The sequence below is a fragment of the Neofelis nebulosa genome, chromosome 2 (genome assembly GCF_028018385.1).
Source record: "Neofelis nebulosa isolate mNeoNeb1 chromosome 2, mNeoNeb1.pri, whole genome shotgun sequence".
In the NCBI taxonomy this organism is placed as follows: Eukaryota; Metazoa; Chordata; class Mammalia; order Carnivora; family Felidae; genus Neofelis; species Neofelis nebulosa.
Window position 1 is genome coordinate 109921495 of NC_080783.1, and position 72089 is coordinate 109993583.

General features: G+C 47.7%; 1 protein-coding gene across 1 annotated transcript; it reads left to right on the plus strand.

The window, feature by feature from the left end:
• Positions 1–6713: 6713 nt before the first annotated feature.
• On the plus strand, positions 6714–49253 carry GYPC (glycophorin C (Gerbich blood group)). The gene is made up of 3 exons (XM_058715582.1): positions 6714–7123; positions 47532–47591; positions 48550–49253. The coding sequence occupies exons 1-3, from the start codon at positions 7087–7089 to the stop codon at positions 48747–48749; spliced, it is 297 nt and encodes a 98-aa protein (XP_058571565.1). The 5' UTR covers positions 6714–7086; the 3' UTR covers positions 48750–49253.
• Positions 49254–72089: the final 22836 nt, after the last annotated feature.

The following is a 72089-nucleotide window of genomic DNA, read 5'->3' on the forward strand; positions in this document are numbered from 1 at the left end:
TCGATCATTCTAAAGCGTTGTTAAGGATTCTCTCTTCCATTGTCTGAGTATGTTTCCTGATTAGTCTTCCTTCTGGGAGGGAGAAATCTGGCTGGGAGATCTGTGTTTCTGGACTAAATGGTCTCTGCTTTAGGGTGTGTGGAAAAGACCTTCTTGACAAATCCCAGAAAGAGGAGGGTTTCACCAAAAGAGGCTCCTTCCCACACTAGTAGCCTTGACTCACTTACACAGTTTCTTAATTTTCTTAGGGACATTCACACGCTTTTGTCCCCAGGGGCAAACCTTTGTGGTTGGCCTGACATTTTGTACCCAAAGGTAGGGAAGCAGGGAGGAGTTGCTTCCACAAGGAATAAACCTTTAACCAATGTCCTTGTCTGTATTCTCACTTCCAAACCCCATGCTCCAAGCTGCCACTCTGAGCCCCGGCCCCTGCGGCTCTGACAGGCTGAGCCCAACCCCCCTGCCCGCACGCACCATTGCGCATGCACACACACACACACGCACACACACACACACACACATACACACACACACACACTGGCCACCCTGCAGCCTCCCCTGGGCTTCCCCTGTGCTGGAACCTCTATCTCTTTATTTCCTCCCTTGACATACTCCATACCCCATCTTCCTGGAATTCTGGAAATCTCATACACTCTGAAGGATCCCCTTAGAGCCCCTTCACTTTATGAGCTTATTTCTTTACTATACCTATAATGTAATTGTCATGTGCTATAAAAAGAGTACAAAATACACTAATTCTGTTGTCTCGAGCCTTACACTTGAAGGGACTTAAGATGAGAGAAATAGGTATACAGTCACCTGTGTCCCTGTGGCCTGGACAGAAGACATGGTTATGTCTAGTTGTGTTCATGGCGTACTATGTCTCTCTGTGTGTTACACATGATTTATTTTAATTTTTTTTTCTACAGTGCTACAACACTGTACATACATTTACATCTTGGTAAATGTGTGAGCTTCTGGGGGGAATCTGCACCAACCCCTTCAGAGCACATCGGATGTAGGGGTCATTAACCCCCTTTTGCACGTGAGAAATTTTGGAGGCAAAGTCACTGAGCAAAGTCGCACATGGTGAGCCAAGAATGAGAAGCCATCTCTGCCACATTCCAAACCCTGTTCTTTCTTTGCTCATGAGATTGTTTGGGGTATTACAAGAGATAAAATATGCAGAGCTCGTAACAAAAGTTTGGCAAATGTAATTACCATTCTGGTTCCCTCTTCTTAGTCACAGCTACATACCCCAAATCCCTCTGTCTTCTTGGCCAAAGGGAATAAAAGCCACAGCAAAGACTCTAAGGAGGAAACTGCCTCCTCTCTTAGTGGGCCCCAGACCTCAGCTGGAAGCAGCTAGAGTACAATTTTTTAGTTCAGGTTCATACCAACAACTTACTCACAAAGGGAAAGGGCTGTGACCCAAACAGGACTCTCTGAAAGTTAGTAATTCATTCTCTACCTCCTGGGAGATAATAATTTCCTTATGTGCTGGTGGGAACCGTTGGAGACTCATTTAGCAACTCCTTGCCTCCTTCCCTTGTGTCTCAGGGTTGCCAGCATGAAGAGTGCCATCAAGCTGGGCAGTAACACCAGGGAGTCTGAGATCCTCTAGGGACACTGGGATCCACCAGAGACACTTGGATCCTCCAGGGACACTTGGATTCTCCAGGGACATTGGGATCCACCAGGGACACTTGGATCCTCCAGGGACAGTGGGGTCCTCCAGGGGCACTGGGGTCCACCAGGGACACTGGATACAGGGATACAGGAGGGGTGCCAAGGAGACTGAACTGGTAGAATTTCCCCCACAGCAGAGCTTTAGGGTTGGATAGTCCTTGTTCCAATTCTAGCTGTCACTGAGTAGCTGTGTGAGCATGAGTAGTTACCTCTCCTCTCTGGTCCTCAGTTTCCTTTTCTGTAAAAGGAAGAAAAGGGAAAAGGAAGAAAAAAAAGTCAGAAACAAAATGCCACCTACCCTGTAAGGATACTGTGACATATCAGTAACTTCACATGGGAGGGCCCAACACAGCACCAGGCCTGGCACATTCTAGGTCCTCAGGAAATTGTTACTATCTGTATATTCCTATGTCTGCTGGGATGTGTTTTTCTGGAAAAATCACACTTGCTTAAGTGTTAGAACCACCCAGACTGACTTATGTGCTGGCTGTGTCCTTTTCACTGATTCTTCCCTGCCTGAGATTCAAACCAACCCCATCCTGACATTTCTCTATGTGTTCTTTCTTTTTCTTTCTTTCTTTCTTTCTTTCTTTCTTTCTTTCTTTCTTTCTTTCTTTCTTTCTTTCTTTCTTTCTTCTTTCCTTCTTTCTTCCCTCCCTCCTTCCTTCCCTCCCTCCTTCCTTCACTGACTCCTTTCTTCCTTTCTTTCTTCCTTTTTTTTCTTCCTTTCTTCCTTTCTTTCTTCCTCTTCTTTTCTTCCCCCACTACCAGTCTGAAGCCTCTTCATGTGTCTCAATCCTAGTCTGTACTAGGTGGACTCTCAGAGCTGTCACCAATGCATAAGATTTTGCTTATGGTCACTTCCAACTACCCCAGCCCACCCAGTGTTCCTGCCGGGTTTCTGTGCTACTCTTCCGCTCTTAAAGATACTGTTAGAAAGTTACCAGAGTCAGACCATTCTGGATGCTTACGACCTATCTACTCCTGGATGAGGTGCTGCTATAAGCTAGGGGTCTAGGCTGCAGCTCTGGGTCTAGCATGAGTCCCACAGCCTCACTGACCTTGGGCACCCTCTGCTCTGCCTGGCATGGCCAGAGCCAGCCTTTAGTAAAGTCTAGACAGAAGAGAGCCTAGCAGCTCAATCGTAGCAGACAGCCTTAGACCTTCTTTCTCTCAGCTTCAAACATCCTCACTCATGGATTCTTCTCAGAAAGATGTGTGTCCTGAGGGGAAAAGGGAGAGGCTCTTGGCCAAGGCTGCAGCCATTGATGTCTCTGTGTTCCTCTAGACCCCACCCTCCCAACTCCCAGCCCATGTTCCTCATTACTCACAGCTCCCCCTGCTTCTTCTCTCCACGCCTCTTAAAATATGCAGAGCCACAGTGTGGTTTTCTTAAAAGCTGCCAACTTGCCAATCAGATAAGTCAAGCTATGTTTCTGTGCTAATGAGAAAGAACAAGAAAAGGGCCTAAGGAGAAAATGTTCGCAATACACATGAAAAGACATTGTTGTCTTTTGTGTATAAAGAGTTCAAGGAAATCAATAAAAAAAAAAAACATAAAACACCTTTCTGAATGAGAAACAGCATGAACAAAACATTCAGCCAAAAGAACATGCACTTTGTAAATAAGCATGACAGTATATTCAGCCTCACTAGTAATCAAGAAAATGCAAAGTCGAATAATTACATATTTCCTGTCCACAGAATTATCAATGATTTAAAATCGAATGCTTGATTCTGTCAAGAGGCTCTGAGAGGAACGCTTGACTGGGGAGAAGGTAAATTGTCACAGCCACAACTCATGAATGTATCAAAACCCTAAAACATAGTCCTAGCCTTTGATCCAGCCATTCCACTTGCTGGAATACAAGCTAAGGAGAAATATATGAAAAGTAGATATTTATGTTCATATGGTTTATCCCAGCAAAGAAAAGGAAACAACTTAGTAATTAAATCAAAGAGCTTTTATACTTGTATATGGGAAAATGGTCATGGCATAATGTTTGGTAGTGAAAACACAGCACTTAAAATCACACATTCAGTAAAATCTCAGTAATATAAAGCAAATGCCCACAAATGTGTAAAAGAGATTAGCACTTAATGTGCTAGACATTATGAGCAATTGTTAGAGTTTTTTTTTTTTAACCTCTCCATTACATTTTTTTTTAAACAAAGAACATCTTTTAGTTTGATACAGGGCAAAAATTTTAATTAGAAATTTTAAAGGACCCAAGTAAAATCTGCCTGCCTCTACCTGTAAGAGCTCACAGACAAGGACTGCAGTAGGTCCCCTCCAAGAGGAAACCAGCACTATGCGTGTGTGTGCATGTGTGTGTGTGCATTTGGGTGTACGTGTGTGTGCATGTATGTGTGTGTGTGTGCATGTGTGTATGTGTGTGTGCGTGTGTGTATGCGTGTGTGTGTGTGTGCGTGTGTATGCGTGTATTTGGGTGTGTTTGGGTGGGGATAAGTCAGGCAGGAATCCCCCTCACATGCACAACTCCCACCCTATGTAGTTCTGGGAAGGAAGTGAAAGTTCCCCTCTGGGGCCCCATCACACCCTCTCTGTCTGTGGTGAGCTCAGCAGGGTATCCCAACCACGTCCTGCACACATTACAGAGGCTGCCAGAGCTGAGTCCCAATCCTGGCTGTACTCTGTCAAACAAGTTCTTGTCACTGCTGCCAACCTCAATTTTCTCACTTTCAAATGGGCCGTTGGCAATATTCTCTTCGATGGTGCTTATGTGAATTAGATAACTGTTTTATTGTTATAAGATATAGCTGAGTTCTTGCTACTCCATTAAGCACCCAACACATCAAGATACACAGCATTTCTGTGACTTAGTATCAGACTCTTACCATAGAATCTAATTTTTCATGTTATGATTTTACCTTCTCAAAATACTCCTCGTTTCTTTAAAATTAGACACTTTTAGGATTAAACCTTCTAAACTATATCAAATGTTTCTCTGCTAGCTAAATGACTACTCACTATTAAACACTATTTATCTTCTTTTCAGAATGGCCTGAAGTCCTTACTATAAAGTGTGTCCATCAGGGGACAGGACCAATGTCTTCGATAACTTACACTTAATGTCTTTAACTTATTTGTTGAGTAAGATATTGTATTATTACATTATTATCTAATGCATCAGTCACAGCGACCTCACTTTGCAGATTGTTCCAGTTTCACAGATGAGAAAACTGAGGCTCAGAGGATTTGAGTAAAATGTTGAAGGTCAGCCACATAGAAGGCAATGAGGACTCAAACCCAGATGGAGTCCCAAAGCCTCGGTTCCTTGACGGTCCATGGTGCAGTCACATCTTCCACTTATGGCTGGATCCAAGAAGCTTTCGTTGTATAATAAATGCTACTCTGTTTTTGTATCCGACCTTAGAGTTTGTGGAGCTACCTTTCTTTAGTTTTTTGGCTTCCTCTCTGTAAAGGATTCTTGTTACATTTTTGTGCTTTAAATTTTTTTTTAACATTTATTCGCTTTTGAGAGTGAGAGAGACAGAGCATGAGTGGGGGAGGGGAAGAGAGAGTGGGAGACACAGAATCCGAAGCAGGCTCCAGGCTCTGAGCAATCAGCACAGAGCCTGATGTGGGGCTCGCACTCACAGAAGGGGAGATCATGACCTGAGCCAAAGTCAGACGCATAACCAACTGAGCCCCCCAGGTGCCCCATTTTGGTGCTTCTAACCTGTCCTACTTTGGGAAATGACATAAGCAAATGTCTTATGATTATATCTAAAGGCCAGTTGGCTGTCAGTGAGGATCTAAAAGTCTCCCCACAGGTGTTCTCACAAGTGAGATGCAATGACCTGGGGACTTGTTCTTTGGTTACCTAGTGGCTCTTTTGGCCTCCTTTGGGCTCCCCAGCTGCATTTCAGATCATTGAAGTTCTTTAAATTATGAATTCTGAATACAGGGGATTCTATCATCTAACAAGGACTTATATGCTAAATTGTTGCTAGTTTCTAGTAAATGCCTTTTCTGTCCCACTGTTATTTATAGACATTGCTTCTGCAACTTTGAAATGCAAGTGCTCCTGTCTGCATTTTCTAGGCGAAGAAATGGAGACTCCAAAGTTTCCACACCTGGCCCAAAGCATTCCGTTGAATAGTTCCCTTCACATCAACATGTATATGTAGCATGGGAGTCTCACTAAGGATCTACAAGCAGTGTGAGTTTCTTCATCATCTAACTAATGAGAATTATGAACATTTGCCCACTGTGTCAAACAGGCCGTCCTCATCTTAATGCCTGGAGTTGGTCTAGCCCACATAGAGCTGGGCAAGGAGTCTGCTCTGCACACCTCCAGGGGGCAGCCTTACATTGTGTTCAACCTGGTTGGTACTCCCAAGGGCATATACATCGTGCAGACATCTGAAATGGTGCCCCGGGACTGCAGCAGAGCATCCTTACCTGGGAGAAGGGGAGAAGGTGTCACAGCTGGTGCATTGGAGGACCATCAAGTAAACAACATGAAAAGCCCCACAAGAAGGACCATCACACATGAGGACAGGATGTGTCTTGGATCTGAGATTTAAAACCAGGCTGACATGGTCTCAAACTCCCTTGCCCTTCTCCCTGGTGGGGAGAGGGGAGAGATCAACTTTTGCATATAACATAGCATTCCTTCTCCGTGAGGTAGGCAGACTCCATTTAACTAACCAGAGTGTCAAAATCCATCTCAAAGTTTTTAACTGTCCAAGTAAAGTGAATTCTTTACAAACTCAACTATGTCTGGAAGCCTCAGACAAAAGTGATCCAAATAAATCATACGACCTTTGTCCAAGCAATCCCTTTTTCTAAGAATCTTTTCCAAACATCAGCCCACGGATGGGGACAGCGCCCTTGAGGAGGGCCAGCCAGGCAGGGACTTCCCAGGCCAACGGTGCCCCTCAGCCCTGAGTGGCCACACAGCCATCGAGTGGCCAAGCAGCCTGCCAAGATTCAAACACTGGTCACTGGCCCTAACAGTGCCCTGCAGGCCATCCTGTCACATCTTGGAGTTTTTCAGTCCTCACCCAGGGGAATTCTCCACCACAACCTCTGAGTCTGATAGCTGCAGATGGAAACAGAAACACAGAAAATGTGATTCTTGCGCAGGAAAGTTGGAACAGAGAAGAGTTCAGACGTGGGCGGGTGTGTGTGTGTTTAAAAAAAAAAAAAAAAAAAGGGTGGAAACCCCACCAGCCAAGTCTGCAGAAAAAAAATAAATGCAGTCTGCCTATCTGGGGCCGGAGCCCCTCCCCTCGGGCCGCCGGAGACCGTGACACAGGTGCCGCTTCCTCCCGGCTGCTGAGGGTCAGAAGCAGGCCCGCGCGCCCCTCGCCACCGCTCGGCTTCTCCGTGCCCCTGGCCCGACCGGCGCCCCGCACCCGCTGGCGATGAGCAGTCTCAACAGCACGTCGCCGCCCGACCAAGGTGAGTGCCCGCCGACGCCCCGCGGGGTTGCGCCCCAAGCCCCCGGGTCCTGCCGCTCCGTTCGTGCCTCTGTGCGGTGGCCGCGCGTATCCGCCGCGGGAACTTGCCCCAGGCCGGGAAGTAAGGAACCCCTGCGCGGAGGGAGGGGACAACGCCCGCCCTGTGGCTCGGCCGCCCCGGGACGTGGGGGCAGATTCCGAGTAAACTTCAGGAAACTCAGCCGGTGCCCTGACTCCTCTCTGGGGCGGCGGGAGGGACGTGCACGCGGCGGGGGCATCTCTGGCCTTGACCCCCAGGGCGTTGTAATTCCTCTTTCTTGTTAAGAAGGCACATGCTTTCCTGCTGACGGGAAAGAGAAATCGGATACCCCGAGCTTCTCTGTAAAGGGTGTTGGGGGACCTGGCCTGGCCTCCCCCACCCCTCCTCTGCCAATGGGCTTTTGCAGTAACAATATCAACAACAACAAAAACTTAAAATTTTCTTCTTAAAAAAGTGAATGTTTATCCCTCTTATCCCCAACTCTGCCCAGGTCTGCTCATTAGAAACTGTCAGAGGAGAGACATTCTGAGTCAGTGGTGTCATCCTGTTAAATAATTAATGTGATAATAGGGGTACTGGGGACACCCGCTCCTTTACAAGTCTTTAACATCCAGGTGGTTCTGTGGCCTCACCAGCAGAACTGGAGCATAGTCTACTGTGGCTAGGTCTGTGGTTGTGCACTATGTGCCTGTGTGTGTGTGGCCACTGGCATGCTTGTTTGGGGGTGAGTGGGGACAGGAGTCCTGGGGGGAGGGCCCCTCCGCCTACATTGGCATCAGGCGTGCCACTGATTAGCCAGGGGCCTGAGGCAAGCCAGCCTCTGTCTTAGCTCCAGCACTGTCCTCATCATCCGTGAAATGGGAACATAGGATATTCTTCTTTGGGTCCTGGGAAGGAAGCTCTGTGTAAAGGTCCCAGCATGGAGATGGACCGCTAAGGGCCCCATAAATGTCAGTCATCTTCATTTTTCATTTTACAGGAGACTGGATCTGGGAGCTCATATTGGCTCCTGTTTACGTGTGTCCGTGAGTGTGAGAGTCAGACACTAGTGTGTGTGTGTGTGTGTGTGTGTGTGTGTGTGTGTGTGTGTTGGGGCCAGGGGTGAAGGGCAAAGCCACTGAGGAAGTGCAGGCAGGCTGCCACTCCCCCTTCTGGAGAGGCTGGCTTCCTCCCCAGGAGCCCTGCCCCGCCCCCTCCCTTAAGCAGTTCTCTAGGCTTCAAGTTTCAGACCATGACCAATGGCTGCAAACACTTCCCTTCTGGAGCTCAGAAGGATGCAGCCATCACTTGCATGCCATTCTAGATTACCCTTAGGACTCCATTTATGGCAGGCTCTTTGCCGTGAGAGAACTGTGGGGCCCTCTCTCTTGCTGCTAACTCAGGCAGGATGTGTCTATATCCTGTGTCAGTTTATATCACTACTTCTCAGAACCAGAGGTTAGGAGAGGACCGCTTGGGCTCCGCCAGGCCTGTCCCCTACCCTCTGGCCTCAGCCAACTCCCGTAAGCCAGAGTGCCACAGTTACTGCGTAGGAGTCATGTGCAGAAATCCATTGCCTTGCCCTTGGATGGAAGGGGTGATTGCTCAGTGAGGAGATGGTCAGGTTTGTCGACTTTATTCAGAATTCACTGCCTCCGGCAGAAGCGGAAAGGGTTGCATTAAGTGCCAAGTGAAATTCCATCTCAGACGTTGCCCAACAGCTCCAGATATATCCATGGCAGGAGGAGTCACAAGGCATTGGCACAATCAGCAGCTGGACCTTTCCAAGGGTGTCTGGGGTTGGGCAATTATTCCTGGGTGTTTGGGCAACAGAGGGGTATGGGGTAAGAGGCATTCTGTGTTTGCAATGGAAACACGTGAGCCCATCGATAACCAGGAGGAAGAGGCAGTGCAGGGAGGTTGGCACCCCAGATCAGTTTCCCTCTTTGCATGGCAGATATTCATATATCAAATGGCCTTCTGCAGCCCCAACCAAAACACCTTCCAGAGACTGTGTGGCCACAGTGAGCCCAGCAAGCTCAAACTAAGAACAAATTTGAACAATAAATCAAGAGTAAATAATAGGAAAGAGAAAGATACCATCCCACCTCCAGAGCAATTTATCAATTTGTGAGAATCCTTCTAAAGTGTTATGTGTATACACAGCTACTTTCTGTTTTACAAAATAAAACTCACTTTATATATTCTCCTTCATCTTGCTTTTTTCTCATAAGAATATATGTTGAAGATTATACTTCATCGTCAAATATAGACTAACTCATTCTTCTCAGGGCATTGTATGAATATATAAATAAATTGGTTATTTTATTTAACCAGTTCCTACACCAATGGGCATTTAGGTTATGGACAATCTTTATTTGATTAAAAAAAAAAAACAGACACAGTGCAGCCATGACAACCCTTGTAAGCAGGCTTTATGTATTTACACCAATAGGTATAAATACATGTGTTTGTATAAATTTCGGGCAAATGCCCTCACACAAAAATTTGATTTGGGACAAAGAGTGTGAACATTCAAAATGTTGTAGATACTAAAAAAAAAATGCCCTCTAAAAAGTCACATGAATTTCTAATACCCACCAGTAGCCCATGAAAGTCATTATTCCCCGCCCCCCATTCACCCTGTGTGGTTTACCTCTTAGCCAATCTAGTAAGTGAAACAGGTTGCCATTTTTGAACGTGCCTCTGTAATTCTAAGTGAGGTTCTGCATGTTTTCATATCTCCATACTGGATTTGATCCCACCTCCAATACCTGTGGGCTTTGAGGAGGTACACACTATAGCAGAGCCTCAGTTTTCTCATCTGTGAGTGGGAATAATAACAGTGGCTTCGCAGGGGTCACGTGATGAATGAAAGAATAAGGGTTTGGCATCATGCCCAAGAATGGTGGTGACTGTGGCTGCTGTTGTGAACAGAATTTATCACAGTAGACCTGACCTGCGAGTGCTGGTAATCTCCAAAGTCTCCTTTACAGACAGTTGCTGTTTTGGCTTCTGATAACATAACAAGGATATCAGTACCCACGTGCTGAGCCTTGTGGTAGGGCCTTGCATGGGTCACCTTTCCATAGCCTGGTCTCATGGGCATTTTCTTACCTGTTTTGCAGATGAAACACTGCAGGCTTGGGGGACGATGTACCCCAGGCCCCCCAGGCACTGAGGAGGGCACAGCCAGGCTATGGACACAGGCTTTCAGACCCGAGAGCCAGCAGGGTCCAGCCTGAGGGGTGTGTGCAGGCAGGGCACTGTGGGGGCTGTGCCTGGGAAATCACCACTGTAGCTTTGCACACAGAGGAACTGTGTGTGGCACGGGCGCTGAGAACCTGCCAACCAGGCACAGTTCCTCGGCCGAGCCTGTGTTCTAACCACAGTCTATGACCTCAGTCTACCACTGCCTACTGTAGTTCCCTGTTCTGTGGTTGGGCCCAACCCACACCAGGCCAGCTGCTGCCCTTCACCCTGCCTTCCACAGCCTGCTGAGGCTGTCCCCTGGAGCCTTTTCCTGTGGACTCTCCTGATGCCCAGACTGCCCTGCCTCTCTAGCTTCATTTCCAGGGCTCTCTGGGTATCCCCACCACACATGTACCCATGCCCATTCACACGCACATTCACACCCACATACACACACACAGCCTGCCTGCCTGCCTCACTCCTGTTCATCCAATAAAGCCAAGTTTATGACCCCCAACCTCCCTGGGCCTTCCCTGAACACTAGAAGACCACCCACCGTGGCCCTGGGGACACTGTAGCCACCCCCCAAATTCCTGGATCTGTCTGTTTCCTGGAAATTCTGACCTCCTAAGGGGCTCCATGACCTTACCCACTCCCTCCTTGAGGCCTGGTCCAGAGAGGTGAATGCTCCCAGGTCTGCATCCATTCCACACGCTGAAATTGCCTTTTAAAAATCATAGGGGCTCCTGGGTGGCTCAATCAGTTATGTGACAGACTTTGGCTCAGGTCATGATCTCACCTTCTGTGAGTTCAAGCCCCGCGTCGGGCTCTGTGCTGACGGCTCTGAGCCTGGAGCCTGCTTCTGATTCTCTGTCTCCCTCTCTCTCTGCTCCTCCCCCACTCATGTTCTGTCTCTCTCAAAAATGAATAAACATTAAAAAAAAAAAATCATTCACTCAATAGCTCCTAGTCCAGCACTTGGCATATACATGGAGGTCAGTGACTAATAAGTTAAAATGGACAGAAAGTCAAAACGAAACAAACTCTAAGAACAGGACTGCTGGGCCCTGGCACTCACCGCCTGGCTCTTTCGCACTCCTGCACTGATTCTCACCTCCTGTTCTCCCCCGACACCCCAACACCTTGCCTAGGGTTTTCTCCACATCTCTCTGTCATCTGAACTTCCGAGGCAGTGCTGGCTCCTGCCTTTAGTTAGTACGCATTTTCACTCTTGCACATTCTTCCAGAACAAATAGCGTGCAAAAGTGTAGCCAATGGCAGATGCTGACAAGAGCGGTTTTCCTCTCGTGCCAGCAGGCGCTGAGCCCAGGACACTGGATTCCATCACAGGTCAGGCGGGCGTGGCAGGCTCTTTGCATGACTCCCTCAGAGAGCCTGCAAGGTTGTCACCACTGCGCACACAGCCCCTGTGGCTCCAGCCACAGTGGCCCAGCGGCCCGGCACAGCGGTCTGAGCCCTTCCTCCCCGCCAGGCATCTTTACCCCTCTTGTTGGTAACTCTGACACTGACCGGTTGCTGGAGGCTCAGTGTGGACCACTCTGAGAAGTAGAAACTCCAGGGGGACCCGGTCAGAGGGAGCCCCCACAATTACCTCCAAGAGCGCGACCTGGTTCCCACAGGAAAGAGAGGAAACTTCCCTCAAGCTTCTAGCCGGGGAAGGGAAAGGTTCACATTTTGATATCGACCAGAGCACCTGTTGTTAACAAGGCCTCCCTCAGCAGAAGCTACGGCTAACTCTTGAACACCAGGGCTTTGAACTGCGTGGGGCCACTGTTACATGGATTTTTTTTCAATAAATACAGTACACGCTGTAAATGCGTTTTCTCCTACTTATGATTCTCTTAATAACCTTTTCCTTCCTCTAACTTTCTTTGTTGTGAGGAAACACTACATAAGCCATATAACATAACAAAATCTGTGTCAATGGACTGTTGAGGTTATTGGTAAGGCCTCTGGTGAACAGTTAAGTTTTGGGGGGAGTCCAAAGTTACATATGGATTTTCACCTGTGTGCGGGGTCAGCACCTCTCACCCCCTACGTTGTTCAAAGGTCAGCTAACCCCCCAGAGGTATCATTAGAACCTATCTGACCTGGAGGAAGGGACATAACCAACACCAGCCCACCCCACCCATCCTGTCCCACCTGAAGGGTGAAAAAAGAATGAGAAACACTTGTGAAGTTCACGGTCCAGAGGCACAGGCTCCTACTCACAGAACCGTGGGCCACTTCCTCTGCCCCACCCCACCACGCTGTCACTGCGGTTCCTTCTACCCAATAGGTCATGCCCGACTGTCAACAAAATTACAAGACCCACTAAAAGGCAAATAATACAAATTGAAGAGACAGAGCAAGCCTCAGAACCAGACGTGGCAGGGATGTTGGAAGCTGACCCGCACGTCACTTGCAGAGCCCGTGTCCCCTTCACCTGCACACAAGGCATGTTTTTAAGAGGGGTACAAGCATACAGCCGCCCAGCTGACCCCAGGCCGAGCCCTGCCATTTCTCCCCCTTGGAAAAATTTTCTCCTGGAGTGGAGAAGCTTTGCGTTTTAGCCGTGGGCACATATATTCTCACCAGAGTCTTAGAGTGAAGGACATTACCGTTTGCTAAATCAAACCCAGGTAATGCAGTCATGCCTGCCTGCCTTTTGTGTTGGGCCCCTGTCTGTGATTTCTGCATTCACCAGGCAGCATGGCCCACTGGCTATGACATGGTACTTGCTCCTGAGAGGCTCACCAGACTCCAGGACCTTGCACGCCACCTTCAGCCAGTGGAGGCTTCGCGTTCAGGTCCCCCTTCTGCACTTTTGAAAACCGTTTGACTAAATTCACTTTGTACCAATTTGCTGGTGATGAAGAGGTCAGACTGAAGAGGTCAGAGGTTTGAATCTGAACCCATTCTGACCTGCCTGTGGCTTTGAACGTGTCGCTGGGCTCCCTGCGTCCAAGTTCTTCCTCCAGGACAGTGCTGGCTTTGTCCTATACAGTCGCACAGGACCCCCACCCTCAGAGGGCCCCACACTCTCAATGCTCTGCAGTCACTCCCTTGAAATTCTTCGCTTTTGTAAAGGGGCCCCTGTTTTCAATTCGCACTGGGCCCCACAAATTCTATAGCCAGTCTTGAGCCACTAAATGGGGATAATAATAATTTCTACCTCAGGCGTTTGTTCTGAGGATTAAATGTATTAGCCTAGATAAAATTCCTCCCGTAGCACCTGGTGCATGTTAATCACTGCCACTTACTGAGTGCTTGAGTGTGTTGTAAATGAATGCTGGCTCACTCCCCCTGCCCAGCTCCCTCCACGCTCCTCAGTCTCTGTCCAGGTTTGCCCATTTGCTGTTCAAAATAGTACCTGAGGCCAAGATAGCAGAGTCTGCCCAGGTCTGTAGGGCCTGGTTGAGGACCTCTCCAACAGCTCTGGCAAGCTGCTCCCTCCCGAGCTGTGAGTGAATCAGAGGGGGTGCAGTAGGGGGAAGGTAGCCCAGAGAGGGTGTGCAGACCACTGTGACCTCAACACCAGCTGTGGCCTCAGCAATGGGTTTCCTTACATGGTGCCTGGTGGACCCTCCTTGTTCCATTAGCCTCATCTGAACACCAGCCCCTGAACAGTAGGGGCTCAGCTGTCCTGTTCTCCATGGGGAAGAGTAGACTCCTAAAAACACTGAATGAATGAATGAAAAGGTCTAGCCCATGCAGGCCAAGCCTGATGTACACAAAGTGCAGTGGGTCCCAGTACTCACCTCCCCACCCCCACCCCCTAAAGTGGCCTCCGAGCTCCTCTTGGTTGAGCCCACTGGCTTGTCCCAGCCCTGCACTCCTTACGCACCCTAACCTGTGTTACCCCCCTACCCATCTCACCCACCACCTCTCAGTGCCTTCTCTCCTGGCTCCCTTCTCTTTTTCTTCAGTGCTGCCATTTGTGTGGGTTCACAGCCAGGACTCTGCCAGGTGCTCCTTAATGCCCGGGCTCCCCTCTCTCCTGGGAGGGCTCCCCTTGTCCAGCCTACAGCCCACCCCTGAACTCCTGCAGGGGACCTGAGCCTTGTTTCCTCTGAGACGGGCTTGTCATTTGAATTGCCATCCTTCCACTTCTACCAAAATTCTCGTTTTAGTGAATTAATTTCAGCTATGGCTGACAATCCTGAGTGATCTTTTTTTTTTTTTTTATTTCACAATCTCTTTTTTTTTCCCTCTTGTTACAAACTCTAAATTATCCTTACTCACTGTCCTCTTATGGTGATGGTCTCCCTGACTCAAAGGACAGAAAGTAGACTTCACTTCCCATATGCTATCTCATTTTGCCTTGTAGCCACCCTAACTAAGGGAGGTATTTTTATCTCCATCTTGCATATGATGGCACTGAAACCTAAGAGGCAACCAACGTGGCTTGCGGAGAGAGCCACAGCCAACCCCTCACACTCAGGCTCACATACGGTGGATTCAGGCTCACGTTCAGCGAGTTTTTCTAGGAAGGCTCAGCCAGGACCAACCCACACAGCAGGCAAGTGCTTAGAACCCAGGGTGCTTTTAGATATCCACAAAAATTTACATTTCTTTTACAATGAAAAGGAAGAAAGGGGTGCCTGGGTGGTTCAGTCAGTTAAGCATCTGACTCTTGATTTTGGCTCTGATCGTGCATGATCTCCCAGTTCATGAGTTTGAATCCTGCATCAGGCTCTGGGCTGACAGTGCTGAGCCTGCTTGGGATTCTGTCTCCCTTTCTCTCTTCCCCTCCCCTACTTGCTCTCTCTCTCTCTGTCTCTCTCAAAATAAATAAGTAAACATTTAAGAAATTTTAAAAAGAAAAGGAAAAAATGAACTTTTGAGACTAAACATTACATTTGTCTTTATACCTATGCCACTGTAAAATACAGCTTTTGGTATTTTGGGGGAGAAGGGACCCATAAACATAAAGCACCGAGGTCCAAAACGGTCACCCTGCAGCCCTGCCTGGCTCAGCACAGCTGAGGCCAAGGGACCGGGTGCCTGCCTGCTGCTCCCTGCACTGCCGTTCTCCCCGCTGGACGCTGCCCTGCTCCCAGCACTGTGACCCCTGCTCCCAGCACTGTGACCCCTCTGCGCACCTGTCCTGCCTCAAATCCTCACACTTTTTTCCCCTGGCGGTCCTGCCTAACCCAGCAGAGCCCTGGGGGCTGCGCAGCGGTAGTGGCTGCTTCTGGGCCTGCCCTGTACCCCAGCCTTCAGGAGATTTAGAGTCAAAAGTAAATGCTTGAGGGAACCTAGGTCTCTCTCTCTCTGTCTCTCTTTCCCACCCCAACCCCCATCTCTCTATCTTTCTCTTACTCTCTTGGCTATTTAAGCCATGAAATTAGGTTGTTCTCCACTTTAAAAAGTTTTGAAAAGAATAAGTTTTCTTTGCCCTGTTTCACTATAACAGAAACAATCACGTTCGCTGGAGAACTATGTGTATGACCAAGAGGAAAGGTATAGGACGACTGTCTCTAGAGCGGAGGTGACTTGGAGATGCCTGTGTGGCAGGCAGGTGACAGCTGGAAGGCAGTTTCAGAGAGAGATCTGGGCAAAGATAAAGACGGCCTGGGGGCCCTAGTGAGGAGCTGGGGGCTGTGAAGAGCCTGCTGGGGCTGCACGGACCACCCCAGACAACGTGGGTCTTCACACAGGCACAAAGGGGCCGGGGGCGGGGGGGGGGGGCGGCGGGGGGAGGGGGGGGAGAGCATTTTGCTCCATGCTGTCTCTGTTCCCCTCCAGACCCAGCGATGATATACGGGGTACCTTGTTTCATCCTGAAGGCGTTGCACACACGTAGATGTTGTTTGTTCCAGTTTAGGAATACGGAAACTGAGTTTTAAAAAGTCGTGTCCCCAGGCCCTCGCCATGCACCACAGGCACTGTCCAGCCTTGAGCTCCGTGTGTCTCCCTCTGCCTCTTGGATGTGGCTCCCCGCCAGGGCAGAAGGGGGGCTGCCCGTGACCCTGTGCCCTTCTGCTCAGCTCTATGCAGCTCCGAGGTCACTATCAGAAAAAAAAGGCCTTTTTTTTTTATCCACCCACCCCAGGCCACTTGTGCTCAGCTCTAACCTCCTCTGACGGCCCACACCTGCCAGCCCAGCAGCTGCTAATGAAATGCCCGCAGTGGCACACAAGGGCCGGGCTGTGGCTGTGAGTGCCTTGCCAGCCAAGGCCAGCCCACACACAGGTCTCGCTTTCCCCCAGGGAAGCAGTGGGCAGCTGCCTCTCAGGTTCACTGCAAGGACACTGGGAGAGAATGAAGCCCCCACCAATTCTTCACCAATTCCTGGGATGCCTCCACCACAGAACCACCCCTGGGCTGGCAGCTTTGTCTTCTGTTAAGATACTAGCAGCCACAGGACCTTTCCTGCATTGTGTGGTACTTTGCCAGGCACTTTCAAATCTGTTCCCCTTCTTCATTCAAGAGAGACTGTTCTCCCTCTCTGTGAGGAAACAAAGTAAACCTCGGAGAAGTCAAGTGACTTTTAAGAGTTCCCACAGCCAAGGGTAGTAGATGGAACAAGGCTGTGACGCAGGCTGAATCTTCTGGGGGTGTGTTGTTTGTGCCACAGAAACTCATTCATCAGGTTCTGAAGGGGGTGATAGGATGCAAGGACTGCAGGGTCACCGAAAGGGAGACACTTTGACACTGACCCTACATTCTCCTGTATATCCACATGTACACACATGCACAAGCACACACACACACACACACACACACGCACACTCACGTACACATGTGCATGAACAGGTGCACACACATACACACACACACACACACAGTCCTTACCACTTCCTTGTAGTCATCAGCAACAGACTGGTGTCACCCCCAGGTTCAAGGTGGGGCGGAGCTCTTTTGGGTTCTAGTTTGGCCTGGGGCAGCGTGGACAGGCGTTTAGTCTATGGGTCCTATGACCTCACAGAGACAGCTGGAGACAAATGTGAGAAGTGCTGTCTACAAGCATCTTTGGCCTTGGGCATGCTTTTGAAACTATTTCCTCTTCCACTAGTTTTCAGACAGCGTCCCATTTCTCTGCCTTGGTCTGGTATCCCTGCAGTACATCTGAATATCAGCGGTCTGTTCTGTCTGTGATCTCTTTTGAGGTCAGTGTGATGTCCAGGCCAGATCCCCTTTACCACCACCCACCCCCCATTGTGGCAGACAGGGACACACAGGTCTGAAGAAGGCAGCAAGGTTGTTTTGGTTATTTGGGATTTGGACTCAGCATTGCCTCTCCCCATTGAACCCATCCCAAGTCTATTAACAAAGGCAACAGTCTATTAGTAAGTCCATTAATAAAGACAGCCTTCTCTCTGGTGGGTTATCTATGCAGCCCATACATGTACCAGTAGTTAAATTTAGGGCTGGTTTCCAGATTTGATCCTTACACACACCCTCTTCACCCCCAGTCTATCACATGATCTGGATCATGTCTTCAGGGATCCCTTGGGTAGCCGGTGACACAAGCCATGAGCCTTCTGGTGAATCCAGTCCAGAGCACAATCTTCAGATCACCATAATCAAATCTGATGCACTTTGATTCTGATCCAATGAGCACCACCGTGCAAGGGGCCACACAGGAGACACAGGGGACCCTGTCTTCAAACGGTCTTCAGCCTCACTGGGGAAGCAAGACCCAGGAACATCAGAGGGCAAAGGAATTCAGAACACCCTTCAGGTTCATGCAACTGTGCAAGTCCCCTCTGGAATAAAGGCCATGTATCCCTGAAATTCCAAAAGAAGTAGCTTCTCACCTCGGGTCTCCACTCCAAACACACACACACACACACACACACACACACACACACACACACAGAGACACACACAAAATGGTGTCACAACTATAAATCTTCATTGCAGTTATTTTCAGCAGAAAGGACATTCCCCCAAAATAAATTATCAGATAAAGTCTAGAAATACAAAAGAGATAAAAGTTTATTTGATGTCTGTTGACTTGAGGAGAAGAAGTGAGTGACCACACTCCAGGGGCCCCTTGTAATGGTTCACTCTCAAGTTATCACTGGACACCGAGGGCTTTGTGAAACCCAGTCTGCAAATTCCTCCTGCCTGGTGCCAAAGCCATAATGGTTCACTGATGTCCAGTCACTGTTGGTTGTCAGTGATGATACCTGGGAGCTTGGATCTCAGAGGATCTTTCCATCGTGGATGTTTCCATCACATAAAGCCAGAAAATGCTCTCACTGTGGTTAAATGTTTGCCTATGGCCAGATTGTAATGGATGCCTAGCTGTCAATCACTTTACCAATGAATTCCATGGGGACAGTTCTTACCAACTTCAGGACCACTATGCTCAGACTCCATGAAGAAAACCTGGAAAGTGGGAAGGGAAATTGGATGGAAGAGTCCATTATGAAAGCGATTTATGCACAAATTTTTACCAACCACCATATACATTCCTGGTTCTTCAATAGAAACACACATCTTGTCACCTGTCCTAGGGATTAAGGAGGAAACAGATAAAGTATAAGACAATATCCCTGCCCTCAAAGTATTTTTGGGTTTGTTGGAGCAAACAGACACACATCATAATAGGAATAAAAAGCGACCCATCCTCCAGGGGGAAATTTCTTATCACATAAATTCAGGTTGCAAACCAAATTGCCTATATCTTGTGATTATTCACTGAAATAGCTAAATATATATCAAGATATTTAAAGAGTAACTTAAAGTAATATAGCCCTCAGATGTAAATTATGACCTAATATTAGCTAATATTGGTAGGTAATATTAAATTATGATGAATTTCTACTTAACCAGATAGAGTTTTATCTCGGGTTAAGATTTTGTGCTTGAAAAAACAAGTTGTCAATGATCAACATTGATTCTTGAGAATGTTCTAACTTCGGGGAATGACTTTGGGAAAGATACATTGCAAGGATGTAAAAAGGAAAACTGGTGCAAATGTATGCGGTCCCCACGATGTGCAGGGATGATCTGACCTGTCAGAAGAGCTGAGAAAATGTTCACTGGTCATACTCACCAGTAGCCATCATCCTCACCATCACTGTGAGGTTAGTGCTGTGGGTGACACCCCCATCTTCAGGATGCAAGACATTGACGTGAGTGGTAGGGCTGTGATTTGAACGCGAGGGGTGGACCCCTGGGCTGTCTTTTAACCCATGTGCACTGCCACCATCGGTGGGTGCAGAAAATGGGGAGTTTGCAAGGAGAACAAAGTTTTCTTTCATAGGAGGAGGGAAAGAAAGTTGGTTCCAAAGGATTTTTTAATTACATTTCTGGATGTGGGTCTCTGGTAATTACCCCAGGTCATCTCCTATTTAAGAATCATGGAGCTTCCGAAAAGACCTTTCAGAATGTGCTATTTTTAAACAACTCATTTGAGTGAAGTGACGTTTGTCACTCACTGAAAAAGCAAACAACTCTGGGAAAAGTCAAAATATGTCTTGGAGGACAGGGCAGTCAAAGGGGGAGGAATCCACAGTTTTCCTTCAAATTTCAGAGCTCTGAGGCTGTGTTTCCCATTCTTGAGCCCTTCTGGGCCATTTGTTTCCTGAGGCTTTGGTCTCGCCTATTTTCCCTGTTCTTCCTTTTGTTTCCAGGGTGGTGCTTCTGGGGCAAGCCAACTCTGAGATTCCACTGCCTTGGAGGCACAATTATCTGAGTTCCTGGCTTTATCTTGCCCTCCTTGTCCAGGGGCTGTGGAAACAGAAGGCTGACTGTCTAGGCAGATAAAAGGCTGACCTCCCACTGCCCTGCCTCCTGCCCACCCCCACCCCCACCGGGGTCCCTCATGGTTTTCCTTTGAGCTCCTATGAGAGGGCCCTCCCCAAGGGGGAATGAGTGCTTGGCAGCATTCTCCTCTGCTCAGTTCATGATGTCTCTCTCTGAGCCGACAACCCCCTACTCAGGGATGTTCGGACTGCAGCAGGCCACTGCCTGGGCCTCCTCTGGCCTCCCTCGACCCAGCCCTTAGAATGTAGCCAGGCTGTGGCCATTTCTCTTCTTCTGGGACCCAACACCCTGGGAGCTCAGGACTCCCTGGAGAGTCCCTATGTGACAGGGCTGGGACAATCAGTGCAGTTGACCAGAGAAGGTACACAGGGCCAAATCAGAGAGGCCCAGGCCACTGCCCTCACCAGCAATGATGGCTTCAACCCCATGCAAGGTTTAACTCAGAGGCAGGACCCCACCCCACCCATGCCACCTTGTCAGCTACTGTCGGCTCCACCACTAAGCAGTGAGGATGACTTTGGGATAGTCACCTCGCCCCCTTTGGCTTCCGTGTCCCTGATGCTTATGTCCTCACAACTTCATGGGATGTCCAGGATGCAATGAGCCCCAGGTGCCACCAAACTCTGCAATCTGTGGAAGCAGCCATGGCAGTGAACAGAGGGCCTGCATTCGAACAGCTGAGCATTGCACAGGTTAAAGTTCACGCCTCAGGTGTGACAGACCTGGGTTCAAGGTGCAACTGGGTCACTCGATAGCTTCCTCCCTGTGGGCACCTTAAATGAGAAGATGTGGGTAAAGGCCCAGGCCAAGGGTGGGACAAATTCTTGATAAATATTAGCCTGAGTGGAAAGAGAGAGACTTAGTGACACAGACTTTAAACCAAGGGTCTGCAAATTAAGGCCCATGGCACAAATCCAGCCTGCCACCTGCTTTTATAATTAAAGTTTTATTGGAACACAGCTGCACCCATTCATTGATATAGTGTCCATAGCTGCTTTGTTGTAACAGAGACCATATGGCCCTCAAAGCCTGAACTGTTTACTACCTGGCCCTTTATCAAAAAAAAAGTTTGCTGACTCCTGACTTAAACCAACAGAAAAATCTCTAATGGCTCAACTTCCAGGCCTAGAGCCCACCTGGGTCCCATTGCCCCTCTTTCTGACAAGAACCCATGGAAGAAAGACCAGTGCTGAAGGTCAAGGACCAGACATCAGCCAGGAAGGCTCAAATGGGCCAGGCTGGGGACACACAAAGTGCCTTGGTTCCCATCACTTGATCTACCAATGCCCAGGCCACCAAGGAGAGGGCCTTTGTTATAGTCTTTACTTTCTCTTGTCCTCCAATCATCTACCTGTCAGTACAGGCACTCAGAGCTCTGCTGCTGCCCTGCAGAAAATCCTCACCTTACCTTGACAGGGGTGGGAGGAAAGGCAAAATATCAGACAGGGCCCCCTGGACCTACAGCGAAGGAGGGCCAGCCAGCTCACCTCCTAAGTTCAGAAAACAGTGCTTCTCACCCAGGGCCCAGGCAAGGGAGAGGGACACCTCTCAATTTGGGCAGGAGTTGGGCCAAGTAGATTGCCTTCTGACCTTACTGAAACCTCCTACCCCTTTGGGGGGTTATCCTGTCACCCCTCTTTTCAGATTTGGAGCTGGATGCTCAGAAGCGTGTCCACATTTGACCAGTTATAAAATGGTGGATCCCTGAGTCTTCACCCATCTTCTCCTGTGCCACCTACACTAGTTAGCTAGTAGGCCAGGAGTCACATTCCATGACCATGTAGTGAGGACCAACTGTGTGCCAGGCCCTACTTGAGGTTCTGGGGAAATGACAGTGAACAAACCAGCAGTAATCCCAAAAGGGAGTTCATATTCTATTGGTGTTGGACAGGTAGACACCAGACACATGGGGATAATGCCCAGTACATCAGATAGTGCTGAGTGCTAGAGAGGACAACCAAGCCAAGAAGGGATATAAGGAAGACCAAGGGATGAGGGAGGTACCATTTTAAAGACCATGGCCAGAGAAGTCTTCACTGGGAAAGATGATGTTTGAGAAAGACCTAAAGGAAAGCCAGTGAGTCAAACGGGAATATCTGAGAGAGGACATAATAGGCAGAGAGCACAGCAAGTGCAAAGGCCCTGAGGTAGGAGGAGGGCTGGTCTGATCAAGGAATAGCCAGGAGACAGTGTGACTGGGTAGGGGGAGGGGAGGGCAGGAAGTGGTCAGAAGGAGATGAAGTCAGACAGGTGAGGTGGCAGAGAGACAGTGGGACCATCTGTCAGCACCTGTTGTAGCAGCTGGAAGCCCACCATCCTCCTTAGTCTTGGGGCCTGAAAACCTCCTGATAGAATGCTCCAGACCCTAGGAAAGGAGCCATTGAGCACCTCAGCTAATGCTCCAGCAAAAGACTAAGGAGCAAGGCCCTGGGCGAGCCCTGGCAAGTGGTGAGAGTGAGCAGGAGGGAAGAAGGAGGTAAGGAACTTCTAAGGGGTGCCTGAAATACAAGAAAGTGGGAGACAGGAGGGACTGTACCAAGAGCTGCATTTGTCCTCAGCCGTCCTGAGAGGTGCCTTAGTGGAGTGCACAGGCACACGCACACCCTGAGAGGTGCCTTAGTGGAGTGCACAGGCACACGCACACCCAGGCCAGCTTCCAGAAGCCTCTCTGAAATTGCTAGTTGTGTCTGCTGGGTCTGAAGGTTTTTCTGCTGGATTGTGCTGGGCCCTACAGGGACTGAGTGTGAGTGCGGGGTGGCAGCGGGGGGCAGGCCCCATGCACCTGCAGTTCCCAGGGCACTAGGACCCCGGAGGAGCAGCTCAGAGCAGAAGGATGTGGATCAGCCCCACACCTGCAGCTCTGGGTCCACAGAAGCCCTGGGGGCAGCCACCCAGCAGAGAGCACAGAGCAGCAACCTTCTCCCCTGGGGTGGAGGGTCTGGCCTGGAAGGGGGTAGAGAAGACTACCCTGAAGGGGTGTGGACAAGGGTGGTCTGCCCTGCTGCTCCTGGGGTCCAGGCTGCCACCTTGCTGGGGAAGGACGTCGCTGCACCCTGTTCAGCCTCATCCAGTCTTTCCTGGCAGAATGAGAGCACAGCCCAGAATACAGGCTCCTTCTCCCTGAAATCAGAGAACTGAAGAGACAGCTCAGGCTCAGACAGCTCAGGTTAGAGCCCAGGATTCCACCACCTCAGGTTCTCCCAAGCACACCCCCACCACCCATGTGCAAGGTGCAAATTCATACAACTCCCTGCACCCCCGGAGGTCCGGTTCATAAGACCAGGAAAGATGTTGAGAGGCTATTTACACCTGCTTTATATTTGCATGCTTTTCTGTTGCGTCTGATGAGCAGTCCAGACAGCAGTTCAGTTAAGTGACCAAAGCCACTTGAACACGGACACAGGAGCTCATCCTGTGTGCCTCTTCTCCTCAGATAATATGATCCCAGTGCGAGAATCCAGTTTCTTTCTTTTTTTCTTTTTTTTAAGTTTATTTCTGAGACAGAGAGAGACAGAGCATGAGTTGAGGGAGGGGGATAAGAGAGGGAGACACAGAATCCAAATCAGGCTCCAGGCTCTGAGCTGTCAGCACAGAGCCCCAGGCAGGGCTCAAACTCATAGACCGCGAGATCATGACCTGAGCCGAAGCCAGATGCTCAACTGACTGAGCCACCCAGGCGCCCCTGAGAATCCAGTTTCTACTGGAGTGACTGACTTCTCACTTGCTCCACCCGAGGGCCTGTTGGAAGTCAGGCCACCTGGGCTGTACCTGGGCTGTACTCGGGATGGCTGGCACACACCAAAGCCATTCACATTTCCTACCTCACTCTGTCCTCACCCAACCTGGAACAGCGGAACGGGGAGGGCCAGAGAGGCTGTTGGCATTTACCGAGCTCTCTGTATGCCAGGGTGCCAGGGCGGACCATCCACGTGCCCACTGGAAAGGACAGTGCTGTTACACACTGCTCAGAAGAGAAGCCCGGGGTCCCCATACAAGTTGGTATCCTGAGTGTTCCTGGAAAAGATATAAAGTCTGTCCCAAGGGCGCACGGATAGCACAGGGCACAGCCAGCACTGTGATTCAGGTGTTACCTGATCCGCTAACCTCCTCCCTGGCCAGGCTCATGGGCGGGCAGGCAGTGTGCCGTCCTTATGACACCATGCACTTTATGTGCTACAGTTTCAAAGGGATAAATGCTTCATGCTTAAGCACTGTCTGCTCCCCCCAACACATACACACACACACACACACACACACACACACACACACAAGTCCAGGAGATCTGAAAGGCAGCACACACACCAGCACTGAGCTCAGGTCTCTGTGAGCTTGAGACCCGGTGTGCAGGAGGGTCCCCACTCACTCCAGCATGGGGAAGCCTGTGGTGCCTTGTCCTGAGTCCCCCTCCACCTGCATTTGACTGCATCTGAGTGCGAGCACATTATATTTCTTCCAGGGGCCTTTTTCTCTCCCCTTCACTTGCACAGAAGAGAATGGGGCCTCCACCCAGGCCTGCCTCAGATAGGACTCTGGGCGGGAAGAAAGCAGAGTTGAGCCTCTTATCAGGCAGCTGCAGTGAGACGAGATCCGGTGCCCCACCTGGCAGGCCTGGGGCTGATAAAGTGCATCTGGGCCCAGGCACTCACCAGCTGCTCTCTCAGACCTGTCCTCAGGGCCTAACTGCTCAGAAACAGGGCCAGTGAGACCCAGGAAGCTTCTTTCCGTTCTTCCCCAAAGCAGACTTCTGGTGGCCACAGGCAACAGGACCCGATAGGAAGCAATTGGGGGCAAAGGTTTGGCAAGGAGGGTCTATGGAGAAGGGGATGCTGGAGAGTTCTTGGGGACTTGGACATGGCAGCGGGAGTGGACACCTCTCCTGGACATACTCAGAGGACTTCTGTGGTTTGAGCCCCCTCAGGACCCCCTGGGAGGCACACAAGGGTTCCCATTTCTTTAATGTTTTGTTTATTTTTGAGAGAGAGAGAGAATGCGCAGGGGAGGGACAGAGAGGAGGACACAGGATCTGAAGCAGGCTCCATGCTGACAGCAGAGAGCCTGAGACGGGGCTCAAACTCACAAACCATGAGTTCATGACCTGAGCCAAAGTCGGACACTCAACCAACTGAGCCACCCAGGCGCTCTCTGTTCCCATTTTTTGGATCACTGAACCTAGGAGAGGGAAGGTGTTCAGGTACTTCGTTGACTGTGGTGTGGTCAGGTTGAAAGCCGGTTGGCTGACCCCAAAACCTCAGGTAGCCTCCCTCTTTCCTGGGAGCTCTGGTTTGAAGATCAAAGACTCATCCCACCACCCCTCACACACACACACACACGCACACACACACACACACACACACACGTGCGCACGCACACACATACACACACCTTCTGGATGACAGCCAATTTTACCTTCAAAAGTTAACTACTTTTCCTTTAGGCTGTTAAACTTCTCATCGTTGGGATAGGGCAGACTGGGTTAGCAGACTGTGATGTTCACCAAATTGTCTCTCTGGCCTTAGTTGTCCTGTCTGTAAAATGGGCTGGTCACCCCTGCCTCACAGAGCCGCTGTGTCCAGTGCCCTGCCAGGAGCACACAGGCTCCAGAGATGAAGGGCATATTGTGTCACTGGCTGCCAGGGTCCCATCCCCAGACTTAACACTACACTGGGAGACAGGGCCAGGGGCTTTCAGGGGTGGACAGCAGTAGACCTTTGGGCTTTGAATCCTGGTTCTGACTTCGGCAACTGAAAATGTCTCTGAGCCTCAGTCTTTTCATATATAAAGCAGGGATGGAATATAAAAATATATATTTTGGGGGCACCTGGGTGGTTCAGCCGGTTAAGAGTCCAACTTTGGCTCATGGTTTTCATGGTTTCGTGATTTCATGGTTCAAGAGTTCGAGCCCCACATCAGGCTCTGTGCTGACAGCTCAGAGCCTGGAGCCTGCTTCGCATTCTGTGTCTCCCTCTCTCTGCCCCTCCCCCTCCTCCCTCTCTCAAAACTAAACATTAAAAAATGCTTTAATAATAAAAAAATTAAAAATTAAAAAATATATTTCATATGTAAAGCAGGTTGTTTGGGGGAGTTCAGCTAATGAGAGATGCTCATGATTTATGTCTGTCCCATGACACGGTATTTTGAATGAGAGAAGCATCATGAGTGGCTGGAGGTACAGTTGAATTCCCAGCATGGAACAGACCATACAAAGCAGTGGCATGGGCCCAGCTGACTTCTAGCTGCCCTTTGCCCCAGGCTCTGATGCACACGGATACAAACAGAGTCTGAAGGACCCTCCAAGACAAGGCAGACACAGCGGCCTCTGTGTAGGTGGGTCAGGCAGGGCCTCCTGGCACCCTGGCCCAGTGACTAGAGGCTTCCCTGGAGGGGGCGGCCACCCAGAGGGGGCGGGCGGAATGAGAGCCTTCAGACCACCTGCCAGGACGGTTCATCACAGCAGACCTGATAGGAAAAGTGCGTCTCCTGACTCAAATCCCCAAATTGGGACCATACAGGTGGTATGCCCTGACATGGAGACTGAGCTCAAGGCCTGGGATTATAGCTGGACTGTGGAGAAATGAGCAAGTTTCGGACCCCAAGGCTGACAAAGCCTGACAAGCTAGAGAAAGGGCAGATCAAGGGCAAGGGCAGAAGGACTGACAGCATAAGGGAGGAACAAGGCAGGGACTCCTCTGATCTCTACCCTGGAACGAGCCAAACCATCACCAGACATCACTAGTGCTGAAGGATTAGTGTATGTAAAAAGTTCCCTGCACTGTGGGGCGCCTGGGTAGTTAAGCGTCCCACTCTTGATTTCAGCTCAGGTCATGATCCGAGGGTGGTGGGATTGAGCTCACGGGATCTTGGTTGGGATTCTGTCTCTCCATCTCTCTCTGCCCCTCCCATGCTTGTTCTCTCCCTCTCTTTCTCTCTCTCTCTCTCAAAATAAATTAAAAAAAACATTTTAAGAAAGTTCTCTACAGTGTGGAAAGATAGATGCAAGAGATGGTTTTACCACCTGGTACCTAGTAGGTGCTCAGTTAAGTTGGTTTAGCACACTCCTGCTTCCATTGCCTGCTGCATTTCGATGTGGTCTGCTGAGAGGAGCTTGCTCTCAGTAAGCTTTTGATGACCACCTACTTACGATGTGCAAGCCACCTTGCAAAATGCCAGGATACCGAGATGAAGTGGCATGGCCCTTCCTGCACCCCCAGAGTTATTTTGACATGCTTTGCGAGTCTGTCTGTAGTAACAGGAGGTCACTTCCACTGGGAGGTCAGGACAGACATCCTCCTTGATGGGTAGACATCCATTCACCAGGTAAGCTGGGTGGAGTGGACATTTCAGGCAGAGGGAACAGCATGAGCCAAAGTCTGGAGGTGTGGAATAGAATTAGAATCCGTGTTATGTACAGTAGGCTCACCTGGGACAAGTAGGAGGGATGTGAGCATGTGAGATAATAATGTAGGAATTCAGACTGGCTTGTGCCTGTTGTTTTGGGCTCAGGCCCAGGAGATCCCAGGGCTCTCCTCTGGGTGTATCCACCGTAGGAGACCCCCAGTCTACCTGGTAAGCTGACAAAGAACTAAACAGTCTGTGGAGCTGGCGTGCAATATTTGGGCCATACTTATTATACTAAAAAAATTGTTGCTTATCTAAAATTCAAATTTAACTGGTGCCCTGTATTTTGTCTGGCAACCCTAAGAGGGTGGGACCTGGACAAGAGAGTTTTTTAAATGGTGTTGTGTGGTTCTAATGTGCAGCCAGAGTTTAGAACCACCAACACACACTCAGTGCCCCAACTCCCAGGCCAGGTTGCCTGGGTGCAAAACCTTCTATGTGGATGGAGCCATCGTAATCTTCAAAAGCATCCTCATTTCAAGCAGTGTCGAGATCCCCTTGTCATTCATTCTTCCCATCCATACATGGATGCTTCGCGCAATAGTCAAAAACGTACTTTTTATGTAAATTTGAAAATCCGAAACACAGCCTAATATTTAATACTTTAAATGGTATATTTATTTGATAATAAGTTATGTTATGTAACTACAATATAATTATTGTGTGATTATGGAAGTTAGTCATTAAATGGATATATTTTAATACAAAATAATAAATCATTGTTCATAACCCTCCAACCTCTTCAATTACACTGTCTCCTTCATTTAACTTCTAATCATACTCCTGTCAGAATCTCAAACTCTCCAACCCTCAAGACTCCTAGCCTTGTCGACTGGGCCTTGCTAGCCCCTCATTTCACCTCCGTACCTCTCCGCTCATGTCCACTTCTCTCAGCCTTGTTGATCTCTCATTGTGTCATGCTGATTCTTTCTTTTCTTCCAACTGCTCTTCTAAACTTGGAAGAGAGAATGCTCTCCCTCTCTCCATCCCTGTACTGCTTCAGGATTTCTAGAGAATCCCTTTTTCTCATAATCTCTCATTTGCTCATGGCCTACAGTAGTAGACACAGCTTCTTTATCCTGATATTTAGGACTCTCTACTTCCCATAGTGAGTTGAATAATGAATAATGAAGTTTATTAACAATACTAAATGTGGTAGTGATGGTGGAAGAAGTAATAAGACACGGAAAAGGAAGAGAGGAAAATAAACCCAAGATATATACTGGATTTAGCCATTCATCTCTCTCCTTCCTTCCTAAACCATAGCTTTTATATTTCCCCCTCAAAAGTTAAAAATAGATATTTGGAAGGCACAGAATTACAATTTGACAATTTGCATTGGTTTACATATGAAACCATCCCTGCTAAAAAAAAGGGATAAAATTATTTGAAATCTGCGCTTGGACCATCTGGCATATCTGGGAGCCCTAATCCTAACCACTCAAACAGATCCAAGTCTATAAGTGGCTGATGTCTCTTTTGGTAACTCCATTTTCACTCTGTTACTTGGTTTGCTTAAGAAAGTAGTACATCAGTTTGACGGAATAGTAAATTGTGTCTATACCTACCCTTTTCCCCTAAGGTTACATGTTAGATTTCAACCCCACATTTTGAAATGCTAAAAACCTTGATAAGGAAGGATGCACAAAGTCTGCTTTCCATCTCAGCTGTATTAAAACATCCAATTCACCAGTCCTGTTGGTCATGCGATGTAACCAGTTGTTGGACTTTAACCACACCACCTGCAAAATTCCGAAGTGAAACAAAGTCTAACTTTGTTGGCTTTCTTGATTGGTCTCCAGGGCATTTATCACTTTCTGTGAAAGAAACATTTAATTTAGATGGCAGTTGATTTGTGTCATGGGATTTCAACTGACGGGAGGAAGAATTATGTATGTGTTTATAGCTTCTTTGCTTTTAAAAGATTAATGTTGGAGAAATATAAATCACAAGACCTTAACGGGGGGCTGGGAAGATAGAACAGGAGTGTGCCCGCGTGATGGATTGAGACATATTATAAAGTGTCTCCATCAGTCAGAAACACAGTGGGAGGATGGGGTGGTGGGGTGGTGGGGAGTGTGCAGTGAAGAGAAATGTTTTTTCCTCCCCAAGCACAAAAACAGTGCAGTGGCCTGACTGGGGGCAGTCAGCCTCCTGGCTCTGGTGCTGGATACAAAATGAGGTGAATTGGTGCCTTCCTAAAGTTCCTTTCCTGCCCTGATACCCAGAGGACAAAGGAGGAGTAAAAGCAAAGTGGGAAGCATTGGGAAGCCCAATTATCCCAGGAGATAAGCAAGCACTCCCTGCCCCCCAAGTCACAGGAACTGGGCCCCTCTGCTTCCCCACAGGGGCCCTGCATCCAGGGGCCATGTGGGCCTGTACACACATGCAGGAACCATGCTCAAATAAATGGGAATTATGAGAAGAGCTTGCATGTGTTGGAGACCGCCTCTCTTGGAGCCATGCAGGTGCATCGTTCTGTTCTGGCAAGTGACCTGAGGGTTAGAGAGGGTCACATGCCAGTGGGACTCAGAAGCCAGGACCCACAGCTCTGGCATCACTACCCACATGACAGTGCCCCCGTCAAGGGCTGTAAGATGGTTTCTATAGATGGCGTATTGATATGCATTTGCCCTTTTCTTCATTACCACCCCAGGATCACGCTTCCTATATATATATGTCAAAATGCACCTTCCCTTTCAAACACTGGTCCAGCCTAAAAAACAAACCACAGAAGTATCACTCACAATACTAGCTAACAGGTATCGTGTGGCAAATCATACCTCGCCATCGACATGCATCATCTCATGCCATCCTCACAGCTGCCCTCCGAGGCAGGTTCTCTTATGGTCCCACTGCACATGGAAGAACAGTGAGTATCAGCACACCTCCATCCAGTGTGGAAAGAAAGCAGCATCCCTCAGTGTGGGTGCCCTCACTGGCTTAGGAGGAGGAGAAATATTCCAGGGAATGGGGGAGGAACTACTCATGCCTCCTACTCCTGTGGCTTGCCTTCTTTCCAAAATCCTTACCACATCTCTACCCTTCTGGTCCATAACCTGGAGGTCCAGCTGTCTCTGGATCACTTTGACTTCCCTTAGCACGTCCTGGGGGGAAGTGACCTTGTCTGGCTTTAAAATGTGGATACTTTGACAGGCTCTACCTGAGGCTTTGAACCAAGATCCCCAGGCAACAGGAATCCCCCCAGCTCCCATTCCCCTCTCCACCCTGCTCCCCTCCTGCCACTCCTGCCTGTCAAACCTGGGGAGGGAAGGAGAAAAACATTCTCCACATCCTGTTCACCAACTGATGAGCCTTCTGGAAAGCCAATAACAAAGCACGGCTAACTAAATCATCATTATTTACACATGCAGCCTGATCGAGGACATTTAGTCATGTAATTAGGTACCTAATTATGCTGAAAATGCAATTATATGATTTTTTAAGTGAATTAAGTCCTCCAGAGAAGTGGGAAGGATTAGCACACGTGATCCAGCTGGAGTGCAGGGAGCATGGAGGGCATGTCAGCGCGACCCTGAGCTGCACAGCGACCCAGTGATCTGTACCTAAGTCACATGCATGAGCACATGCACGTACATGCACACACACACACGCATGCACACACACACATGCACACGCACAGTATGGTGGCTTCACTTTTGTGTCCATAGGACTCTACATTGGCCTGCTGCATACCGGGGACTTAATAAATGACATCCATTAATATCACTGAAAGCTTGGTATGCATCTGTGGAGGGACTGTTTAATGGCTGACTTGGAGACTCTTAGGGAGGTTGTTTATTTAACATGTGAGAGGCAGGTGTGCAGAAAAATGATAAAAGAGTCAGCTGGGACACGTCAGAGGATATTTTATGCAACATCAGTTATTCATTCACGTAGCATTGTGTCAGATGTGGAGGTATATAAAATACAGTCCTTACCCTCTAGTAGTTAAAAGTCAGTGCAGAGACAGACAACTGCAAAGCATTTTAATGGCGATTTGAACGAGTTGTTCAGCAAACTGCAGCCTTCAGGCTAAACCCAGCCTGTGGCCTGCTTTGGTAGAGTCAACCAGCTAAGGATGTTTTTTACATTTTTAAAGTATTAAAAAAAAGCATACAAACCAACCAACCAATAAAATAAAGAAGAATATGTAATAGAGACCATATGTGGTCTGTAAAGCCTAAAATATTTATGAGGAAGTTTGCAGCCTTCTGCAGGGGTAGAGGAAAGGAGCGCACAAGCCATTTGCAGAAGTCAGGGAAGGCTTCCCGGAGGTGACGTGGTCTAAACTTGATGGCAGAGAGGAGTCTGCAAAGGCCCGCAATCACTGTGGCATAGTGCAGCACCTTGGCCTCCCAGAGCCTCCTGCCAGCTAGGCGGCCAGCAGCACGTGAGAAAAAAGAAGAGGCAAATTTAGAAGACTTGCCCCTGAAATAAGAGCTGTAGGCACCCAGAGGTTCTGAAATGTCAGACAGTGGAACTTGGACTGGATCTTCAGCAGAAGGAGCACGAGGCATCCGGCCAGACACAGCTGGCCTGCCCCCAATGCCAGTCAGAGGGGAGGGACAGACGACTCAGCTTCTTAGGCCCCTTGTGGCCCAGATGCCACTGATTTAGCCCTTGAATCATCCGAGGGTCCCTTCTGGGGATGGAATGACAGGGAAGAGAAGAGCGGCTGAGTGGAAGAGACAGGCACACACAGATAACTCTGTGTGAGGGTCCCCGGCCCTCTCCCTGTGGCTCAGTGCTCCCCCCACAGGGCCCCGGACTGCATCACCAAGCTCCACCTTTCAACCTCTTTGAGCACAGCCTCACCTCCTCCCCCAGGGGAGGAAGCCTGGCTCCCCGAGGACACTGCGTTTCTGTCCCACACTCTTGTGCGCTGGGTGCAGGATAGAGACAGAGGCCTTTCCCAGGCACTGTTACCCTTCCTTCCCAAGTGCTCCTTCCTTCCACGAAGCACACCTCCTGTCCTCCTGGGTGAGACGGGCACCTCTGCCGTCCCTTGCACACATCGCCACCGCCATCCTTAGAGCCGTGTGCACACACAGGTGACTTACTTCAACTCCTGCCTCTGGCACCCTGCTCCTGCACTCCCTTGTTGCCATGGGGGCAGTGCCAGGGACCCCAGTCTCCATTTTGGCCACCCCGCCCCCCGACAGCCCACAGCACTGCTAGCTCGTGCTGCTGTCCGTTCCACGTCTCCCCGCCCTCAGTTCCTCAGCCCAGGAACACCTCCCCTCCGCGGCCTGGCTGCCTCCTTTCCTTCCTCACCTCCTCCCTCTCACAGCTCAGATTCCATAGCCCACCATTGTGGTCCCTTGTTGTATGTCCTCAACTCCTGCCAGCACCACCTAGAAGGTATATTCAAGCCCACCACCTCTCACCTTTTCTGCTGGAGTCCAAGCCACCATCTTCTCTACCCTGGGTTTTACCACAGCCAGCCCCCCCCCCCCCCGCCCCATGTGGGTCCCTTCCCCTGCATAGTATAATCCTACCAACATGTCGGTCAGTTTGTGTCCCTCTTCTGCTCAGAATCCTCCCATGGCTCCCGTCTACCTCAGGGTGAGAGCTGACGCCCACACAGTGCTCTAAAGGCCCTATGTGGTCTGGCCTCCATTCATGCTCTGACTGTCTTCTACAACTCACTTCACTACGGCCACCCTTCTGGCTGTTCCTGAAATATGCAGAGCTGTTCCACCTCAGTGCCTTTGCACTTGCTGCACCTCTGTGTGCAACACTGTTCCCCAGATACCCACATCTTCCCGCCATCACCTGGCTCAGGCCTTAGCCATATGCCGCCTTCTTCCTGACGCCTTCCCGGCCACATTTTTAAAATTGCAGCTCCCACCCAGAGCCCCATCCTTTTCTCTAGTTCATTTTTCCTCTTAGCACCATCTAGCACACTGCACACCTCATTATTTCTCCTTTGCATCATCTGTATCCCTTCCCTAGAATGTGCACTCCAGGAGGACAAGACCTCTGAGTTGGTTTTTCACTGCTGTAACCCAGCTGGATTTGGTTGAATACACTCTTAGCCTTTTTTATTCTTTCTGTCTTGGCTCAGTCTAGATTCATCCAGCTCCTGCCTCCTGCATGCCTGCACCCAAACATGGCCATGGCTGGAAACTCACACACACACTTGCACACTCACACACATTCACACTGACCGGCCTCACCTCAGCGCCACAACCACAGCCCAAGTGTGCTGTCCAGCAAACCACCACCTTTCTTTGGCCAAGGCCTCCCCCTGCCTCCACTCTCTCCAAGCCTCCCACATTCTGTAGAAGGCTCTGTTTCAGTTTATGTCACCAGAAGACAAAGAAAAAGAAGCACTTGAAACAACAAAAGTATGTAGAGAAGGCCTTTTGCAGAGCTTTGCTGTGAAGGGAACAGGAAAGAGGCCAGGAGCAGGAGGGAGACAGGCCATGGTGGGGGGCAGGGCGGTCCCTTTCCTAAGTTCGGGAACAGACATGCTGCCAGAGGTGATCTGGTGGAGGGGGAAGATTCCGTGATACATGGGAGAGGGCAGGATCTTAGCAGAGTTTGGGCAAAGTGAGAGGAAATGGGGCTAGTATAGACATGGAGGCCTGGAGCACAGGAAGCTCTGGGCAGCAGCAGAGGGAAGGCTGGGATCTTCCTGACATGGTGCTCCCTGCTTTCCTCCTGGCCCTCTGCCTGCTTCCCCCCGGGATGCCCTATGCAAGACCCCCGGCTCCTTTTCTTGTCCCTTCCCATGGCTGTCTGTGCCTTTGAGATGCTGGAGGTGCCAGCTGGGGCTCCAGCCCTCACCTGTCCCCTGAGCCCTAGACTCTGTGCCAGTGGCCTACCCTGCACCTGTGCTGCACATCTGACGGGATTCCTGGGCATAGTAGAGGTCACCCTACATCTTTGCTTGCCCTACAGCTAATTCAATAGCAACTCCTGTCAGCCTCAATTCCAGACATGTCCAAAATACCTCTGTTCCTCGTCACCAGTGCCACCACTGTGCAGGCCTAAGCACTTGCCTGGACCGTGGCCAGAGTGGCTCCCAGCACGACAGCCATGGAGATGCTTCTCAAATACACACAACCCAAAAGGCTCCTATGACGGACCCTCCCTGGCCTCTCAGATGGAGGCCACACTTCTTTCTATGGTTGAATGCTGCACCTTCTAGCCCCACGGTCTCTGGCTCACCATGGAGCTCACCCAGCCTGCCTGCCCCAGCCTTCACACTGGCCCATGTCTTCCTGGAACATTCCTCTTTCAGACTCAGAATGAGCAGGCCTCTTTCTGTCCCTGCTTCACCCTGTATGAGTCAGGCTGCTTCCACAGAGTACTGGTAGACTTCAATGACAAACATTTACCCAAGAGCAAGGCACTGACAGCACCTGCATCTGATGAGAGTCTGCTTCCTGGTTCATAGACGATTGTCTTCTCTGTGGGCCCTCACAGGGCAGAAGGGGTGAGGGAGCTCTTGGAGTCTTTCTCTAAAGGCACTAATCCGAGGGCTCCACCGCCCAAAGGCCCCATATCCTAATACCATCCAGTGAGGGCTTTCAACCTAGGAGTTTTGGGAGGACACAAACATTCAGTCTCTACCACAGCCCAAAAACACCTCTTCTGAGAGGCCTCCCTGATCACTCCTTCTCTTCTCCTTTCTTTATGTCTTATAGCATCTATCACCACCTGGCCTAACAACATGGGTCCACATTTTTTATGAGCTGTTGACTGTTCCCTCCCCTAGAATAGAAGGCTCTGTACTGTGCACTGTTGGATCCTTGGGCTCCAAAACAGGAACACAGTAGCTTCTCAGAGACTTTTGTTAGACAGATGATTCTGGAAGGAGTTTTGGAATCAACAGACCTGGGTTTCAGTCCCACTCTTACCCATTATGTAACCTCGGGCAAGTGACCCAACCTCTCTGAGCCTCAGTTTCCTCAACTCTAAAGTGATAGGCATTATAACACCCTCCTCAATGACTTTGGTGAGAAATTGGAACAATACAGGCAATTATAAAGTGAGCCCACAAAATGATGGCAATGGCATCATTATCCATATCAGGAGAGGAGGGTTTCAAGTAGAAAAAGAGAGACTCCAGCAATCTGGATCAGTAGGCAATCGGGATCCCAGGGGAAGTAGAGGGTGTGGAGGCCAGAGGGGTGGTCCAGGCTTCAGGGCATGAAGGGGAGAGCAAACAGAGGCCAAATAGACCTCTGGAGGTCTGGGCAAGCCTGGAGAAGGTGACATCTTCTTCAGAAAAGTTTCAGATGTAGCCAGATGCCCTGGGTTGCTGTAGAGAGAAGCTTTATAACACCGACCTCTGTTGTGTCCTAAGCTGGAGACGTCAGGCGCTCCCTAGGTCCCCTTGCCTGAAATCAGGATTGGGGAGAGTCTCACTGGCCCACTTCCTTGGTGAGCACTGTCATTCTGAGCCTCACACCTCACTGAGAGGCACAACTGCTCCTTACAGAATTATCTTCCCCATACATGGCTCTCGCTCATCGTCCATGCACTTGACCTTGGGCTGGGACAGTCACATAGCTGGGAAGCTGACAATCTGCCAACCAGTGCCAGAGCCTGTGCCTCAGAGAAGCAGCTGCATCAGCCAAAGGAGGGGCCAAACAAGGCTGCAGGTCCCGGAAGGCTGTGTGGGTGTGGGTGTGTGTGTGTGTGTGCGCGTGTGTGTACGTGTGTGTCTGTGCCTGTGCACCTGCGTGTGTGATGTAATGCAGGAATTTCCATGAAGACTCAAAACTGAGGATGGGGAGCAGTAAGCACACTCACATGCCAAATGCGCACTAGGCATAGCCTGAGTGGAGTTCACACTGGTGCAAGCACGATTACCCACAAGCCATGCTCGCAGAGTGGATAGATAGCCACCCGGAGCATCCCTGAGGGCTGTTGCGGGAGAATCCCACATCATCCTCATCTGTCTGCATGGTGCTCAGCTTCTCTCTGCCTCGAGCCAAGTGAGGAGGGCCCAAGAGAGCCCCAGAGCAAGCAGGGCTGGCGCCACAGGGGAGCCAGCTCCCCGTCCGTCTGTCCATGCAGCATTGGAAGCAGCAGCACATCCTCGACACCCCCGCCTGTGCAGGACTAGGCCCAGAGGGGCTGGGTGTGAACCGTCTTCAAAGCAGCCCACTCCCAAGAGCCCTGTCCAGGCCGCACAGGGGGTTGCTGAAGGGTCAGTCAGCTTGAGGCCCCCCAGGGTCAGGGGCAGTGCAGTGTGGACACACCTGCCTCAGTTCTCCCCAGAGGCTATCACTCTGTCCTCAGAAAGAGCCTGCCCAGCGTAGGGCTCCCCCCACCAAGACCAAGTAACCAGTGTCACCCATGAGGGTGAAAAATGGTTTCCCTTAGCCTCACATCCCTTTCCCACTGCAGCTCTGAGGGGCTGAGCTCAGAACTGGTGGGGAGAGAGGAATTAAGGAGAGCAGGCCAGGCCCCCTATCTCACTGTGGCATGAACACTTACCACGAGATCTACTCCCTTAACAAATGGTCCAGTGTACCATGCATTATAACTGACCATGGGCACAATGTCCGAGGACACATCTCTAGAGCATCCTGCCTTCCTGTTCCGAAACTGTGCTCACTGATCCGCAAGCCCCCATTTCCCCCCAGGCCCTGGCACCCGCCATTCCCTGCTTGGATTCTATGAATTGGACTCTTTCAGATTCCTCACATAAGTGGAATCATGTAGCATCTGTGTTTCTATGACTTGCTTATTTCACTTAGGAGCTTTAAAATAGATGTGAGACCCTAACTTTTGTTTCCGACTGGTTTTTTTTCCAGAAGGGACTGGAAAGTTATAGAATCTGCCCACAATGCAGTCCCAGGTTAAGAGCAGCCACATAGAGCCTGTTCTGACAACTCACAGGAAGGACATAAGCTGCGTCCCCATTGTAGGGCCCCATTCCTTTTCCTGCCTGCCTCTCCTGCACCACAGAACCCTCCTTCTCCCGAGGTCCCTGCTCAACTCAGGGCCTCCCTGCTGCAGCCATGACCTAGAGACCAGAATAAAAATTACATTGTGAATGAGTGGTTGCTTTGAATACCCATGTGCTTAACAGGGCGAGAGAATGTGTAAACTTGCTAACAAAGCATTGCTGTAGCCCATATGTATCTCATTTTCTACCCAAAACAATGGGAAGTGGTGGCGACAGCCCCATGCCAGCTCATGAAACTCTCCCGGACACATCAGGCCACAAGACAAACGCCAGATGGAGGGTTGTGTCCTGAGGCCAAGGAGCCACCCAGCTCAGGTGGAAAGAGGAGGAATCCAGGACTGAGTTGATAACCCCAAGAAGTTGTGGACACAGTGTAAGCGTTGTGGTCAAGGAGGCTGTAGAGTGATGGAAGAACAAGACAGTCATAGCAGGAATGAGCATTCAAGGTCATTTCCAACCCATAGCTACTGTGATCCCAGCAACTGATGAGTACATGCTCACTGCATGCCCACAATAGATGATTTTAACTCCTCCAACACCCTCCCTGCAGGCACTTTGAAAGACAAGACATTCTGTGACCTTGAGGCCCAGTCCTAACAATCCTGAGGTTCTAATGTTTGGCTTTCAGGGACTACAAAGATCTTTCCAGATTGAGCTCTCTAAAACCCACACAGCTAAGTGCACCTCTCTGCAAGGCAAGCTAGAAGTCATTATTCCAGATGCTAAACTCTACTACTTCTTTATAAGTAAGAGAATAGACACAGCCTGCAAAAGTATAGGGGCAAAATCATTGATGGAAGATTCATTGTGCTTGAGAAAAAGAAGCAAGAGATATGGATGAGTGTGAAGTGACTGACAATGGCCACAAGGATAAGAAAAAAGGAAGAGATGCAGGAAAGAGGAGGCCAAGAGGGGAAACTGAGTCTGTGCATTTCCATTATAAGGTCCCTTCCCCTGAGACTGAAATTAAAGGGACAACTGAGGCCTCCCTTCAGAGAATCCTGTCCAGAGGGCTCTAACCAGTCCAGGAGGTGAGAGGGACCCTTCCAGGGTCTTTAAGAAGATACTCAAATCTGAGGATCCTTGGGAGCCCAGCTGAGTAGGACACCCACAATGACTCAAGGAGCTCCAGAAAAGCAAAACCTGGGCTCGAGCAGCCACAGGTTGCTAAAATCCAGGCTCTGACCCATTTCCTGAGAGGGCCAGAGCTTGCTCCATTTCCATCTGCAGAAACAAGGGTGTCTGTGAGCACTTTGGGACTCAAGCCACATCTGGAACTCCCCCATCCACAACTGCAGCCCAGGGAAAAGGCAGGGTGAGCTATGGGTGTCGAATGCACTTGCACTTGTCCCCGGCATGCACTTCTTTATTGGAAGGGAAAGTGTCTACACGGAGCTGTCCCTGACCAGGTCAGGCAAAAGTTATGTGAGAACAAGACTCAGATATTCGGGAAAGTGCAACCATAGTTGCACTGGGGTGGGGCGGGGGAGACCATAGCAGGAGATTCAGGGGGAACTTCATGGACTTTCCAGTCTGAGGCTTTGAAGACTCTGTGACGAGAGCCAGTTCTGAAGATCCACTCCCATTTCTTGACCTGAAAAGTAACATGTTTGTTGGAGATGATTTGGAAAGTACAGAAACTACATGTTAGAAGAAAGCAACACCACCCCAACCCCCACCCACCACCCAAAAGCCACCACCTCAACATGCTATTTCCTTTTATTCTTTTATCCAAGAATTTTTTTTTAATATTTAACAAAATTTATATTTACAGGGTCCTGGGTTTTTTTTTCCTTTAAATCACACTGTAAGCATTTCCTCCTGTCACTGAGAATTTCCACACATCACTTCAATAACTGCATACTATTCTATCACATAAGTGTATTGGAATTTACATAACCAATTCCCTAATGTGGAACATTTAGATGGTTCTCTCTCTTTTATTTTCCATTTTACACCAAGTTGCAGTATACATTTCTGAGAATGAATTTTTGTTTCCTTTTCAGGTTATGTCTCTAGGGCCCATTGCTAGAAATGAGGTTTTTGATGCTCAGGGTGACACATTTGCCAAATAGCATATGAGAGAATTAAAGGTGCCGTTTTTGGAAATCACACTTGGAGGCCATTTTGGCATTGCTGACAACAGTCAGAATGGTGACAATGGTGTTAACAACAGTGAGAATCACACTGCTGCCCTGTGCTGGCCACTGCACTCTCCAGGATGGTCCCGTGTGGTCTAAGTGGGAGTTCAGTCATGCTGCGGGATGGCCCATTGCTCTGGACCTCACTCCCTCACCTGTTTACTCTCGCACCTGGCCGACTCAGCCAGTGTAGGCAGGCGGGCAGGCCCCCACCCCGAGCCCAGCAGGTGGAGGCTTCCTGCACCCTTACTCTCCCCCAGTCTGGACAGAGCTGGGGCTGGAAATAGGTGGATCTAGGGCCTTCTGTGCTCCAGTCACTTCTGCTGACTGGAGCTGGAAAGCCAAGCGAATGCTGATTGGGATACACTGTCCCCTCTTGACTCCCCAAAATGTCCCCAAGCACCCATTTCCTTTGCCAGTCTGGTGCCCCAGACACCTTTCTTTGGAGAAGCGCTTCCCTGGTGTGTCATCAGAGCCCAGGGATACTGAAAGAAATCAGCAGAGGTTACTTTTCCTTTCAGGGGATAGCTGAGACTTTTGGAGTTTCCAAAGAACGAGGCAAAAGAGACTACAGTCTCCTGATCAGGCATTCATCGGAGGCCAGTGCACTTACCAGACGCTGGCACAGGGCCTTCTATCCTGTCTCCCAGCTCCAGTCGCTGGGGGCAGGCAAAGGAGCCAGCGCAGGGGACAAGTCCGCAGAGTAACCACTGTACCAGGTCTCAAACTACATCCACTGGTCCTCAAAGAAAGCACACAAAGCTCAGAGTTGTGGCCTGGGCAGCTGTGACTGTGTCTTCTTGTCTTCATCACTAAGAAAGTACGACCCACCCCCCGTACTTTCATTTACTGGAGCCTGCTATCACCTCCTTGCAAACAAGAGCTGTGTGATAGCACTGGAACTGGGCACGTGACCTATAAGCCAGTCTCACCGTCATGAGCTCAGGGGTCCTTACAGGGCCAGCGGCATCAACAGCACATGGGAACATGTTGAGAAATGCAGATTCTGGGGCCCACACTAGGTGTCAAAATCTGGGGTGAGTGCAGGGATCTGTGGTGTCACAAAGCCCCCAGGAAATCGCGAGGCACACTCAGATTGAGACCCCACACCTTGCCGGCAACCCCCACTAACCCTATCAGGAGCAGGTTTCACTCCCTACTTTACAGAAATGGTAAGGAGGCTCCAAGAGGTGAGCTAACTTGCCTGAGAAGTTCTGCCTCCCGCAAAAGCACAGGAAGAGGGCCCTGCATCTCACATACGATGACCAGGTACCACAGCAGTTATGCCCACACAGAAGTCCTGGCCACTCCACCGCGAAGTTCCCTTCCGTGCTCTTCTCTCACCACTGCACGCAGGTCCCCCTGCTGGCCTGTCCATCCCACCATCTGAGCAGGCCAGTCTTGGGGGGGGTCTCCTCCTCCAGGAAGCCCTTCCTTAAACTACCCTTTCTGAACTTACCCACAGATGCATTTCTCTCAGTCTGTCACACAGCAAGCTCCCTAAAGGCAAGGGCCTGGACTCAAGTAGAGAGCTTGCTGCTGTAAAAGTAGGTGCTAGAGACATTTTGCTGAGGAAAGAAAGAACAAATAAAAGCATGAGCAAAATCAAAACCACTGTCACAGAATCTGGGAGTCCTGCAGCCCAGGGTCTGATGGGTGAGTGCCCTCTGTGATACCCCCAGGCATATCTTTATTGCTTGTTTTGACACCTTACGACAAAGACAGTGTCAGCAGTCCCTTTTCACATAAATATGTCATGTGTCCTCAACCAAGTCCTGAGCTCCCTGTGGGCACGTGCCATTGGGGCTGGGTGAATGCCACCTACACAGCCAACATGGCTGCCGTGCAAGAGACATGGACAGACAATGTGTAATTGTTGCTTTGTCACACTTCCATCCTGAGACCAACTCTTCCCCAGTTGTAGCTTCAGTGTTACAGCCTTTCAGGCTGTGATAACAACAAACCATCCAAGAAAAGGAAATATGATTGACCTGTTTCTCACCAAAAAAAAAAGGCAGTTCATAAACTTCAGCCGTCAACTGCTTTCTGCTTGACTGGCATGAGGACTTGGAGGCATGAATCTAGTGCAGGAAGAAGAAACCCCAGTGGGAGCCAAGGAGAACTTTCTGCAGCCACAAAGTTTTCTGTCCCTCCCCCAGTCGCTGGCCTCATCCTGAACCCAAATCAGACTCACACAAAGTCACGGCCAGGGGAGAGCAGCTCTTCTAAACAGATCCATAGTTTCCCTGAAATAGAAGTCTGGGTGAGTGGCACGGAACTTGGCAAACCGTAGGCAGTGGTGTGGCAGCCTCTGCACTGCTGTCCTTGACACGGTTGTCATGGGAGGAACTCTCCAAGGACTCTATGACTTCCCCTTCATGGTTTTAAAGCTGAAACAATCTCCTCTTCCTGGAACATGTAGGCCACTTAGTCTGAAGGCATTCTCCCCCTTGACTCGAAGGAACTCACTCTCCCAGAGTCCTCTGCCCCAGTTGGGCAAGAGAAGCAGGGAGCAGGCATTTCCTCCATAACCTTGAGGCGCCAGGAAAACCATCCGAGGTGGGCGGGAGGTGGGAAGATAACACCTCTAGGGGAAGAAGAGTGCCCTTGGCACAGCTTCATCAGAAAACACCAAAGAAGGGAGATTCTGGACCTGTGTCCCTGGGGCTGGCACCTGACCTCTGCTTTCTGTCAACATCTGGGAAGTACCCCCAGCCCCCAGCCCCCAGGGTCCAGCTGCGGCTAAAGTCCTGTGTCCTGTTGGCCGTGCCCAAGCTGCCAGCCAGAACCGGGAACATCACCTTCAGTGAGGGGCAGCACCTGTGTGCCCTGCTGCCTTTGACCAGAAGACAGGTAGCCGGCCACCCTGTGAACCGTATGGAGGGTCGACAGCCTTTGGCTGCAGCCAGATTGCAGACTGCACAGGAGAAAGCCATTCCCAGCACTTCAGAGGGTGCACACTCTGGTTCTGGAGAATCCTCTGATTGAACACAGGCTCTGCCCTTGGTTGGCTGTGAGTTTCGCCCCATTATTTGACCTCTTTGGCACGCATGTCATTTTCTGTAACTTAGAGAAAGGGAAGGAAGTTCCCTTTTGCAGGCTTGCTGCAGGATGAAATGCAGGGACTTCCGTGGAGACCGTGCCCAGTGCCCAGTGCCTATGCCGGCCGAGTGGCCTTCCTCCTCCACACCCTCTCGAGGCTAAACCCCCAGGACACGTGGCCTCATCCCCTTCATGAGGGAATGTTCCTCCCACTCACCACCCCACCCCTGCCCCCACAGGAGGGCAACTTCCCTGAACAGTTTAGGGCAGTAACAGCTCTTCCCTTTCCTCTCTCCACAGAGACCCACCAGTTCAGCTCACAGGAAGCATCTGTTATCCCTGCACTTGGCTCATGGCCCAGGCCCTGGCCTTGTGGCGAGGACTCTGGTTGGCCACACTGGGGTTCAGAAGCCCGGAGCTGTCACACCCGTGGCCACCTTCCCACCTTGGCCCACGTCAGCTTTTGTCAGAGTGAAGCTGTGTTTTCTTCACCATCTGCCTGCTCAGAGTTGGGCTCCCTTGAGCCCAATGCTGCAGGACTAGGGATTTGTTTTTTTCCCTTTTATGGTGCTGTGGTCTAAGTCATGGCCTCCAAACAGTATGGTGAATGCATTTGGTGTGTGTGCCCAAATGAAACCAAAGCCCCACCAAACAGTATTTACCCTGCCTGAATGATAGAGCCTAATGCTTTCTGAGCTCTCCTCTCTCTCTCCCTCTCTCTCTCTTCCTCTCTCTCTCTCTCTCTCTCCCTCTCCCCTCTCTATTTCTCTCTCTCTAGTTAGGACCCACCAGTGGGTTGGGATTTACTGTTTGACAAACCCTGCCTTAAATAAGTTCTATGTCACAGTCGTATCTCCCAGAGAGAGACTCATTCTCTGTTTCCTGGAACTTCCTCTGTGCCGACGGGATCCCAGGAACACAGAGATACTCAGCACCTAGATGTTGATTTACTGTCCACCAGGCCCGTCCTAGGAATCCATGACCAGTGCCCATCCTCTGCATGGACTCCAAACATTTGCGAGTGGGTCACTTAGGTGATTGGCACTGAATTATGTGCAAACCAGAGTAGTAATGAGGATGAGATCAAAAGAGTGGAGACAAGATATGAGTACCATCTGGCTGCCACCTCTGTGACAGCAACCCATTGATGGCCCGGGTTGATTCAGCAAAACTGCCTGGCTAGGCGGGCATCCCCTTCCTCCCTCACTGCTCCCTGTGCGTCCCTCCGAAAGCTGCACACTCTGTTGAAGACGATGACCTTCCCCGATAGAGGAGGACTGCTCTTCAGTCAAGGGCATATGAGTGGCTGCACTGTCTTGCTAGAATCTCCAAACAAGGTCTCAAGGTCCATTTGTAGGAGAACATAGGCTCATCAAGCTTCCAAGAGCAGATACACCCAAATGAGGTGCTGCACATGGCAGTCTGCTTTTCTTTAAAAAAATAATGATGACAACTTAGTAAATACCTATTCTGAGCTATGTGCCACGTAGGTCTTGTCTACACAACATACATAAAGTATCATTATCATGCATATCTTTTCTAATCCCAACCACAGGGTGGGTATGGTTAATCTTGTTTTACATACACAGAAACTAAAGCCAGTCAATGTTAAGTATTTTGCTGGATGCACTACTGTGAAACTGGTCGAGCCAAGACTTGAACCCAAAGCTTGTCTTCACAATGATGTGGACAGCTCAAAGGGCAGTTTGATTCTCAGTTCCTCCAAAGGGGCCAGGTTTCAAATAATATTCAACAACCGTTCTTGGGTGCCAGGTACACAGCCCGATGCTGGGCATAGAACTGTGAGCAGGGCTAATGTGGTTCTGGGGTTTGTAGAGCTTTCTCTCTGGCGAGGGCATTGCAGTCTTAAAGGGAGCCAAGAAAGAAAACCACAGGGTACCTGGGATCTCTGTGAAAAGGTTGAGGTCTCCAGTGCCTGTCCAATCTGAGGGCTACACAGTTACTTTTTTTCTGATCTCGGACCCCCACCTAGCCATAAATAACACCTACCTCTGCCATAAATGCACTCCCTAAGGCTTCCCATAAATCCCTCTGCCCCAAGTCCTGAACTCAGAATGATGCCATCTCCAATCACATACTCACCCTTCAACCCCAGCTGGGAGGGGGGGGCGGCTTTTATTCCAGGGTCCTTATCTGCTTGCACACTAGCCCATCAACTTCCTTGGGCAGGATGGAGCTGGTTCCAGCTACTCTTCCAAATATCCATTATCATCACCACCGGCTACAGGGACCCAGGACAAGAGAGCATAGCCGATAAGCATTCTAACTCCATCTCCAGAGGCAAGAGATGAAAACGTAGGCTTCACAAGCCTCAGTGTCATGGATGGCGAACAGACATTTAGAGGGAAAGTGAGAGCTACAGAGAGGTGAGCATTGTTGTGGGTGCTGAGCTCTCTGCCTACAACACTTATGCTCCTGTCTGTGCAGCAAACTCCTATTCATCCTTCAAAGGCCAATCCTAACGACTTCCCTCGGGGAAGCCTTCTCATACACCAACAGTTCTCAGCACAGAGCATGCATCAGAACCACCTAGAGGCCTATCACCACAGATTGTGAGATCCGGGTCCTTGTTTCTGATACAGCAGGTCTGAGATGGGGCCCAACAATTTGCATTTCTAGCAGGCTCGTAGGAAATGCTGTTGGTCCCAGGACCACGCTTTGAGGACCACTTCTCACACCATCTCCATCCTCCCAGACAGGCCTGAGCTTCCTCTGCTGTGCCAGTTCTGAGTTCTATAGCAGTTCTGGTCATGCTGAAGTGTCACCTCCCTGGGATCAATCACATTGTGCAAATTCAGTTCCACACACCCGGAGGGGTAGGGCATGGAGATGAGGCATGCCTGCCCACCTTGCTCCCGGGCACACATGAGCTCAGAGGGAGCCCTGTTGACCCCTCAGAGACCTTAGATCCCTCCTGTCCCCACCCCACTGGCCTGCAGGGAGAGCTTCCAGTGTTCCAGTATATAGGTTTGGGTGCAAGGTCCCTAAACAAGCTAAGAAATTCACCCCAAGTGGTTCAAGCCAAATACCTCATCTAGCACTTAAGCAGTACTGGGCCATGCCAGGCGGGGTTCAGCACACTGACCCAGAGCAGCCTGGGCTTGACTTGGTTGACCTCTGACTCTCTTTCAGCTATAAGATCCAGGGAATACAGTAACACTTTTCTGGCACTCAGATTCCAAATCTGTAAGATGGGAATAATAGTAACTTCTACCAAATGGGACGGCCATGGGGGCCAAGCCCGGTAAATGCTGAGGATGGCACCTGTCACAGGCTAAGCTGTTGCTAGGTGTTTTTCAAAGAGGAAGAACCAGCAATCCCTTCTAACCCTGACTGGGTTGGACACACTGGCCTAAGAAATGCTGGTCTTCAACCTGGAAAATCCCAAGTGGCAATTCTAGGTATTTGAACTTCTATGGCCATCCGTGCCAACTTCAGGAGGGGGCCATTCTTTATTCTTCCTGAACTCTGAAGTTCTTGGTGATTGAATAAGGTCCACAGTGCCAGCATCTGAATCCATTCACTCATATATGCCTGCATTTATGGATGCAGTCATGCATTCAGCAGATGGTTATTGAGGACCTACTATGTGCTGCATGCTGAAATCCAGGCTGTTGTTGTCCACCCTGAATCTCAGAGTCAGATGCCACTTGCACTTCCTGCCCTCCTTCCTGCCTCAGTTCTCAGTACTATGAAGCACTTAGAAGGCTGAACTGAGCTCTCCTCCTGCCTCCCCCTCCCTCCCCTGCCCTGACTCCTGCTGTGTGCTTGCTCTGTCTCTTTGCTGACTTGAGGGACCACTTTTACCCTCTTCACCACCTCCAAACTCTAGGCGGGCTCTCCTCCTCCTCTGCCTCCAGCCTGGAGCCTTCCCTTTACTCACCACACTCTCCTTCCTCGCACCACGGCCAGTCCCTTCTCAGAAAGAGGCGTCTGGAAGCTGGGGAGAATGACCTCATCCTACTATAATTAAAGTGATTATCTGAGCGGAAAGGACTATTACGAAGTAGCCTTCTCTGCTTTAATATGTGTAGTCATTATAATGGGAACATGAGATTTCCATGTTAACACTGAGATTTCTGTGGTCTAATAAATCCTTCTCCTCACTCATCTCCCAGAGGAGAGAGGAGACACTCTGTGAAGCAGCTGGAGGTGATGTACAGCTTCCTATTCCAATTGAGATGCTAGCCCTGTGGCCAGACCAACCGGTCAGTAACTCTGAGAGTGCCCCAGTGCGGCCCTTCCCACAAGAGAGCCAATCGGAGACCACAGAGGGGACTCGGGGAGGAGCCACCAGACAGGAGCCCTCCTGGGAGGGCGGCTTCAACAGAGAAAGGAGAAAGTTGCCCCCCAGATGCAAGAGTGTGGGCTGACTGTCCTGCCAGTGTGACCTGGGCACGTTACTCCCTCACTCTCAGGGTCCCACCTGTGAAATAGGCTAGTAATACCATCCACCTCATGGGACTGCTGGGAAGACCACATGATATGATGGGTGAGAGGCAACTGAACCAACACCTGGCATGTTTGGACCCTCCACGTGTGGGGACACTTCACAAATGGTCTGTTTTTACCATTATTGTGAGAAAGCTGAGGCCCAAAGGCAGATGCTGCTGGTACCGGGCACATGACTGCCTACCTTCATGCGCACTACTGAGCTAGCCTACCTAACGTGTCTACCGAGCACCTGCTCGATGCAAGGAGTCCGCCCCTCACCCCACTCAGAGACACGGGAACCAGGTCAGCCTCCACTGTGGTTCCCACGTCCTCTCCAGGCTGGTCAGTGGCCAGGCAGAGCCAGAAGCCTGTCCACACACACACTGCCCTCTGTCCACTCGGCCCATTCACAGTGCTGTGCACCTGTGAGCGGGGGGGTGCAGATGCGCTGCTGAGCATGGGAAGATTTCCTCTCCCCACTTAGGCTCTTCTCTTCTGTTCACAGAAATGGTCGACTCTGACCACATTTTCATGACGTTGGGTGTGAACATCGCCATCATTGCAGGTGAGCTGTCTTGGGCTTCCAAGCAGGAGAATCAGAGGGAGTGCCCAGGGGAGAATCCACCCAAGACTTCAGAGCAAATGCCTGAATGAGGGTGAGGCTGCATAAGCCCATCTAAAACTCACTGGCGTCCCCTCACCCCATCACTCCCAGACCCTGACACTCAGAGACCCTGAGTGACCTGGCCCTTACTGCCCAGCCTCCAAGCTTCACCTCCCAACCGCTCCTGAGTCCAAACAGAAATGAGGGGCTGACTGCTGTTCATACTCCACGCCTTTACTGGGTGTCCTGCAGAACCCCCTCCCTCTCCAGTCCTCTGCTTGGCTGCCCCTGCTCCTCTGGCAAACCCATGCAGCTTTCACCTCCGGAAAGTGTGCCAGAGCTAAGGTAGGGTGATGAACAGTGAGCCACACTCCCCCCAACCTGTCCCAAGTGCTTCCCATGGCCCTGTCTTGTTCCTCCTAACAGTGCACAAGGGGGGGCAGCCACCAGGGCCCAGCCTTCTGGGCACTTTCCTAGATTTAGTACCAAGTCTCACACCCTGGGGAACTTCTCAGTTAAGATCGTTCTGGATTTAAAACTGCTAAGTCCTGAGGCCATAAACCTCTCAGTTTTAGGTAAACTCATGTAGTTGATTCTGCAGGGTATGCACAGAAGTCTGTCTTCCTCAGTAGACTGAGTGACCCTGAGCAAGGGTCAGTGCTGGAATCCTATCCCTGCCTCAGTCTGCACCAGTCTGAGTGGAAGGAGGGGGAAAGAGGAAGGGAGATCAGAGTAACTCAGATGGGTGCGGATAAGGGTGAGCACATGCCAGGCAAGAAGGAGAAGGGCAGGAATGAGCCAGCCTGTCTGGGGTTGGTGCTGACTGTAGCAGTGTCTGTCCTGGCACAAGCCCTATGAGTCCTGACCCCAGTCCCAGGCGCCTGCCCCAGACAGAGCCATGCATTTGTTCCCTCTGCAGGCGTGATCACCGCGATAGCCATCATCCTGATCTGCCTGCTTGTCATCACTCTACGCTACTTGTACGGGCACAAGGGCACCTACCACACCAATGAGGCCAAGGGCACGGAGTTTGCCGAAAGTGCAGACGCAGCCCTGCAGGATGACCTCTCCCTCCAGGACACAGGTGGGGACAGCAGCAGAAAGGAGTACTTTATCTGAGGGGCACCGGGTCCCCTCTCCCCCAATGCCTTCTTCACAAGAAAAGATACACCCCACAGCCCACTCTGCTACCTGGACCACCAGGCAGACCATGAGAGCACCCATCTCATCCCAAGATATGCACCTGACCTGAGAACTCTGGGTGCCGGCCTGGGAACAGGAAAGAAAGAAGGAGAAACTGAGCCAGGAGAAGCCTGTCCCAGGCACCCAGGGATGCAGTGGTCACCCAGGAGGCCCACCTTTGCTCTGCCAGAGGGAGAAAATCTGGGTCCTCCTGGTCAGTGTGGTTTGTCATCAGCATGGTGTGAAAGTCCTTGCTGGGTGGGTGGGCCTGAGGGCTGGGGAAGCAAGGAAGTGAGTCATCTGTAAGCTGACTGGGGATAATGGCATCAAATGTCAGTCCTTGACATTTGGGGGGAACAGCAGGTGCCAGCGCTAAAAGGCACCTTTGTCTCCCATCGATCCAGTTCTAAATGATTGGAAATAAATTTGAAATGTAACCAAGCATTCAGAGTCAAACAGCATTACTGTAATTGTCTGGAGAAAGATAACCACCACCCAGGCCTTGCTTTTCACCAGTGTGACATTGTGTTCTCCACTACAGTCTGCGTGTGTGAGGCTGGGACCATCCACTTCTGGCCCCATTGGCCTGTCCTCAGCATAGACAGTGCAGAGGGCTTCTGGGCCTCCCAGGAGAGGAAGGCCCAGTGACCAGCCTTCTTTTCCCCACAAAAGTACCAGCTTCATGAAACAAATGTAAACATGGAATGTTCCTCAAGATAGGTTGCCCTGGCTGTGAGGACACTGGCTGAAGTGATGGTTTTCTAAGGCACAGTTTTAGAGAAATCGGCCCCATTAAATAACTATGAGTGAACCCATCATTCCCCTAATGACCATGGCTGGAGCACAGACTGCAGAGTGTCATTGTCTTGGGTTTGGGCCCTGGATCCTCCTTTCCTGATCCTAGGTCTTCAGTCAACTTGCTTGACCTTTCTGGCTTCAATGTTCTCATCCCTCAAGTGGACATGGCTCCATGGTAGTGTTGAGGAGGAAAAAATTTTCTTCTATGTTTCAAGGTCCTTCTGGCTGGTCTAAGGATCAAGTTGACATGAGACCGATTGGCCACAAAAATCACATTTAATTTTGTATGTCCTGGGAATCCACATAAACATGGGATTCCAAAGACAGGCAAAATGAGATATATATGTCATCCTGAACTAAGGGGAAGGAGGTAGGGGTCTGGAACTTCAAAGGGAAGGAAGGTGATTCACTGGAAGGTGAAAAAGGGTAATTATTTGGTAAACAAATGTGTACTGGGCCCCTCAGAAACAATGGGACAGGGAGAGGAATTTTAACAAAGATACTTTGCTAAACTCCTCCTTTCACTTCCTCTGGATAATGTAATTGTGATGATAGCTCCATTCCTGGAGTAGGTCCTCTATCTAAATTCTTAGAGATAGTTGGGGAAAGGTCAGAGTTTCTTCCTTGGTGTTTTGGGCACCAATTACTTTCAGCTCAAAATAATCTGCATGGCAAAGTGGCCCATCCTGAGGGACTCCTTCTGAAACCCTCTAGTACCAAGCATCAGGGTTGATGGTGGGAACAGATGCATCAGGTGCTCAGTGCTGTCTTCTGATGTCAATTACTAGTGCTGCATAGGTAGTGCATATGTATTGGTTAATGAAACTTCCTCATTGTACCACTTCTAAACATTTCCTGAGGAGGAGTAACTGTCACTTAAACTGATGGGGACATCTGGGTGGTTCAGTCAGTTGAGCATCCGATTTCAGCTCAGGTCAGGATCTCATAGCTCATGAGTTCGAGCCCCATGTCAGGCTCACTGCTGTAGGTGTGGAGCCTGCTTCAGAACTTCTGTCCCTTTGTCTCTCTGCCCCCACTCCTCTCTCTCTCTCTTTCTCTCTCCCTCAAAAATAAACATTTTATGGGGCACTTGGATGGCTCAGTCAGTTAAGCATCCAACTTCGGCTCAGGTCATGATCTCACAGTTTGTGAGTTCAAGCCCCACACTGGGCTCTGTGCTGACAGCTCAGAGCCTGGAGTCTGCTTCAGATGCTGTGTCTCTCTCTCTGCCCCTTTTCTGCTCATGCTCTGTCTCTCTCTGTCTCAAGAATAAATAAATAAATAAATAAATAAATAAATAAATAAATAAACAAACATTTTTAAAAGATAAAATGAACAACAGGGAGAGAAGATGAACTTACTAACCATCCTCTTTCATAAGTGTCTTTCTAGACTCCCCGCAACTCAGCAGTCACTCAGAGACCAGCAGGTCCAAGTTTAAGCCTGCAGCCCGAGCTTCCCTGAACTCCCTACAACTCAGGTTTCTTGAGGCTGCACCATCTATGCCCAGGAGTCAGCAAAAAGGTCCCCCATCACTCTCCCTAGGGGATAACAGGATCCAAGCCCTGCCAGGAGTGGCCACCAAGCAAAAGAGCTGGAAGTTATAGGGTTGACATGGGAACAGGGGGGAGAAATAGAAGGAAAGGAACTGGTGATCTTCAAACGGTGAGACCTTCCGTGGAGTAACCCAAGTTCGCTGCCCCACCACTTTTTCATCTGTAAAACCAAGGGTTTGACTACATCCATGTGTCCCAAAGTGTGATCTATAAAATACCAGCCTGGAAAAATGGTGATAAACAGCCCAAACAAAAAGGGTGTTCCATGTGCAAATAGATGTGTAAAATGACATGTGAAGCAAATCTAAAGCCATGTGAGGCCTCTTGCCATCCTGTGTTCCAATGTGTGCCATGACTCTTGGGGTGTGGGCATAGGGGGATGAATTCAGCATTTCCCAAATGTATTTTTCCAGACACCCCATTGCTTCCCAGAATACCTGTTACAAACCTGGGGGCCAAGAGTCCCCGGAACACATTTGGGAAACAACTGTACCAACCAGCTACCCAACATTCCTTCCTGTTGTGACATCACTTCAGGATTTTGAGAACATACGGGCATATGTCCTCATGTTCAAGGATGATAAGCACTCATCACTGCCCAATGGGCACAGAGAAGGCACCCAGAATCCACATGCAGGCATGCCTTACTTTACAAAAGTCTCCGGGGAGAGGGTCAGCCCAGAGGACCTGGGCCCCCTGATGCTGCCACTGGTGTCTGTGCTGGAAAAAGATGCTGGTGGCTTTTCCCCACTCTTTCTGCAGCAGCCCCAGGGACCCCCTACTCACTGCTCTCTGAGAACTGGTCCCTCCCTCCCCTGGTGCTTGCCCCCTCCATGTCCACCGAATGTCCTGGAAAACCGTACTGAAGCATAGCCCACTCCCAGCCCTCAGTCCCAACCAGAATCAGATGCAGAGGTGACATGGATGTTGCCAGGCTGGGTCATCCAAGGTGGCCTATCCAAATGTCCCCAGAAGGGAGCTGTCACAGGCTAACTGTAGAGGTGAGCGAGAGCATCCTACCAATGAGCATGCACATGCACACCCCCCATGGGCATCCAGTGCACACTGGTGTGCAAATAATGGTGCTCCCTCTGGTAAGGGACTGCACTTTCCTTATCTTTTATCCCTCCCCCAGCGATGCGTAGAGTCACCGTGTAGCATGTCTGCAACAAATGTGGATTGGGGCGAGTGTGCACTCCTATGCATGTGCCCATTCTCCAAAAGCCATTAAGGAGGAAGGAAGTGGAGAGGAAAGACCAAAAGGGCAGATAAAACAGGAGAGGTGGAGAGAAGGAGGGCTGGAAGAAGAGGGAAGGCGAGCTAGCACACTCTGTATGCAATGCCCCCTTCCCCACGCATGTTCCTCTTAGCCTCACCACAATCCTCGCAAGTGAGTGGCCTCATTCACCCTTCACACCTGCAGAAACTGAGCCTCAGGAAGCTTGGAGGGCTTGCTGGAGATGACACAGCGCCTAATGGCCATGGGAGCATTTGAGCCCAGGCCTGTCTGACCAGAAGGCTGGAGAGAGGAGACTCTTTCCTTCTGTAGGCTGAGGTGAATCAGCGAGGACTCTTTCTGGGAACAGAGCAGGTGGCACCAGGACTCAGGGACCCTGGAATGACCCAGTACTGGGGTCAGAGCACTCCAGGCTGGGGCTCTGTGCCAGCAATGACCTGGGTTCTTACACTAACATCCCCATCCCTGTCAAGGGCCGGCCTGGGACAGAGGCAGCCCTAGAGTCCTGGGCTGTTGGCGCTCTGCAGGATGATTAGCAAGATAAAGACAGCAAGTGTTTTCAGGTTGATCACACTTGATTCATGTGCTAGCACCCAAGAATCTTGCCATCCAGGTCACTCTTATCAAAGAGGAAAATGATTGGGTAGATTACATCTTGTCAGAATATCCATAAAACATCTGTACTAATCCTCCTTGGATGTTTTGTGCTTTTAAAAAGTGCTTAACCCCAAAATAAGAGTAATGGTAAAATTTCAGATAGAGAGATAGATCGTGTGTGTGTGTGTGTGTGTGTGTGTGTGTGAGTGTTTCTGAGTCTTTAGCTGCAAGCCACAAATATGAGCAGCCCTGTTTCAAGAGCTCATGGCTTGGTGGGAAAGATAAACATATCAGTGTAGATAGCTCCAAAGTGTCACAGATTCTGTGAGAGAAGGGAAACAGACAAATGTGGAACACAAAGGAAGGACAGGCCAGTTCCACCTGAGGCATGGGATGGATTAGGAAGCCTTCAGAGGAGAAGGGAAGGTTGTGTTGGCCACGCAGTAGACTAGGGCTGGACCATGGAGGGTCTTAAGCCCCAGCTAAGAAATGGGGCTTTGTGTCACAGGCCACAGGAAGCCACCGGAAAAACAGGTCACTCTCTATCATAAAGATAAGGCAATGATCAAATTAAACAGGATGAAAATGCATTGTGGAAATGTACAAGGTCATTCTGTCATTCTGGAGTAGTAGCCCATTACTCCGGCCACCCCATCTGCCCCATCATGAGTCAGCCCATCCTGCTCATTGGGAAATGGATCCAATCCACTCACCAGAAGAAAGGACAGTAGGTCGTAGCTGCAAGCCAACTGTTACATAAATATCAGAGAAAAACTTCTTCAATGGAAGCAACTCCTGATGGTTTTATCTTGTTTATGTTCTTTTGGAAGAGATGCTGTTTAATTGTTTTCCATTTCTCACCTGAGCTTTCTTATCATCATAGCAACAGAGATGCCTCAAAGGTCAAGGGGTTTGGGGGAGGGGGAAGGAGCTGTGCCACAAATAGAACTACAGGCACTTGAACATCTGCGATCATGTCAACATGTTATGGAAAGTTGTGGTTCTGGAATTGGACAGAGTTGAACAAAAACCTCACCACTAGCACTAACCACCTCTGTGACCTAGGAAGAGTTAACTTCTCTGATTCAGTTCTAATCCACAAAATGAAGATTAAACTATTTTAATTTATGGTGTTTTGAATGTGAAATTCAATAAGGATATAAGCTTGTCAGGAACTGTGAGGGCACTGAGATTTTACCTGCTTGTGAGGTAAGCCAAGGTTGTAACAGTTCCAGGGGTGCTGACAGAAGACACAGGGCAGAAGGCTTTCTTACTCACAGCAAGGGCATAGACATTGGCATATTTGTGTGGGCACTTCCTGTTCCGTAGCCCCAGGCGGACAATGTGGGTGGTCCCCAATGGATACTTGTCCACATGGTAGGTTGAATTCCAGAAGAAGAACCCTGAACTAAGAGAACCAGAGTCTCTTCTGATGGGCAGTAAGCATGTCTGCCCCTCTGATCTGGAGGAATGTACTAGCTCAGTCTTCCAAAGCTGTTTGCTATGCAAACTTCCTTGAAAAGATAGTCCAGAACAGCCAGGTCATGCCTCACAAGATGTAAGAAATTTGAGAGACTCACAGAACATTTTTACCCCAACAAGGTAGGCACTGCCTAACAGTACCTGGTGGCCCATGAGTGTTCGGTACTTACTGAATAAGCGTGTACATACATTAAAGTCTAGCAATGTGCTAAGTAGCTGGGCTCAGAGCCCATTGAAATATCCCCACCTTGTCACCAGCCAACCAAAAAGCATATTCTGCTTCCTAAGGCACGTGGGGGAGTTTCAAGGGGAAAAATTTTCTCCATCCTTCTGCTAATCCCTGAGAGATGTAGCTTCAAGTTTTGTGGGTTTTATTAGTTTGCTGTCACAGGAACAAATAGAGGTATACATCGTGGGAATGTCTCAGTTCATGGGTGAACTCATAAATCCAGAGCCCTGACAATGAGACTCAATAGAATTCTCCAGCTTCTATTTCTAAGGTCACCCAGTGATCAAGAGGTCTCTCTTACCAACATTATAGATCTCAGAGGATGCTTAAGATAAGCAAACCCCCACCCAATCTTTAACTTTAAACCAAACACTTTGGCCACCTTTTATTTTTCAGATAGCTGAAATCGTTCTTCTTTTCCCCCCAAGTCAAAGAGTAGGAAAGTGTTCTACATTCAGCTCTCCAAAGATACAACACTCTGGGGGCTCCCTTGTATGCCCCAAGGGCAGGCCGCCCCTTCCTCTGGGGCAGGACCATTTAGGTCACAGCCGCTGCTTGTCGGACATTGTCCTCTAAGGGTGACAAGTGGAGACATTAGGACAAAATGATGGTGAGCATCCAGAACTCAGCATCCAGGCAGTGACATACCTTCATTCAGTCCCCAAATGTCCCCTGAGTTTATACCACACAGTAGGCACCATGCCAGGGACTTAGGGCGAGCAAGGCACTGCCACTGCCTGGAGGACACTCATCACAACAGGAAATATGTTAAAACTGCTCAGGTTGCATGGGGTCCACACTGGAAGAAAACTGAAGAGCCTAATGGAGGCCAGGGAAGCCTTCTTGAAGGAGGAACTCTAAGCCTAGTTCTGAAGGAGTCAGCCAGTCACAGGGGTCAGAAATGCAAAGAAATAAAGGTGAGTCCAGAAACTGCCAGTGCCATGTTCTTCTGGAGCATGTGGTCTGAGCAGAAGTGAAGGATGAGGCTGGACCCAGAGACTGCAAAGAACCAAGTAATGAGGGGTAAGGCCATCATACTGTGGAGCCTGGATGTCATCTTGTAGGTGATGGAGAGCCCTTGGAGGGGCTTACAGGAGGAAATGGGGTGTAGATGTGGTCCGATTTGCACATTACATTGGTAGTCAGAGGTGAAGATGAATTAGAGGCCTGGGGAGAAAGATGGCTTAGAAATTGTTGAGGCCTGGATAAGGAAAAGCACCTTGTAACAGATCCCTTGGGATCAAAGCAAAATTCTCTTTTGACACAGTTGTGAATTCACCTGACTCTGTATTGGTTATGGCATGCCATACACACAGAAAACTACAGCCCCTGGAGCGGAAGTTCATACCAGATTTATTGGGTTTGTAGATGCAGACTGTTCATCAGCCATTGTCATTAAAATCTACAAAGAATGAATCAAGGTCTTCTGGCATCCTACAGTCACATCTGCAACTCCTCTGGGACAAAAGATACTTGACTAGAACCCCAGAGGGGAAAGAAAAACAAAGGATTCAGAAGGGCTACCTCTTAAAGCCTGCCCATAGAGCACTTGAGATGCCCAGGGAAGGCATTCTACCCAAACTTCCCACCCCAAGGAAGTCAGAAATTCTGCTACTCAAGTTTTATTCTTTAGGATGAAAAGTTGCAAAGCCTTCTGCCACACACATCCTTCCAGGCACGGGAGAAATGGTGGGTAAGCCTCTGCACATACTGTCTCTGACCAGAGGTATAGGGCATGAGATCCTGGAGGTGGGAGAGCAGAATGGGGAGCTGAGGCGTGTTTGCACGGTGCATGGTGGGATAGAGATGGGAGGGCAGAGAAGGAAGACATCTCTGACTTAATTACTTTGCAAAGGTTCAGCTCTGAAGCCTTTCTCGGGTCAGAACCTTGTCCTGGCCCACAGAGGACTATGATACAGAAAAGAGGCTGTGCCTTGAAGTCCAGCAAAATAGCTGCACATGTGCCAGACAAGGCCACAGAAACCAATCTGCATACTTATGTCCAACCTTCTAATTTCCCTTGGAGAGGAGAAACGGGGTATTGGAGCCTCCAAAGGGGGCAGGCTCCACATATTTTGTAAATACCAGCACCTGTGCCATACTAGCAGCTATGCATATACCAGCCTCTGGGCAATGCCCGGCACCTGTGCAATACTAGCATATATGCAATACTGATATCTGAGCAAAATTGGCAGCTGGGCACCACTGGGTACCTGGGCAGAAGTGGGCACCTGTGAAGCCTTCCCACTCCTTGTGTCCCTGGCAGTCATTGTTGACTGATTGTGTTGTTCTTCCACTGGAACCAGGCTGGGCTTCACCATCTTCCCCACACCTCACTCTCGGCAGCCTGAGCCAGACTGGAAGTGACCTTGCTGTCATCTTGCCACCATCTAAAGAAGATAAGCTGGTTCCTGGGAGTTGACGTGGAGCCGAATCAGGAGGCTCCCCTCTTTGAGTCTTCATTTTCTCATCAGTAAAAAGGGAATAAAAAGCCCTAGCTTCCCTGCTTCATGAAACTATTAGGAGTAGGCATAGCCAGTGCTGAGACAGTGTTGCTAATGTGTGACGGGTGGAAAGCCTCCACCACCGGTCCTCCTGTCCTTGCCAATACCCTGTTGAAATGTACCATGCAAAACATATGGAGGGTCCCCCCACCTACACACAGACATGTTCGATTTTCAAAATAACAAAGCTGGAGAGTTTCAACAGCCAAGCTGAACTGGAATTCTTGGCAGCCAACAGCAGCTCCCCGCCAAGGGAGGTAGAAGGAAGTTCTCTAACTTGTTTATCCCACTTATTATTAATCACCTGCCATTGAAAAATGATTCTAAGAGGAAAAAATGTGCCGCTGAGTTGCAAATCAAAGAAATATGTATATGCATTTTATTTTATTAATTAGGGCAGAGATTATCTAAAAGAAGCTTACTCAAAGCCACTAAGGGTACAAAGGGCCCACACTGGAAGGAGTAGACTTGGCAGTCCCTTTGGCAGTGTGCCAAGAATCTCATAAATGTTCACATTCTTTGACCCTGAAATTCTCTCTAGAAGTCTATCCTGAGAAACTATCTTGAAATGCAGACCAAGATTTCAGTTAAAAAGCATCTTTAATCGCTCTATTTACAGTAAGGGAAATATAAAACTGCTTAAGTGTTTATCATTAGGGGAATGTTAAGAAAATTATGTGAACTTGCAATTAGATATTCTGAAGCAATAAGATGATGTTACAGAGAATTGTTAATAAGTTCAAGAAATGCTTGTGATATAATGTTAAGAGGAACACATTAAAATACATGATACACCCCCCACCCTGCCCTGTGCAAACTCAGGCGTGCTAAAAAGGCACAGAAAAGAGAGGAAAGCCCACCTGCATGCTAACAGTAACCACTCCGGGTGTTAAGACCATTGAGAGAAGTTTCCACAAGAATCAAGGAAGCTTTTCTGAGACTCCTCGTCCTTTGGAGGTGGAGACCAGAGCTTCACTGCGGCCTGTTCAGTCTTCGCCCTCGGGGTTCGGTACCTTCGTGGGCTCCCTCACCCTGCTGTGTGTCTCTTGTCAAGGGCTCCACACTGTCACATCATGAGTCCACACAGAGAGACTGCAAACTGGAAGTCTCCCTCTCTGTCTCAGTGACTGCAGAGGACTTTGGCTCCTCTGGACAAGCAGAGGTTCTGCTGCAGGCAGTTACAGGTATGAGTCATCATTTTCAGCTATTTCTTTCCTATCAAGTACATTTCCAAGTCTTCTACGAAAATTATATAATCAGGATAAAAAAAGTAGTATAAATTAAATGAGCTTCAGCCAAGAATCGGCTCTCCTGTAAAATGCAGAGTATTCTACAGCCCACCTTCCTCCCTGAGCCCCAGGCAAATCCCTGTGTGAATTCCCTCAGTGAAGGTTATCTACCCAGGAGAGGTGGTCTGTAGATCCAAACAGAGAAACAGGGCAGGAGTATTGCCCAAACCACAAACAAGACCCTGTGAAAATTGATTTAGACCTATGCCCAGCCACACTATTCCACGAACACACCATCCATGTTTGGAAGTACTGCGCACCGAGCTGGCAAGACAGAAGACAATGGGGGCCCCTGCTGCTAGAAGGCACAGATGAGGTTATACAGCCCAGCTTTCTCACTGAACAGATGGGGACACCAAGGAGATGTAGGGTACAGGCTTGTCGGATACAACACAATGCCTTGGAACTGAGCTATGACTAACATTTATAAGCTTACTAATCACTGACTGTGTACCCATTGTGATCTACTGACTCACTTAACTCTCACAGCAGTTCTTTGAGGTAGGAACCCCTTTTACAGATGAGGAAACTGAGACACAGGGACATTCGGAAGGTCATCCAGATTGCATGACATGACATGGCAGAGAGCCAGGATTTGAACCCAGCCTTCAACCCATGAACTTAATCAGCACACAGTTTCTCAGAAAGGGCTGATTCTGAAATGAAAGGTTTGCACTGAGTTTCTGGGAGCCTGATGTTTGTGGGCCTGCAGGAGAATTGATCTAAGAGTGTCTAAATACTATTTTTGTCTGGCATGAGGAGAGTGGGCTCATCTGCAACCCTGACCCAACCAAGCCAGCATCTCTAGACCCTGAACTAGCATTTATTCTGATTGATGTAAGTGTTTTCCCAAGCAGACTCCCAGAGGCTAGGCAAATAGATTCTCAGAGACACCCCACAAGGTATATGTTCCTTCAGGGTAGCCCTGTTTCCCCCAGGATGTCTGCGTGGGATGGGGCACTAGAAGAGGGAAAGGTACTGCCTTCCAGAAATATCCTACCTGGATGCAGACACTCAGTTCTTCGAATAACGGAAAACCCTGAGGATGGTGTTGAGCAAGAGGCAAGCTGGGGAGCTTTGTTCATCAGCCATGGCAAAGCAAACCTGAGACCCTGAGAGAACACAGCAGCACTTGTACACCATAGTAGAACAGGCCTTCATTTTGAGTCACAGAGCATGTACAGAGAACCTTCTGTGGCCTGCTCTTATGTGGACATTTGGTCTACAGAGATGAATGAGGGAGGTCACAAAGACCAATAGTGATAGAAAGGAACTCAAAAACTTCAATACATCTTGCTAAATACAGAGACAGAGGAGACCACAGGATGTTTCCGTATGTGACCCAGGAGACAGTGGGATGTGGGAGAGAAGCAAGGGGAAGGAAGGAGAAGGGATAGAAGAGAAGAGAGGGATCGGTCAAGCAAAGGTCCCTGGGAGAAGAACTCTGCTTGTCAGTCTGAAAAAATAAGTAGGAATTACTGAGTTACCATCATTTGAATTAACAAAAGAGAATCTTGAAAAGAGGTGGGTGACAGACAGAAATGAGTCTGGTATGCCTAAAGTGCTAGAAGAATGTTCAATAACAGCCTTGAGGGCCAAGCTATGAAGTATGCATTTCACTCAATAATCATTGGGACACCCTGGAAGACTCTGGACAGGAGGAGGCTTAATCAGTCTTGAAATTTAAAAACATCACTTTTAGTGTCATGACAGATGGGCTAGAAGGACTCTTCTCCTTCCACAGGCCAAAGTCATGGAAATTGCCACTACTTCTTAAAATCCCTAATTGAGAAGAATATGTTCTCTTCAGAAAAGAACTTAATAGCACACAAATATGTTCCCTGGGTGCCTCACCATATTTCCCTAGGTATTTCTTAATATTCAGTGATTAATACATTAGCATCCACCAATACAAAAACACCTATAGCATATTAGCCTGTATCCCATTTTCAGGTTAAATGACAAAGCAAATGAAGGCCCTAAAATCATGAAGCAAGAAAAGTACATTTAATGTATTTTTAATTTTATTTTTATGTACTTTTAGTACATAATGGCTGACTGAATGGCTCCAGTCAAGATGGTGTAAATAAATTCCCTCTTTAGGTGCATCATATCGTAGTTTGAATAAAGCCCAAAAGAGAGAAAGCAGCCTCAAAAGTAAGGAAGGTATTTATTTCTGTGGAGTCAGAAAGGAATAGATATGCAGAGAGGCACCAGCTTGCTGGCTCAGAGATGGTTCTGGCTGGGTGGTAAGAAGTAAAAGTATTCACCTGGAAAGGGAGATCCAGAGTTTAGAAAGTCTGACTTTCAGAGAAAACTGGCCCTCGGAGAACCAAGAAGCATGAACAAAAGTAAGCTCACACCTAGACACATCCTAGTAAAACCACAGAGAACATGGGGATAGAGACCCCCTCCAACAGAATAACAATTGAGCTAATGGAAAGTGTCTTAACAACAAAGAAAATCAGAAAGAAATGAATTACCTACAATGTACTGAGTAGAAATTATCCAGGAAATGAAAAATGTGAACAATAATATGGGAAAAGAAGTTTTAAGAGATCAAATATATATAAAGCATTCAGGAAGGATATCTAATATACATCTAGTCAGATTTCTAGAAAGAGAAGAGAGAAACTGAAGGAGACAAATTTTTAGAATTATTAAAAGACACCAATCTTCAGAATATAGAAATCTTAAAGATTCTCAAGTAGGAAAATACAAGGAGCCCACAACTAGGCAAATCATAGCAAAATGGCTAAACAGTGAAGACAACAAGACTATATTTGAAATAATGATAGAAAAAATAAAGATTAAATTCAAAAGTATCAGCAATTATTTTGACAGGTAACTTCTCAACAGAAAAAAAAGCAGCGTTGAAAACTGAAATAATACTTTCAAAGAGAAAGTAGAGAAAACTGTCAAAATTGGATACTTATCAAAACTACCCTTCAAGAACATGATGAAAGAAAGACATTTTCAGATGAACAAGAAACTCTCACTAAAGGACATTCTAAAATAATTCAGGCAGAGAACAGAATCCCAGATGGAAAGTATAAGATGCAAAATAAAATAATAAGCAAAATATGTGGCAAATATATAAGTAAATCTAAACAAATTCAGACTTTATAAAACAATAATAATAATGTCTTGTGAGATTAGAAATATGGTATGACTAAAATATTGAACATCAACCCCATATTTAGAAAGGGAAGTTAAAATTAAATGTTCTTGAGGTTTTATTGTTTAGGAAAATTACAATGATATTAATTAAATTTTGACTCATAAGTTAAATATGCATATTAAATAACATTACATAAAAATGTATAAATTCCAAATTGTAGGCAAAATATGGAATGAGAAAAAATAAGCAATCAATTCAAAAGAAGGCAAGAAAAACACAGAAAAGATTAGACAGAAAGCAAAAAGGAGGTTACTGGAAGTCAATCTTATTCTGTCAGAAATATAAAAATGTAAATTTATTAAGGTCTCCATTAAAAAAAAGATTGTCAAAATAGAAAAGTAAAAACAGCTATAAACAACACACAAGATGAAAGTAAAACAGGACAAAAAAACCTAACCATTTAAATAACTGATTTCCCCCAAAACTAATAAAATACTTAGAAACTTGTATGCATCTAAAAATATGGTTTCTAAATATATAAAACAAAAGTTGACAGAACTGCAAGAAAACATAGACAAATCCAGCACTATTTTAGGAGATATTGACACAACTGTCTTGGGAATAGCGAGACTAAGCAAGCAAAAAATAAAACAAAAAAGAACAAAAAATAGAGACATAAAAGATCTGAAAAGCACACCAATCTTGACATAACCAAGATTAGATAGATGATAGATAGATAGATAAATAGATAGACAATTAACATTCATAGCATTCAACAGTTTTGAAATGCACATTCTATTCAAGTGTACATGGAATATTTACAAACTTGTCCCAGTATTAAGACCAAAAACAAACAAACAAAAATGTCTCAAATACTTGTAAAGAATTGGTATCCTGGTATCTTCAAACTACATTCTCTGACCACAATGTAATTAAATTAGAAATGAATAATAAAGACAATTATTGGATGTAAATTCAACAACATACTTCTGAATAACAAGGGTCAAATAAGAAATCATAATGGATACTAGAAAACATTTCAAACTGGAAGAATGTAGAAGAATGCACATCAACATGTAATGGAATGCTAATTTGATATATAGATGGAAATCTATCACCTTAAATGCTCATATTAAGAACAAGAAAGGTTAATGAGCTAAATATATGACTTAAAAAAAAAACAATAAAACATACCTAAAGAAAATGAAAGGAAGAGTAAAGATTTTTGCTAAAGATGAAAGCAAAAATAACTGAAAAATAATCAAAACAGTATGGTACTGGCACAAAAATAGATACATAGATCAAAGGAATGGAGTAGAAACCCAGAAATGAACCCACAACTTAATCTTCAACAAAGCAGGAAAGAATATTCAATGGGAAAAAGACAGTCTCTTCAACAACGGTGTTAGGAAAACTGGACAGAAGCATACAAAAGAATGAAACCAGACCACTTTCTTACACCATACACAAAAATAAATTCAGAATGAATTAAAGATCTGTGAGACAGGAAACTATAAAAATCCTGGAAGAGAAAAAGGCCATAACTTCTTAGACATCAACAGTAACAACTTCTTTCTAGATGTGTCTCCTGAGGCAAAGGAAACACAAGCAAAAATAAATATAGGGACTTCACCAAAATAAAAATCTTCTGTACAGCGAAGGAAACAATCAACATAACTAAAAGGCAAACCACAGAATGGGAGAAGATATTTACAAATGACACCTGAGAGAAGGTTAGTATCCAAAATATACAAAGAACTTACAAAACTCCACACCCAAAAAATGAATAATCCAATTCCTCTGGGCAGAATAGGCAGAAGACATGAATAGACATTTTTCCAAAGAACACATGTGTCCAACAGACACACGGAAAGATGCTCAAATCACTGATCACCAAGGAAATGCAAATCAAATCTATAATGAGATATCATTTCACTCCTGTCAAAATGGCTAAAATCAACATGTGTTGGAGAGGATATGGAGAAAGGGAACCCCTCTTGCACTATTGGTGGGAATGCAAACTGGTGCAGCCACTGTAGAAAACAGTATGGAGATTCCTCAAAACATGGAAAATAGAACTACCCTAAGATTCAGTAATCACACTGCTGGGTATTTACCCCAAAAAAATACAAAAACACTAATTCAAAGGGATACATGCACCACATTGTTTATAGCAGCATTATCTATAATAGCCAAATTTTGGGAACAGCACAAGTGTTCTTTGACTGATGAATGGATAAGGAAGATTATATAATATATACAATGGAATATTATTCAGCCATAAAAAAGAATGAAATCTTACTATTTGCAATGACATGGACAGAGCTATGGAGTATAAGGCTAAGCAAAATAAATTGGTCAGAGAATGCCAAATACCATATGATTTCATGTATGTGTGGAATTTAACAAACAAAACAAATGAGCAAAGAGAAAAAAGAGAGAGAGAGAGGCAAACCAAGAAACAGACTCACTATAGTGAGAAAACTGCTGGTTACCAGAGAGGAGGTGGGGGGGGGTGGTATGGGTGAAATAGGTGATGGGGATTAAGGGCATTTGTGATGACGAACACCGGGTGATGGATGTTAAGTGTTGAATCACCATATTATACCTCTGAAACTAATGTTACACTCAATGTTAACTGGAATTTTTTCAAAAAGCTTAAAAAAGAATAAGTAAATAAAAACACTCCCTTCTTATTGAAGAAAAATTAATGAAAGATAAGCACATACAATGAGGAGAAAAATAATGCCAAAGACTGGTTCTTGGAAAAGGCCAATTTTAAAACTTCAGGCAAAAGTAATCAAGGAAAAACATGAGAGAAGGCATGAATAAATAATTTAAGAATAAAACAGAAAATGTAACTTTAAATGTTGCAGATATTAAAAAGGCAATACAAGGACATTATGAGGAATATTACACCAATAAAGCTGAAAACTTAGATGAAATGTAAAAATTCATGAAAAATATAACTTACTAATATAGGAAAATTTTTTTTAGAAAACACAGAAATTCTGAATAGTCCTATAATCATTTTAAAAACCTGACCAGGGGTGCCTGGGTGGCTCAGTCAGTTAAGCGTTCCACTCTTGATATTGTCTCAGGTCATAATCTCAGAGTTTGTGGTTTCTTTTTTTTTTTCAACATTTTTTTTTTTTTGGGGGGGGACAGAGAGAAACAGAGCATGAACGGGGGAGGGGCAGAGAGAGAGGGAGACACAGAATCGGAAACAGGCTCCAGGCTCTGAGCCATCAGCCCAGAGCCCGACGCGGGGCTCGAACTCACGGACCGCGAGATCGTGACCTGGCTGAAGTCGGACGCTTAACCGACTGCGCCACCCAGGCGCCCAGAGTTTGTGGTTTCGAGTCCCATGTTCAACTCTGCTGACAGTGCAGAGCCTGCTTGGGATTCCCTCTCCTTCCTTCTCTGTCCCTCTGCTGCTCATGCTCTCTCTCTCTCTCTTTCTTTCTCTCTCTGTCTCTCTCTCTCTCAAAATAAATAAATAAATAAACAGAAAAAAATTTTTAAATAATAAACCTAATAGTTAAAACTTCCCCACACAGAGACCACCTGGTCCATAGAGTTGCACCAAGAGCTATATCAAATATCTAAAAGACACAAAATTCTAATTTTACCCAGACTCTTCCAGAGAAAAGGTAATGGGCTCGTTTTATGAGGTTGGCATGAGCTACACACCAATATCCCACCACAACAGTATAACAAAATAAAATTACAGGCTATTTTTTTATGAATATAGATGTGAGAAATCTTTGAAAATGTATTAGAAACCTGAATCCAGCAATATATAAAAAAACTTACATATCACAACCACACTGGCTTGAATATAGGAGTGTACGATTAATTTAACTTCAAAAATCAATGAATAGAAATCATCTGTAAACATACCAAAGGGAAAACATCATAGGCTTATCTATTAGATGCAGAAAAAGCATTTGATACAATTTAGCATATATTCATTATAAAAATCTTCAGCATGTTAGAAATAAAATGAAATTCCTCAATCTAATATGCAATCATACATAACAGTGTCAAGTTAAAAGCGTTTCCTTAAGACTAGGAATAGTTACAGGGCCTGCTAGCATCACTTACAGTGAACACCATCCCAGGTGCCACAGAAAGACAAGGAGGCAAATGTTTAAAGACTGGACACGAAGAATCAAGACAGTCATTACTTGCAGGTAATATTACCATCCATATAGAAATCCCAAATTATTGCATTAATAAGAGAGTTTAGCACAATTACTGAATACACAGTTTTTAAAATTGCATTTCTGTATACTACCAACAAGTGTTTTAAAATGTCACTTTTGTGTGATTTTAGGTGTCATTCAAAATTATCTCATGAATATAAAGTCCACAGGAATAAATCTAACACAGAATGTAGATGACCTATATGGACAAAATTAGAAACTTTATTAAAAGACATTAAAGAATCCTAGTTATATATATTGTGCTCATGGATTGAAAGAACTAATGTTGCTAAAATGCCCATACTACCAAAAGCAATCAACAGATTCAGTGCAATCTCTATCAAAATACCAATGGCACTTTTCAGAGAACTAGAACAAATAATACTAAAATTTGTATGTAACCAAAAAAGATCCCCAATAGCCAAAGCAATCTCGCAAAGAAAGAACAGTGCTGGACGTATCACATTTCCAGACTTCAAACTATACTACAAAACCATATGGTATTATATGGCACTATAGATCTCTGATCTATAGATCAATAGAACAGAATAGAGAGCCCAGAACTAAAGTCATACTTACATGGTCATTTGACCTGTGTCGAAGGAGGCAAGAATATACAATGAGGAAAAGACAGTCTCTTCAATAAATGGTGCTGGGCAAACAGGACAACTACATGACAAAAAAAAAAAAAAATGAAACTGGACTACTTTCTTACATCATATACAAGAAAGTGAAAATGAATTAAAGACTAAAATGTAAAACCTGAAACCATAAAACACCTAGAAGAGAAACATAAGCGGTAAGCTCTTTGGCATTGATCTTAGTGATATGTTTCAGATCTGTCTCTTCAGGCCAGGGCAACAATGGCAAAAATAAACAGGTAGGACCACACCAAACTAAAAGTTCTTTGCATAGCAAAGGAAACCATCAACAAAACAAAAAGGCAACATACTGAATGGGAGAAGATATTTTCAAGTGATATGTTCGATAAGGGGTTAACATCCAAAATATATAAATAATTCATAAAACAATATTAAAAACCAAACTATCCTATTAAAAACTAGATGACCAGGGCATCTAGGTGGCTCAGTCAGTTAAGCGTCCGACTCCAGCTCAGGTCATGATCTCACAGTTCATAGATTCAAGCCCTGCATCAGGCTCTGTGCTGACAGCTCAGAGCCTGGAGCCTGCTTCGGATTCTGTGTCTCCCTCGCTCTCTGCCCCTCCCCCACTTGTGCTCTGTCTCTCAAAAATGAATAAATGTTTTTAAAATTTTTTTAAAAAATAGAGGACCTGAATAGACATTTTTCCAAAGAACACAATCAGATGGCCAACAGACACATGAAAGTATGCTCAACATCACTCATCATCAGGAAAATAAAAATTTCCTGATTCTTATTCAGGAAACTGAGATATCACCTCACAGTTGTCAGAACAGCTATTACCAAAATGGTGAAAAATAACTAGTTTTGGTGAGGATGTGGAGAAAAGGAACCCTCAGGCACTATTGGTGGGAATGCAAATTGGTGCAGCCACTATGGAAAATGGTATGGAGGTTTCTCAAAAACTTAAAAATAAAACTACCCTATGTCCCAACAATTCCACTTCTAGGAGTTTATTGAAAGAAAACAAAAACACTAATTTAAAAAAGCATATGTACCCCTATGTTCATCAGAGCATTATTTACAATAGCCATGATATGGAAGCAACCTAAATGCCTATAGACAGATGAATGAATAAAGAAGATGCGGTGTGTACACACACACACACACACACACACACACACACACAGTGGAGTATTACTTAGCCATAAAAAATAATGAAGTCTTGCCATTTGCAACAAACATGGATGAGCCCAGAGGGCATTATGCTAAGTGAAATAAATCAGACAAAGAAGACATCATATATACCAGTGACAAGTTGAAAGTGTTTCCTTAAGATTAGGAATACGTAAGGGTCACTAGCATCACTTACATTGGTATAACCTTCCAGTTGTAAAATACATAAAACACAGGGATGTAATATACAGCATAGAGAATAGTTGATAATATTGTAACAACTGTGTATGGTGACAGATCATAACTAGACTTGATTGAGGCGACCATCGTGTAATGTATATAAATATCAAATCACTATGGTGTACACCTGACCTAATTGTATGTCAATTGTGCTTCAATTAAAAAAGAATCCCAGTTATGTATGTCTTCAATGCATTCAGATCAAAATACACAGAAGTGGTGACAATTTGTGTTTGTTGTGTTGTATTGTGATTTTGTGACTTGATCTGCTATTTCTGATATTTAGAAAGAAAAGCAAAGAGTAAGAATAACCAAATATTCATGAAGAAACAAAATGAAGTGAGAAGATCTAAACTACCAGATACTAAGAATCATTACATATCTCAAGTAATTAGGCAGCCAGGTATTGGCGCAGGAGTGGGGAAAGGAAAAATGGAAATGAACTGAGAGCCAAGAAGCAGCCCCACTCATAAGTGAAACCTAATTTGTGACAGAGCACACGAGAAAAGCTGTATTGTGAGGAAATAAAGAACACAGAGTTTCCATACATCTTGATCTGTATCTGAACTCCCTGATCTCCAGTGTCTGGTTCTCATGTCTCTGAGCCTGCAGTACAGCCCTGGGCACCTGCTGCCCAGGAGAGGTGCTGTTTGGTGGTGTAGCGAATCTACGAGAATAGTGAGAATGAGTCTGCAGTGGTGGGAAGCTGTACATTGGCCGTGGCCACCACCCAGGAAGGAACTGCCACTGCTCTGTGCCCAAAAGCACTGCTGAGAGATGTTCTCAAGAAAGGGGAGCAGAGGGGCACCTGGGTGGCTCAGTCTCTTGGTTTTGGCTCAGGTCATGATCTGAGTTCGAGCCCCACATCGGGCTCCACACTGACAGAACAGAGCCTGCTTGGGATTCTCTCTCTCTCTCTCTCTCTCTCTCAAAATAAATAAGTAAACTTTAAAAAACTTTTAAAAAAAGAAAGAAAAAGGAGCTGTGTCTGCTCAAGGGACTGATGGGAAGCAAGTAGCGAGCCCTTTCTCCCTGCTCCAGCCCCACAGTCACCCCACAGTGACCCTGATTGGCAGATCCAAACAAGCAGGAGCCAGCAAAGCAGAAGCAAGATCTTCAGAGTCCCAACCTCAGCATCACAAAATATATTACTGATGGACCGTTTGGGGCTGAGACACAAGAGCATGGTGTTAAACTGACACAGGCCCAAGACTAAAGAGCCCCAGTGACTTGGTGCCTTGAGCTCTTCTCGCTTACTCCCCCTCACTGTCCGGCTCATATTTTAAGGTAAAAGCCAAATTGTCACTCCCTTCCCAGGTGTGGCCTCAGACTGCTTGGAATTCCTTCCCCAGACATCTCTGGTGCTCGGCTCTGGACACTCCACATCTGTCAGCTTTTGCCTTCTCAAGGCACGAAGAGGGCCCTGGGACACCAGCAGGCTGAGGGTATACTACCAGGACTCAGAGGTTTAGGTGAGAGGCTGTAGTCTTGACGTGTGACCAAGAAACATCATCTCTTCCCACTTGATGTTAAGATGGGCCCCAGCCACCCAGGGCTGCATGACAGCATGAGCTCTGCTTTGTCAGTGCAGGTGGACAAGGCTTCTCCCAACACTAGTCAATCAAAGCACCCCATCATTGTCCAATATGGTTCCACCAACTTGTACATACCCTGCTGTCCATTTCCCCAAAGTGCCATGGGACCACTGGCACAATGACCAGTACCAACTACTTTTGTTCCAGAGTAGCACTGAGTTAGCAAAAGAGGCAAAATAAGTGGATTACAGTGGTCGTTGATGCCATTTATAGAACGCAAACCCCAGTTCTCTGGCATCATCCCCCAAGACATGAGGCCAGAAGAAAGAAAATATTAACAAAAGCCATAGCAGTAGTAATTATAACAGGAGCAGGGGTGAGCTATTATTTAATGTGCTAAAGGCTATACTGGACACTCCATAAGCATTACCTCATTTAATTCTCCAGAAGAATTAAAAGTGAAGAGGAAGGAGATAAATACAATTACCCTCACTAGAGAAATTAAACCTCTGACCCTCAGAAAGTAAAGAATAAAACAAAACAAAACCCACCTGAGGTGACAGAGCCAGTATGTGGCAAGACCTCACACCAGGAAAGAGTGTTTTCACAGTTAGTTCCTGTCCAAGGACGAAAATGACAGGCCTGCATGTCTTAGGCGAGCCTAGTTTGTCTGGGGTAGTACATTCGTCACCTTGGGCTGGTCCAACAGAAAACCACAGACTGGGTGGCTTAAATAGCCTTTATTCTTCACAGTTCTGGAAACTGGGAAGCCCAAGATCAGGGTTCCTGCAGGGTCAGGTTCTGGTAAAGATGGGCTTGCTGGTTTAAAGATGACTGGGTTCGGGGCACCTGGGTGGCTCAGTCACCCAGACTTAACGCAGCCGACTTCGGCTCAGGTCATGATCTCGCGGTCTGTGAGTTCGAGCCCCGCTTCGGGCTCTGTGCTGACAGCTCAGAGCCTGGAGCCTGTTTCAGTTCTGTGTCTCCCTCTCTCTGACCCTCCCCCATTCATGCTCTGTCTCTCTCTGTCTCAAAAATAAATAAACGTTAAAAAAAATTTTTTTTTAAAAAATAAATATGACTGGGTTCCGGCCATGTCCTCACCTGGTGGACACAGGGACAGGGAGAGGGAGAAAGGGAAAGAGAGCAAGCTTTGGTCTCTTCTTGTAAGGGCACTAACTCCATCATAAGGGTCCCACCCTCGTGATCTTGAAGGAGTTCAGGACATGCCACCCCAAAATAGGTTATGTTACTATATACATTATTTTGAGCTGAAGGCACTTGAAAAAGAGTGAATGCAGGGAGAGGCTTTCTGTGAACTCTATCTATGTAAGCACAGAGCCTTCTCCAAAAGGAACTCAGCTATCATAAATCTCCTGGGGGAGGGGGTGATATCAACCAGGGAAGCATTGTGACTTCTGTCACAGGAGACTAGAAGTCTACACCTCAGTCAGCGAGGCTTTGACACAGGCTATCACACCTCCCATCTCTTCCTCTAAGGGCCGGTTCATCCTTCTTCAAAATCATTTATTCTCCTATAAGTGGCTTCCAGCCTCCCCCACCTGACCCTATGGCAATGCTACATAAGCCCTCACAGTCTCACCAAATTTTTGGGCATTTGCTTTCTTTCCTGTCAATCTCCCATGCACATAGTAATATATTTGTATACCTTTTCCCTTATTAATCTACCTGTTGTAAGTTTACTTTATAGACCCAGCTATTGAACCTAGGAGGACAGAGGGGAAACGCCTTCTTCCCCTGCAAGCTCATCTAACCCTAATTGCCTCCCATCTCCAAATACCACCCCACTGGGACTTACAGCTTCAACATATGAATCTGGGGAAGACACAAACATCCAGGCCATGCCAGGAGGGTCTCTCTGTCTCTCACTATCAGGAATATCCCAGACCCTGCCTACCTACCACCTCTCCCTTCTTCAAGGATAGGCGCCTGCCCACCCCGACCCCTGTAATTTACATAGAACCCTCCATGTACATGGGACTCACCTTCTGGCCATAGGTGATTGGTCCAGAAGAAGCACCTGACCCAAATGGAGCCAATCAGAAGACTTCACCCCCCCACACACACACACACACACTCACACACATGCATACTTTATAGATGAGGACTTTGGCTCTAGTTGAGTGGACTCTAAGCCTTTCTGTAGTATTTTTTTTTTATTTTTTAATGTTTTTATTTACTTTTGAGAGAGAAAGACAGAGCATGAGCAAGGGGGAAGGGCAGAGAGAAGGTGAGGAGATACAGAAACCAAAGCAGGCTCCAGGCTCTGAGCTGTCAGCATAGAGCCCAATGCAGGGGCCCCAACTCCTGAACAGGGAGATCATGACCCGAGCCCAAGTCAGACACTTAACTGACTGAGCCAGTTTGCCCAGGTGCCCCATGAGCCCTTTGTGGGATTTTTAACTGGTCCCAGAGAACATATGCTTCAGTCCTCCTGTGCTGGTGAACAAGGCAAGGTGATGTAGGCAACACGTGCAAAGGCAGGCATGTCCCCCACCTTGGACCAAGTGGAGAAAATCTGTTTTGTAAATGAAACTCTATGGAGGACCAAAGTATTCTGGTCCATGTATGCAGGCATCACACTGTATGCTGTCATGGACAGCAGCTGGAGAAGCTTGGAGAGTGAGTTGGCAAGGCCTCTGTTTTGACCCTTCAAGAAAGAGTGTACATTTCACTGCGGAA

Coding starts and splice junctions, on each gene's coding strand:
- GYPC (XM_058715582.1), top strand. CDS start 7,087: ATGAGCAGTCTCAACAGCACGTCGCCGCCCGACCAAG. Junction 7,124..47,531: donor CACGTCGCCGCCCGACCAAG/GTGAGTGCCCGC, acceptor TTCTGTTCACAG/AAATGGTCGACTCTGACCAC. Junction 47,592..48,549: donor GAACATCGCCATCATTGCAG/GTGAGCTGTCTT, acceptor TTCCCTCTGCAG/GCGTGATCACCGCGATAGCC.